This window comes from Euphorbia lathyris, chromosome 9, assembly GCF_963576675.1.
Source record: "Euphorbia lathyris chromosome 9, ddEupLath1.1, whole genome shotgun sequence".
NCBI lineage: Eukaryota > Viridiplantae > Streptophyta > Magnoliopsida > Malpighiales > Euphorbiaceae > Euphorbia > Euphorbia lathyris.
In genome coordinates, this window is record NC_088918.1 from 40,229,990 (window position 1) to 40,302,078 (window position 72,089).

The 72,089-nt window shown below is 38.3% G+C and overlaps 1 protein-coding gene across 3 annotated transcripts; it reads left to right on the forward strand.

Annotated features, from left to right (window-relative positions):
- The first annotated feature begins 23,736 nt into the window (after window positions 1-23,736).
- Window positions 23,737-29,468, forward strand: LOC136206640 (uncharacterized). Of its 3 annotated transcripts, none has more exons than XM_065997785.1 (9): window positions 23,737-24,051; window positions 24,161-24,269; window positions 24,890-25,005; window positions 26,534-26,653; window positions 26,757-26,846; window positions 26,951-27,099; window positions 27,910-28,159; window positions 28,269-28,417; window positions 29,320-29,468. In XM_065997785.1, the coding sequence occupies exons 1-9, from the start codon at window positions 23,821-23,823 to the stop codon at window positions 29,378-29,380; spliced, it is 1,275 nt and encodes a 424-aa protein (XP_065853857.1). In that variant the 5' UTR covers window positions 23,737-23,820; the 3' UTR covers window positions 29,381-29,468. The 3 variants fall into 3 exon arrangements, with proteins under 3 accessions (XP_065853857.1, XP_065853858.1, XP_065853859.1); XM_065997787.1 differs by having other exon boundaries at window positions 23,912-24,051; window positions 24,883-25,005; XM_065997786.1 differs by lacking the exon at window positions 29,320-29,468 and having other exon boundaries at window positions 28,269-28,569.
- The last annotated feature ends 42,621 nt before the right edge of the window (window positions 29,469-72,089 follow it).

Below are 72,089 nucleotides of genomic sequence, written 5' to 3' on the forward strand. Positions count from 1 at the left end.
TTAGAATTGGGAAACTTCCCTTTTCTCTCGTGAGATCCCTCAATACCAAGTGCTGACATCACTTTCTTAAGATTTGGGTTCAACTGACTTGAGCATATTCAAGAGCTCTTCTATAGAGGTCTTTGAGTTTATTCATGACGAGCTTATGAATAAATCTGCAGAACTAAGTCAACACTTAATTCAAATCTAATACTAGAAAGCTTTGGTGATGTAGTCAATCGTCTTGACACAAAGTGCCATAGCTGCAAGTGTGATTATCCTGTACGTTCGTCATCTGATTGGTGCTTCCAGTAAACATCAATCTTTTTACAGGAGCATCATCTACTAGGGCATTGGGCATCGGCATGCCCAATCTTTTCGAATTTCAAAACAATTTTGAGTTTGCCAAAGTAGTCGGTGAATTTTGAACTATTCAATTTGTTATCGGTTGAAATATTATGTAGATCCATTTTAGATATGATGATTCAGAGTATTTACTTTAACTTGAGAGTGAGATAGAGTGGCGTATGTTTATTCATTTGCTTTAAAGTATATCAATTTAAAATTATATGTCTTTTAATTCATTTTAAATTGCTCCCACTATTTTGCCAAATCAATAGCCCTCCATATTAATTCGAAGAATTTCACAAATCCTTTAGTGAGCTAGGATCCTAACTCCTGAAATTTCACCTTGAGTTTACTCAACAAGCTAGTCTCATTTGTTAGGTAGATTCATACAATCAATCACATCAACAATGCGATTCCTAGGTTATTGGGTTACTAAGCACATTAGTAACTAATATGTTTTCATATTAATCCCAACCATATTGCCCATTAGTTTATAACAACATGAGTTTACCCATCCAATTATCATAATCTAATTTAAGTATTACCCCATATTCATGAAAAAGCGATTTTTGATAATTCAGGTATTACCATAAGACCCCGAGCTTGAGTTTACTCAACAACCCAAAGGCTCTCAGTACTGCCGGCTGAATTATAATATTAGGGAGGGGCAACCGATTTTAATAACTTGCTTATTTACTTAACTTTTAATTAGCGAGAGATTTTTATTTTAAGTCTCATAATCTAACCTAGTCTTGATTTGCTTTAGCATACATCAGACAAATACAATTTACATTGGTAGTTATGGACATATCATCTAAATTATTCCGTTGAGTCAGAAACAGAATAAAGGTCACCTTAGGATAAATACTAACTATTACATATTTATCCTCAAGGGCTTCCGTCTTTTCCTTCGCGCCTTGAAATTACATCAACATCAATTTCTATACTACTAAAGAATACTTCAACTAATTTGAAGGGACTTATATGAGAAGAGAAATTACAATAGAGAGTAGATAAGCCAGGACACACATGTCCTATTTTCCAAAAATACCAAAAGACTAAATAACTGTTATAGAGGGTCCAAATATGTCCATAACTCCAAACATGCAAAGACTCAATTAAATAAATTTAATTGGTTGATTACATAAACCCTTTATGTAATATTTAAGTTAATCAAATTAAACCTTTAGATTAATTACATTTTCAATTTGGTCCTTTAATTAACTTTACTATCTAATTAACCTTTAATTAATTTTGTATCATCTATATTTTATCTTAATTAAAGTATATCAAATATAAATTTAATTAGACACTTCAAAATACAACTATACAAAATATTAATTATTTGTGTTCAATTATTTTACCAAGATTATTTAACGTGTTTAATTCAACCGTATCACATACAAATAATTAAACTTTGTAAAATCAATTCCAGAACACAAAACTTTTAAGACGAGAGATTATACATCATTGTGTTTAATCATTTTACCAAAACCGTTAAAAGTGATTAACTAATATATCAAGTATATTTATTAAGCACAAAAACGGTTTGCAAAATCAAATTAAAACACATACCATTACCATATCCTTTTATTAATTATAACGATTAATAAATTTATATGGGCTGATTCGTTGTTTCTAAATTTTTAATTTTGTATCAATGAAATAGTTTATCTAATTAATCGTATCTTAATTAGACAACTGAATTCAATCTATACAATTTAAAATACACAACGATTAAATCATGTGGATCGATTAATTCTATATATATCAAATATATTTTCTGAAAAATCAGAATATTTTGAGAAAATCAGAAACTCCAAATAAATGTGACGGGATGAAAAACTGGGTTCATCCCTTCGCGGATCTTATCCGCGATAGCAGCGGCATTGCTGCCAAAGAGGCAGCAATTGCCGCCGCCCCACCTATTCCTTTGAACAAAGGTATAGGTAGTAATTTCGAATAGAGCATATGTTGTATTCGAAATATATATAAAAAAAATATTTTATTTTATTTTCTTTTTACGTTTAAAACAAAACTTTATTTAAACTAAAATTATGTTTTGAATCAAAACTCTTTTAATTAAAAACTTAAATTTTAATTTCAAATATATATAAAAAACTCAGTTTATATTTATATAACCCTTTTCAAATATATATCTAATTAATCGATTCTAACCGTTTCGTTTAAATCGTTAATAAAATCAAAATTTTCAAAGATTAATCGAATTAACTCTTTTAACGAATCAAACGGTTAAACCCTTAATCCACAAAACACGTATATCTTAATCTCATCTTAACCATTTATCTTTAGATTAATTAACCGAATCAAATTGATTAATTAACCTAACAATAAATCTATTCAATCTGATTGAAAAACCCTTTTATTTTCATATATGAAATAACAGATTTAACGCGGGCTCTGATACCACTGAAGGAAAATAGGCAAACGTTTGGCAGCGGAAATATACAATTTTTACCTATTTCCTTTTCCCAAGATCCATTAATCGTTATTTCATATAAGGAGGGATTGAACATAAATACCTTTATGACGATCAATCTACCGTTGCAAACGAAGTGCCCACAACTTCAAAAGAGATGGAAACTGTCTACCAATCTGCCCCTACCCGAACAGACCTTCCAGACCTCCGAACGAGAATCCCAATAGTGGAAACGTGGAAGAATATGTCTAGAAGCTCCTGTCCAAAAATCGTGACGATCCGACGGTTCAATCTCTGAAAATCCACGAAATCGTGAACTGACCTGATATATGAGGAGCAAAACGAATTTCTCCTTTTGTATGTCATTTCTATATTCATGAACATAACAAAACATATAAGTAAACGATTAGAACTCAACCAAGTAATAGCAATCAAGATAGATTGCCTCTAATTAATCAACACAAGATCAAAGAGAAAAAGAAAGAGACGAAATCAATTGATTCGGAAGCAATCGGTGGAATTCCGTCCTCTACTGTAGGGGTCAAAATTCTCAGTCTGCGGGGAGACTAGGTTTGGCCGAAATTCACAGTTAAGGGGGTATATATAGCCTCTTCCATCTAAACCCTAGTTAGATAGAATTAGGTTACTGAATACGAATTTAATTCGGGATAAAATTCTTATTGTTATTATCTATAATTATATTAAATATAAAGATAATAATAACTTATTGATAGGATAATAATAGAAGCAATTTAATCTCATTAAACCTCCTAACTTATTTATCCTATAATTAATTTAATTCATAATCATAATCTAATTATAATTGTTTAAATTAAATTAATTCATTTATGTATTTATTATACATAAATCGCCCCCCTTATACTACTGGGCCTTAGTGGACTCAGTTGGGCTTCCGTCAATTAATTAACATCTGTTTCTCTTTTGGGTTCCAAGTCTTATGTGTGACCCATTAGGTTCTTATTGCTTCTAGCCGTATACAACTATTAAATTAATTTTCTCAGAATTATATTTAATCTCTGTATAACGGAATGAGTACGCGAACTGTGATTGGCAGATCTGAAACATTCCCCCAGAGCTATAAGAAGACAGGTTGATTCTGTCGTTGACTTTTTCGTATTAGTTACAGTATAATTCGATCCTTTGTCAACTACATCCTTGAACAGAATCTTATGACTATGGATAATGTCAAGTCATATATAGCGAGACGTTCGTTTTACTTGTACAGACGAGTTAACTCCAATTAGATAGGTTAAGTGAAATCTGCATTTCAAGTCTTAAGCTATCACCTTGCAAGGATTTAGAGTTAAGTCTTCCACAAGCGATCCTTGGACGTATCTCCCATTTATCAGGAGTGAAAAATGCTCAATCCAATGTATAACTATCCTGCAATTACTTCATGTGATACCCAACGTCTGCCGTACACACCCCAGAGTCATCCCTGTTATGGATCGTGTTACAACAGGATCAAAGCATCACATTCCATAATCCAGAATCACTAATTAACATTCCTTTGAGTCTTAGGATTACTTATACCTATTAATACCAATGAGATGAACAGGTGACAAGGATAAATCTACCCATCCTGTTATCTCAAGCCGGGTCCCCAATCTAATGAACCCCTTTCATTGGATCCATGTAACTGTTCAGATATCTACATATCTGAAGCTTGTGAGATCAGCTCTCTGTCTCGACAGAAAACATTGTTACATGCAAGTCTCAACAGTGTTTTGTCAATCCTTATTCAAAACATATCACTTGACTTGGGGTGGTTTTAAGTTTATTAGTTTATTATAATGTTTCGTCTCACTTTATGCTTGTATGAACACTTTATAATCACTTTAAATAAACTTAGGGATTTCCTTTTATTAGACTTATTTAGTTCTTTAAAAGAGGTTGCCTTTATACAGTTATGAAACCATATCTTATTAAAACAAATGACATAAAGAACAATTCATTTACAGTTGGTTTATATCCTAGAACAATTGTCTATAGGACACTAAACCCCAACAAATAAATCATCTTGTACTTATCCCTCCTACACAATTTTAATCTAATCTCATACCTCCTCAATCTTTTCTGTTTCATCAATCTAACCCTACTAATCTCGTCTATTCAAATCTCGTTGCATCATCTTTTGCTTTACCTAGATTTCCTTCTGTTAACATTATGATTAATATTAAATTATAAAGCATGAAGGGTGGCAATTGAATCCACTTTAAATCCTCACCATTTTGTCAATCATATTACTAGCAATAATCCTCCTACACCATAATATATTTCATGTGGTGGTTTTATGACATCATCTGCGAATTTAATTTTGAATCTGTCTTTTACTATTTGGGATGGTTTAGAGAACACAGTTAGGACGTCGCTATTGAATTCTATTACTAAAGAGGTTTATCCTCTAATCACTTGTTTTAACTTTTCTCATGATATTTGGGTTGTTTTTGAACAGACATATAGAGTTGTCTCATAAACTAAACAATTTCAATTAAGTTTAGAACTGTATGAATTAGAACAGGGTGAACTGTCTATCACTGCTTATATGCAAAAAATGAAAGGTATTTTGGATGATATTACTGCTTCGAGTAATCCATATCTTATGCATCTATTACATGCTCTCCTCTTCAAAAATCTTGGTGAAGAATATCGCTCTACCATTAGAATCTCATTACTCAGAAAGGCATACATATTGACTACTATGAACTCCATAATAGCTTGAAAACTATTGAATGCATGCTTCATACCACAAGAAAATCTAATTTAATGGCTTCTACTAGCATGGTTGCAAATCGTGAAGCTAATGTCTCCATTTTTGCACCATTAGAATCACTGAGATAAAAACAAAGGAAGAGAAGGGGCGGTAAGTGCTTTAATTGTGGAGATCCCAATCACTGGGCTGACATTTATGATGTTGGTCCCTGATAAGATTAGATTAGTTCTAAAGGGGGGTGAATAGAACTGTTGGTTAATTTTAACCTTTTAATAATTTTTCTCTTTTAGTTCAATAGCAACTCTCGGAATCATAGACAAGTTCAGTCTACTGAGCTTGATTCTACTTCTGATACTTGCACTCAACGAACATCTCATTTACCAGAGGTTCTAGAAATCATTGAGATGAATATTAAATGTTACATGCACAATGTTTAGAGTGATATACGCACAGTGTTCAGAATGATCAAAGCAAGATAAATCATCAGAGCATGCAATATTCAGAAGTAATAAAGGCAGAGTAGGGGAAATAAGTTACTCATCAGATTTATACTGGTTCGGCCTCCTGTCTACATCCAGTTCTTAGAATTCCGTCTTCTAAGATTTAATCCACTAAAGAACTCTTTAACAGGTTGAGCACAAACCATTACACAATAGACAGAGCCTAAGTAAAATATCGTCTTTTACAATCACACAGTTATCACTCTATTGTTACTTACCTATAACCGAAGCAATAACAGAGCTTCTAATTTTACACGAATATGAAACTCAGTTGAACTAATCTCTCTCTATTTAATTACACGAATATGAAATGTTTGTGTATAGCTATTAGCTTTATTTTCACTTGTAAGCTTTATCTCTTTTTCGCGTGAATGATTAATCGTAAAAATGAGCTTTGAGGTCGATTTTTATAGGTGAAGCTTTGTAAAAGATCTGTTTGAATTTTGAATTAGTCGTTGGAGGGAAAGCGGCTTCTGTCTTCTTTCTTCTGACTTGCTTCCAACCTCTGTGTTAATTTATCCATTTAAGGGAAGTTATCGTTTTCGAAATCATGCTTCTGTCTATCATTGAGCAGCGCGTAAATTTAGCCTTCTAACTCTTGACTCTACAGGCTTTCAGTCTGCGTTCTTTCCTTATTTGGTTGATAGAGTGAGACATCTGTCTGACATGGCTTCTATCTTCTGCATTTTTGCTATTTCTAGAACTGGTTGATGTGACTGCTTGTCACAAGCTTCTGTCTTCTATCTTTTGGGTTCCGAGCCAAAATTGTATTTGGGCCTTTAGTTTTGTTAAGGTCTTTTAAGCTGTTTTTGTAATTCGAGATTAAGATATATATTTCAATAAACTCATTAGCATTAAAAATAATAATTTAATTCTTAAATTAAATATTATGATGATCTAACTCCTCAATTGTGATTTTAGAAAAAAAAACGTAGTGGAAATTGTATTTCAACATATGCTACTCAGAACACTTGTCCTGGTCCTCAAGCACACATTGCATGTCACCAACCTCAGAATCCATTCTCTGGACCTCCTCGGCCATGGTATCCTGATACTGGTGCCACCAATCACATGACAGCTAATATAGCTCAGCTTCAGCAGATGTACCCTTATTAGGGGTATGATATTGTGCAATTCGATAATGGTCAAGGTTTGAAAATTTCTCACTTTGGACACACTCACATTAATAATATTCAAACTAATGATGCTCTGCTTATTCCCAAGCTTACTAAATCCCTTTTATTTGTTCAAAAATTCTCACATGATAACTCTTGCTTTTTTTTCAATTTTGGCCTAACCATTTTCTTATAAAGGACCAAACAACTAGGGAAATCCTGTTACACGACCCGAGTAAAGATGTGTTGTATGTGAAGGAAAATAGACAAGCCTAGGCGCAATGGAATAATAAAATTTTATCTATTTTATCTATTTCCCTTTTCCAAGATCTGTTAATTGTTATTTCATATAAAGAGGGATAGAAAGTAATACCTTCGGTGAAGAACTATCTACGGTTGCAAACGAAGTGCCCACAACTCTTAATCCGTGTATCACAAACAACAAAAGAAACAACACAGAAAAAGATAACTAATCAGTAATCAACCTTAATAATAGCAATCGCAATGATTGCCTCTAACAGAAATCGATACGAGATCAAAGAGAGAGTAAGAAAGATTGTAATTAGCCGAGATGGTTGCGGAACGATTCCTCTAGCCCTTCTATTTAGTGTTTTATCGAATTATGGGGTTAGGGAGTCTATTTATAGCCTTCTCAAAACCCTAATCCCAGTTGTGTTAGGTAATTAAATAATTGGAATCTTATTCGGAATAGGATTCCTAATTAGATAATTAAATAAATACTTTACTATTATCTAAATAATAACTAATTATATCTAGATAATTATTATTAATCAAAATAATAATTAATTAATGTTAGGGATAATTAATTAGAGTTTCAATCACATAAAAACTTCTAATTAATATTACCATATAATCTTTTAATTTAATTCATAACCATAATCAAATTATAATTATTAATCAAATTAATTTATCCCCACATTAATACAAATTTCGGCCCATACATGTATGTCCCACTAATTACATTTTTGTATTCCGATTCCAAGTCCCATATGCGACCCATTAGGTTCTTTATTGCCACTAGCCGTATATATCCTTTGAAATTATTCATCACGATTAATTCCAACATATATATAACGGAATACCGTCGCGAGCTGTTACTAGCAGAACCTATGATATTCCCCCAGAGCAATTAAAAAGTAAGGTTGATAACTGACGTTAACCTTTCTGCATTAGTACAGTATAATATGATCTTTCATCAACTATATCCTGTCAGTCAATTCCTTATAACCATGGAACGTGTCAAGATTACATATAACGAAGAGTCCGATTTTACTTGTACAGGTTGAATTCACTCTGAAAAGATAAGTTAAGTGAAATGTTCATTTCTACTCTTAACTCTATCACCTTACAAGGATTTCAGTCAATTGACCACAAGCGGCCATTTGGATATATCTCCCACTTATCGGGAGTGACGAATGCTCAATTTGACATTAACTATTCTGCAATAACTTTGTGTGATACCCAACCCTGCTCTCACACACCCCAGGCTCTCACTTGTTGGATCGTGCTCGCACAGAATCAAAGTATCAGACTCCATAATCCAGAATCACTAATTAACGAATGTTTGAGTCTGAGGATTAGTTATACATACTAATACCAATGAGATGAACTGTTGACACTTTTAGATAAATTAATCCATGCTGTTATCTCAATTCGGGTCCCAATCCTAATGAACTCCTTCACCGGATCCATGTAACTGTCTAGATATCTAAATATCTAAAGCTTGTGAGATCAGCTTTCTGTCTCGACAGAAAACACTATTATATGCAAGTCTCAACAGTAATATGCCAACCCCTATAACATATTACTTGACTTGGATTGATTTTAAGTCTATTGGTCTATTATAAAGTATAGTCTCACTTTATGCTTATATGAATACTTTATAACTACTTAAATAAACTTAGGATTACTTTCTTTATGAAAGATTTGTGCCTTTATATATAGTTACATTTTAATGCTATATATATGATTAAACAAATGACTAAATAAACAATTTATTCATTAATATTTATATCCTAAAACAATTGTTTTTAGGACATTAAACTCCAACGGTATGTGCTTCCAACCACCTTGAAGGAGGCGTTTGTATGAGGGAAGGTGTCTTTTGAAAGGTGGTATGCACGGCTTGGACATTGTCAGAATTAGACAATCAGCAAAGTTCTTAAAGAAAATAATTTATCCTCTTCAGTACCAGTTAGTAGTTGTTCTTTTTATCCATTAAGAAAGTTAGTTAGAACCTATTTGTTGGTCCCGTGTGATTAGTTCCAAAGGGGGGGAGGTTAGGAACTAATATAACTTTTTCAGATTTTAATTAGGCTGACTTAATATATTTTGTTAAGTTTGTCAACTCAGTTTAGGTCAGCACGGCCGATTGTAACGTATGATAACTTTAGTCAGATATTGACTAGAACTATTTTACATATGAGTTGGGAATTGCCACTTTTGTGGTCAGCTTCCAACTCAGCACTCTTATTTACTCAATATCAGTTTAGACAATTTATATGCTGAGTAAATATAACAAGCAACACATACAGATATATATATATATTGAGAGAGTTTAGAGATTACTCAGCACGACTTATCCTGGTTCGGTCTCTCCGCCTACGTCTAGTCCCCAGAGTCCCTCCGGGCTTTTTAAATCCAATACTGAGCTCTTTAAAGGTAGAGCGCAAACTGTTTACAAGGCAGTTGAATATGCAAGAGTACCTTTCTCTATTCGTCTACTCAACTCCTACTAAGTGCTATAACCGAACACTTAGGTTTTTTTCTACCACTGAGTATTTACAACCAAACACTCAGCACAACACTCTCAATTTACAATTGATACAAAATTGTTCTTTTCGAATGAAGAACACTTTAGATGATTACAAAAATCACTCTAGCTTTTACACAAGGATAGAAAGTTGGTATAAGATCTCTTTTTGTTTTGATGTGCTTTTTGCTTGTATTTTTCTCACTTGTATTTTCTGTGGTTCGGCGATAATCCAGGAGGTATACTTGTCCCATTTATAGTTGCAGTCTGAAGATCAAATCATTTGAATTTGATTTGTCCGTTGAATCCAAAACGGCTCTTTTGGGAGACAAGGCTATGGTCAGCTTCAGGTTTGCAGGCCAATCCTGTCGTCTGATTTCCTCAGGTGCCAGGCTTGTCCTTTTCTTGCAGTTTTGTCTTTTTGTACAGGTTTCGTCTTTTAGCTAACGGATGTTTGACCCATGCGTCTCGAAATCATTTCTGTGCGTAATTCCGAGGTTCCTATTATTGGTTTAGACAGTTGTCGGACTTGTCTTTTAGCTACCGGATCATTGGTGCTGTCCTGAAGATCACTCGGCATGACTTTGTTATTCGTTGTCTTTTGATTGTTGCCAATTCAGATACTGAGTTCTCTTTTACTCAGCTTCCATGGTCAGCTTTGTTCTGCAAGACATAGTTCTTAAGAAGTCTTTTCTTCTTTTGATACTAAGTTCCGTTCCACTCAGCTTCATTGATTGACTTGATCTTTAAGCTTCTGTTCTGAAGATGACTTAACTTCTCTTACGCTGAGTTCCACTCTACTCAGCTTGTGATGTGATCTTATGCTGACTTCGTCCTGTCTTACTTTTTATTTCTATTTGTATTCATATTTATACTTAACATTGAACAAACACATTAGTACAATTAAATCAAAGCACTTAAATTTAATTGTCTCTTAATCATGGATTATTTTGTCAAATCAAAATCTCGTGGAAAGGTGTTTCAACAAACTCCCCCATTTTGATGTTGGCAAAATATTCAATTGATGGAACTCAGCATTGAGATTCCCCATGATTGAAATTCTTTTTATGGCTTCTAAAATAACTCCCCTGTAAGGGTTTCATCTATTGACTTAACTTAACTCTAAACCTTCTAAGATTCAATTGAGTAAAATTAAGGTATGCTTATACTGACTTAGTTCAATTCTAGACCTTCCAAGATCTAATTCAGATGAGCCTAGGTCAGCTTTTCAGAAGAGGTTAATGTGTTTTAACTCAGTTTTGATACATAGTTAGTTTGGTAACACAGTTATGGGAAAACTTTTTCAGAGCAAATGTATCAACTATTGTGTATTGAGTTTATTCCTTTTTCTTTTGTTTGTTTGTTCACTTAAGGCAGATCAGCATAATAAGGCAGTTAGCATCGCATAAGATTAATCAATTTGGAATAAGAGATGCATAATTTCTATAGATAGTCAGCAAGACAACATACACACAAAAAAGTACAAGTCAAGAATAAATCCTAGCAAATCTAGCCAGACTATTTCTTCCTATTGACTTGGACTTGGGCAGGATTCACTTTACCTTTTCCCTTTTGCTGCTGACTACCAGAGGCTTCGCCTGCATGCTGAATTCTATCAGCTTGTTCTTTCTCCCCCGTTTTGCCACCATCAGGCGGAGGAGGAACGAAAGTGTCGTTGAGAACAACACGAGTTAATCTTACTGAATAAGCCTTAAGCTTTTTCGTGCTTTCCCTTAACCCATCAAAAACTGGAATGCCATCGTCCAATGTATCACGGGGAATTCAGATGGAGGCACTGAACATACTGAGTATATACTCCTGGGATTTTCCAAGCCATGTGATTGTGTCAATCAGTTGGGCATAGGCTTGATAGTACATTTTAAGCAGACCCGAATCATAAAACTGACGTTGAGCATTTGTGTGACGCACATGTTTGTAAGTTGCCCGACAGTATTGCAACAGTTCATTTGTTTTCAGTTGGTCAGTTTCAATAATTGGCGACTTCTAAGCCTTTTTCTTAAGCCTTCTCAATTTCTTAGCCTTTGGAGGAGAGGGGTCAGCTTGAATAGAATCAAGAGAGTCAGAAAGTGAATGGACCCCTAGGTCAGCATGTTCCTTTACTGTGGGCTTAGCCTGCTCTTCAACCAACTCAGTATTGACTATCTGTTCATGCTCAACACCTATTGTTGGCTCAACATCCACTTCCCCGTGTTGCTCAACATTTGCTGTCTCCTCAGCATCAACCTGTCCTCCGAGATTTTCAAATTCTTCTTCCTCTTGGTCACTGGGTGGTTTTTCGAGATCAATGCCTTGACTTCTCATAAAATGTGAGTCAGGAGTTACTATCAAGTTTAGAGGAGCAACTTCAATAGGTTGCAAACCAGAATTCTTCTTCTTCTTCAGCAGAGGTTGATCTGGAGTTTCGTCACTCTCTTCTTCAGGCTCAACTTGCCTGTTTCTTTTCTCTGCTGACTTAGGTTCTTCCTGACCTTGCTCAGCTCCAGCCTTCTTTCCTCTTGACACAATTCTCAGCTTCTTTGGAGTTGTGTTAATGTCTTTAGCTGCCTGGTCAGCTTTCCTCTTTTTATCCTGCCGAGTGCGATTAACAGGTTTCTTTTCTTTTTACGGATCTTTAACCGCAACCCCTTTTCCTTTCCTGGGCACTATTGGTTGGTCGAAGGCAAGACCAAACAGTACAACAGTTGTGATCTCTGTGCCCCAGACATTAATTTCCTCCACTAAGCTTACTTGGTGGTCTTTGAGGATCCTGGTGATTAGAGAGCCTAATCTAAGGGTACCCGTACTCCGCTGGAAACCACCGATGAGAAAGATTGGCATGTTGATCGGCTGGTAAGTCAGCATGTGCCAAATAAAGCATTGCTCGAAGTTGGATGCTGAGGACGCATCATTGATTTTTGGGAAGAGGAAGTTGGTCAGTATATAGTGGGCCATCTTCTGATTCTGACCCATGGACGTGCTAGAGATTTCCCCGACATGACCGGCAGGTTTGCAAAACTTAGTGGGATAGTCAATTTTTTCGTGGTCACCTGTTTTTCGAAGTTTAGCTCCTTCGTTTTTCAGTTTTAGCAGTTTGGCAAGGTAAGGAGGGTTGATGAAGATATTTTTTCCTTGAACCTTGGTGACCATGTAGTCCCGGTCATCATCAGCGGCTCTTACGTTAGCGTAGAACTCCTTCACTAACTCAGGATAAGTGGCTTCTCGAATCGAGAATAGCTCGGTCCAGCCGTTCTTTGAGATCCACTCATAGAAGGGTTGCTCAGCTTCCACAAACCCCTTTGAGAACCAGCGGGAGTGGTCAACCTTATATCCCCTTAGGCTGTTGTAAACTAGCGAATAGGTACGTTCCATTGGTTTCTTTCCCTTATCCTGCTTCTGTTTCCTTTTCGATGAAGCAGCCAAGTCAACATGGGAGCTTTTGTTCGGAGTTTGGTCATGCTGACCTTGTCCTTTGGTGGGAGTTTTGCTATACTCCTGCTGAGGGGGAGATTCAGGGTTTTCATCGGAGTGATTTCTGTCGTAATCACCGCCGGAGATATTCTGAGAGTCCGACATGGTTATCTCAGATATTTTCAAGAGGTTTTGAGATTTAGAAAGCGAGAGAGATGAAAAATCAATTTGCCAGGAATTTTGAGTGTAAAGAGTGATAAGTGGGGATTCTTCCACTATTTATAGAATTTCGAATGATCCTAAGCGTTTGAACTAGCCGTTTTACCTCGAGATGATCAATCAACAAAGATTCTGGCATTTATGACATGTTCGACGCGTTTACATTATTGCGATTACGTTACCCTAGGTGGCTATTTATGGCACGTGTGCTAGCATTAATTGGGCAAGTGATTTTTACCCAGTTTGTTAGAACATTAAACGTTTTGTGGTACTGAGTGCATAGTTTTTACGTAGGGAGTTTTCATACTGCTTTAGTAACTCAGCCTAGAATAATCACTCAACATGTATGTCTTTACTCAGCATAGAGTGATTTTCTATAACGCATATTAAGCTCAGCATCTAGAAGTTACTAATTTAGCACATATCACTCAGCATGGTAATCACTCAACATTCAATTAAGGACACTGTATTATTGAAGAGGATTAGACATACCGATAGCTTCCCTTAGTATGTTGAATTGTTCATGAGCCAAAGGCTTGGTGAAGATATCCGCAAGCTGTTCATCTGTTGGAATGTAGGTTAGCTTGATCTCACCCTTGAGTACATGATCCCTAATGAAGTGATGTCTTATGCTGACATGCTTCATCCTGATGTGTTGGATTGGATTTTTAGACAGGTCAATGGCGCTTTTGTTGTCGCATTTGACTTCAATTATTTCTGTTTTGACTCCATAATCCTCAAGCTGTTGCTTAATCCATAGGACTTGTGCAACACAACTTCCAGCAGCTACGTACTCAGCTTCAATTGTAGACAGGGCAACCGATGACTGCTTCTTGCTGAACCAAGATACCACACAACTTCCAAGGAAGTGACATCCTCCCGATGTACTTTTACGTTCAAGCTTATCTCGTCCATAGTCAGCATCAGTGTATCCAATGAGTGTGAAGTCATTTGAGGTTGGATACCATAAACTTGCATTAACTGTGCTCTACAAATATCTAAAGATTCTTTTTACAGCTATAAGGTGAGATTCCCTCGGGTCAGCTTGATATCTTGCACAATAACATACTGAGTACTGAATATCAGGTCTACTAGTGGTAAGGTAAAGTAGAGAGCCAATCATACCTCGATATAGCTTGCTATCTACAGATTTACCTTTCCCATCTTTGCATAGGACAGTGTCAGTACCCATTGGGGTTGATATGGGTTTACAATCTTCCATATCAAATTTCTTTAGCATTTCTTTGGCGTATTTGGACTGACTAATGAAGATGCCGTTCTTACCTTGCTAAATTTGAAGTCCAAGGAAGAAGTTAAGTTCACTCATCATGGACATCTCAAACTCAGTTTGCATCTGTTTACTAAACTCTTTGCACAAGGATTCGTCAGTAGCACCAAAGATTATGTCGTCTATGTAAATTTGTGCCAGCAGGGTATGTTTACCCTTTTTCTTAATGAACAAGGTTGTGTCAGCTTTGCCTCTGACATAATTCCTGGTCAGCAGGAAGTTGGTCAACCTCTCATACCAAGCTCTTGGAGCTTGTTTTAGGCCATACAGGGCCTTCTTGAGTTTATAAACGTGGTTTGGAAATTTTGGATCTTCAAACCCTGGAGGCTGACTAACATATACCTCTTCGTTTATAAAGCCATTAAGAAAAGCACATTTAACATCCATTTGATATAATTTAAAATTCATACAGCTAACATATGCACACAATATTCGTATAGCCTCTAATCTAGCAACGGGTGCGAAGGTTTCACCGTAGTCAATGCCCTCTTGCTGACTATAGCCTTGGGCTACAAGTCGGGCTTTATTTCTAACTACGTTGCCTTGCTCATCTAGTTTATTTTAAAAGACCCACTTAGTTCCTATGGTCTTTTGATTCCTAGGTTTTGGTACTAAATCCCATACCTCATTTCTTGTGATTTGATCAAGCTCTTCTTGCATAGCATTGATCCAATATTCTTCGTGCTCAGCATCGGCAAAGTTCTTTGGCTCATGTACTGAGACAAATGTGACATTGCTGAGGTATTTTCTAAGCTGATCTCTTGTCATCAGCTTGTTGTCAGCAGCATCAAGAATGGACTTCTTCGAATGTCCTCTTGGGATTTTTATTCCTTTGGGTAATGTTGAGTTGTCTGGAATAGGTGTTTCTACAATATCCGCAGGAACAGATTGGTCAGCAAAGGTAATTTCGGGTTCGTGTTTACCTTTGGTCAGTCCTTGTACTGATGACTCAGTAGCTCCTGTTTGGTCAGCGGAAGCTGAGCTTGGTTCATCTTCGTCAGACTGAGTTGTTTTTCCTGCAGGGTCAGTTTCATCGAACTCTATATGGACAGACTCTTCAACAACTTGAGTTCGTTTATTATATACTCTATATGCTTTACTGTTAGTTGAGTACCCTAAAAAGATCGCTTCATCAGCTTTAGCATCAAATTTTGCAAGGTTATATTTTGTATTGAGTATAAAACATTTACACCCAAAGGCACGAAAGTAGCCAATGTTGGGCTTTCGTCCTTTCCAAAGTTCGTATGGGGTTTTCTTAAGAATAGGTCTAACTAAAGCCCTATTGAGTATGTAGCATGCTGTGTGGACAGCTTCACCCTATAAATACTTTGGAAGCCTATTTTTACTCAGCATTGTCCTAGTAATTTCGACAATCGTTTTGTTCTTCCTTTCAACAACCCCATTTTGTTGAGGCGTTCTAGGAGCAGAGAAATTGTGGTCAATACCACCAGCTTCACAGAATTCGTCAAACTGTTGGTTTTTGAATTCTCCACCATTGTCGCTTTTAATATGAGTTACTTTTAGGTCTTTGTCATTTTCAAGCTTTTTAATCAATGTGGTAAACATCTCAAATGTTTCATCCTTGCTACTCAGCAAGATGATCCAAGTGTACCGAGAGAAATCATCTACAATGACTAAGGAGAATTTCTTACTGCCCAAGCTGAGTGGCTGGATAGGTCCGAAAAGGTCCAAATGTAGTAATTCCAATGGTCTCTTGGTTGAGACAGTGTTTTTACTTTGAAAAGACTTTTTCATTTGTTTACCTTGCTGACAAGCATTACACAATTGATCTTTTTCAAATCTTAATTTGGGCAGTCCCTCAACTAATTGCTTTCTAGCTAATTTGGCTAGGAGGTCCATGCTTACATGACCAAGTCTCCTATGCCATAGCCAGGAGTTATCCTCTTTAGATACTAAGCATATATTTTTCGAAAACTGTTTTTCTAAACTCAACATATATACATTGTCAACACGAGGGGCAGTTAAAATTAAATTGTTTGTTTTTCCCTCGAGTATCCGACACTGAGTAGCATCAAATATAACCTGTCTACCACTATCACAAAGCTGAGCTACTATCTTACCCTTCTTATTGTCTCCAAAGCTTACGTTTCCACCTCGTTTAAGCTCAAGTGTGATGAACTGAGTTTCATCACCAGTCATATGCCTCGAGCATGCGCTGTCAATATACCACAGTTTTGACTTCTCCACGCATCTCAGGCTCACCTGGATTTTGAATCATTCATCTTTAGGTACCCAATTCTTTTTGGGTCCTCGTTTGTTAGCATAAACAGGTGCAAAGTCATGTTTTAACTTGTGACGACATACTTTTATTGTGTGGCCAGCTTTACCACAGAAGTCACAGAATGTTACCCTCTTGGGGTGACTTTGTTTTTGGTCAGCACCATTGTGCTGAGCATGCCAACATACCTTAGTGGTATGTCCCTTCTTTTCGCAGAAGTCACATTGGACAATCCGCTTGTTATACCAACACACATCTCTTGTGTGTCCCCTTTTCCAACAACAGTCATATTGAGTGAACTGTCTATGCTGACTAGTACCTGGGTACTCAACATGGGATTTATTTGAACCTTTCATTTGGTTCTGAAGGTTTGTGACATCATTTCTCAATTTCTTTGAATCTGATTGGACCTCCGAGACAAACTTGTGCATAATTTCCATGTTGCTGTGCAAAGTTGAGTTGTCTTGGAGAAGATATCGGAGGTCACTAAGTTTGACCTCTTCAATCTCGTCACACCGCCTGCCGAGTGCCTTTATTTTCTTATTACACTTTTTAGTTAGTGTATATAAATCACTCAGGGCGTTAATCATTTCTTTTCTAAGCAAGTGTAAGGATGTTACCTCATTTGAGTATTCCTCCTGTTCAGATTCTTCAGAGAGGTCAGCATGCTCAGATTGAGTGTGGTCAGCAGCGTCATCGGCCATGAAGCATATGTTTGTCGACTCAGTGGCTTCAGCTTCTGACGATGTTGAGTCGTCGCTATCACTCCATGTGGCCACCATTGCCTTTTTGCTTCCCTTCTTGTCTTTCTTTAGATTAGGGCAGCTTGACTTAATGTGCCCAATTTGATGGCACTCAAAGCATGTGACAGATTTGGAGCTGTCCTTTTTGTATTTGTCACTGGACTCGGCTTTGTACCTGTCGCCTCTTCTGAATGGCCTCTTGCTGTTCTTTTCATTCTTTCTGAACAACTTCTTTATCTTCCTTGTGAATATGGCCATTTCCTCATCGTCTGATGAGTCAGCTTTCATGACAAGTGATTTTTATTTCTTGTCTTCTGACTTTTCTTTTGCTTCAAAATTTTTCATAGAGATCTCATGAGTCAGCAGAGATCCGATCAGCTCGTCATATTTATATGTGGTCAAGTCTTGAGCTTACTCCACGACAGTTTTCTTAGCTTGCCAACTCTTTGGTAAGCTTCTCAGGATTTTCTTCACCTGCTCTTCTTTAGTGAAGTTCTTGCCGAGCCTCTTTAGCTCATTTATGATGTTGGTGAATCTAGCGTTCATTCCAGAGATGTCCTCATCGTCGTTCATCTCGAACAGCTCGTATAATCTCATATGTTGGTTCACCTTTGATAATCCATCTGGGAGTATCTGTGTTGTTTGGTTCCCGGGAAGGAAACGAGTGATGTTCTCAGCCATTTATCGGGATCAGATCAAGATTGTTAAGTCTTTGAATAGTGAGCTATTTAGCTCTGATACCACTTGTTGGTCCCGTGTGATTAGTTCCAAGGGGGGGGGGGGGGGGGTTAGGAACTAATATAACTTTTTCAGATTTTAATTAGGCTGACTTAATATATTTTGTTAAGTTTGTCAACTCAGCTTAGGTCAGCACGGTCGATTGTAACGTAAGATAACTTTAGTCAGATATTGACTAGAACTATTTTACATATGAGTTGGGAATTGACACTTTTGTGGTCAGCTTCCAACTCAGTACTCTTATTTACTCAATATCAGTTTAGACAATTTATATGCTGAGTAAATATAATAAGCAACACACACATATATATATATATATATATATATATATATATATATATATATATATATATATATTGAGAGAGTTTAGAGATTACTCAGCACGACTTATCCTGGTTCGGCCTCTCCGCCTACGTCCAGTCCCCAGAGTCCCTCCGGGCTTTTTAAATCCAATACTGAGCTCTTTAAAGGTAGAGCGCAAACCGTTTACAAGGCAGTTGAATATGCAAGAGTACCTTTCTCTATTCGTCTACTCAACTCCTACTAAGTGCTATAACCGAACACTTAGGTTTTTTCTACCACTGAGTATTTACAACCAAACACTCAGCACAACACTCTCAATTTACAATTGATACAAAATTGTTCTTTTCGAATGAAGAACACTTTAGATGATTACAAAAATCACTCTAGCTTTTACACAAGGATAGAAAGTTGGTGTAAGATCTCTTTTTGTTTTGATGTGCTTTTTGCTTGTACTTTTCTCACTTGTATTTTCTGTGGTTCGGTGATAATCCAGGAGGTATACTTGTCCCATTTATAGTTGCAATCTGAAGATCAAATCATTTGAATTTGATTTGTCCGTTGAATCCAAAACGGCTCTTTTGGGAGACAAGGCTCTGGTCAGCTTCAGGTTTGCAGGCCAATCCTGTCGTCTGATTTTCTCAGGTGCCAAGCTTGTCCTTTTCTTGCAGTTTTGTCTTTTTGTACAGGTTTCGTCTTTTAGCTAACGGACGTTTGACCTATGCGTCTCGAAATCATTTCTGTGCGTAATTCCGAGGTTCCTATTATTGGTTTAGACAGTTGTCGGACTTGTCTTTTAGCTACCGGATCATTGGTGCTGTCCTGAAGATCACTCAGCATGACTTTGTTATTCGTTGTCTTTTGATTGTTGCCAATTCAGATACTGAGTTCTCTTTTACTCAGCTTCCATGGTCAGCTTTGTTCTGCAAGACATAGTTCTTAAGAAGTCTTTTCTTCTTTTGATACTGAGTTCCGTTCCACTCAGCTTCATTGATTGACTTGATCTTTAAGCTTCTGTTCTGAAGATGACTTAACTTCTCTTACGCTGAGTTCCACTCTACTCAGCTTGTGCTGTGATCTTATGCTGACTTCGTCCTGTCTTACTTTTTATTTCTATTTGTATTTATATTTATACTTAACATTGAACAAACACATTAGTACAATTAAATCAAAGCACTTAAATTTAATTGTCTCTTAATCATGGATTATTTTGTCAAATCAAAATCTCGTGGAAAGGTGTTTCAACACTATTTACCTTCTATTACTCTTCTAACACTTTTGTTTTTGAAAATTTACGTTTTGATGTTTGGGGGCCAGCTCCAGTGTTATCATGTCTTAGCCACTGCTATTTTTTTTAATTATAATTGATGAATTCACTAGATTTGGATGAGTGTTTTGTTTGAAAAATAAGAGTGATGTTGCCTCCACCTTTTGTGATTTCTATGCCATGATCTCTAATCAGTATAATGCTAGAGTTACGAACTTATAGTCTGATCTTGGGGGAAATTTCAAAAGTTACAATCTTCCTTAGAAGTCATGGCATTGTGTGTAAAAATATGTGTCCTCACACTCATGCTTGAAATGGCATTGCTGAAAGAAAAATTAAGCACGTAGTTGATACTTGCCTTACCCTATTAGCCAATGCACCTATTAGCCAATGCATATTTACCACTAAAATTTTGGAACTATGTTGTGCTTCGCAGTATATGATTAACAGTTGCGTTCACATGGACCCTGATGACCACGTAAATTTGGTCATTCACCGTTAGATCTAGGCGGATTAAAATCATAAGGTGGAGATTCAAAACATCCTAAAGCTTATATTTAATCCGCCTAGATCTAACGGTGAATGACCAAATTTACGTGGTCATCAGGGTCCATGTGAACGCAACTGATATGATTAATCAATTGTTTACTTACAAAGGTTCTAAAAAATAAATCACCATATATTATCTTTTATAACAAACAACCTAAATATTCATCATTGCGTATCTTTAGAAGTGGAATTTATCCTCTAATTTGTCCACATAACCAGCACAAGATTGACTTTAGATCTAAGTTGTGTGTTTATCTGGATCCTTCTGCAAATCACTTGGAGATCTTTGTCTTGATTTTACCACTAGTCGAGTCCATACCTGCAAATTTGTTTAGTACATTGAAGATGTGTTTCCTGCCTCTTTGTCGGCTTCTTTAACATCACCTCTTAACATCCCATCGGAAAGCACATTCTGTCAACTACCATCTTTACTCGACCCGTATTCAAGTAATTTCTCCATTTCTAATATTACATCTTCTGATTCTTCTTTATATCCCACTACACATGTGAACTCCACCATGGGCTCTGCTACTAAAAACACTCATTCGGATTCTGATAACATGGACACTGATCATATGGTTTCGATACAGACTTCATCTCCTATTGAGCCATCCACACCTGTGTCACTCATTGAGTCTGATCACATGACTACCATGCCTGCAAATTCTCCGATTTTCACAACATCAGCTACACCTGACTTATTTGCTGCACATGAACGAATCACTTCAACCGAACAAATAACACCTACAACGACACCTCCTATAGTACACAATGATGTGTCCACTTCATCCACCACTCCCTCCTATATGGTTGGTACACTATCTTTTCCCACATCTACAGTCTCCAGTTTGTCAGCACAACATGCAACTCTGCGAGTCCATACTGCATTCTAGAGATTGTTTTTAGGCTCTCCTTGCCACTCATCCTAGTGGCACTTTTGATCTCACATGCTTTAGTAAGGCCAATAAGCTCCTAGAATGGCGTAAGCAATGAATTTTGTCATTTGACCAAACTCATTAGAATTCATTCATGCAAAAAGAAGTTGCTTTATAGAGATGTGTCGTCATTGATGTCTTGATAGGAGCATTGCTACATTTAAAAAAACTGGTCTTATAGAGTTCTGATCCAAAGGAACCGACTTCTAATTTATAGACACAAAGTAGAAACCAGTCTCAGTGGGACCGACTTATATTTTAATTAAAATAAATAAATAAATAATATATAGGATTGATTTTTATTTTAGTCTGGTAACCGTGCAAATTAGAAATTGATCCTTTAGGATCGGATTCGTTCTAGTTAGGAGGACATAGTACTTAATTATCCATGTATAGGGGCGCTCCATTTGGAGGGGCAAAATCCTATTTTTTGCACTTTGTCCAAAAACAACGGAATTGGGCTCAGATATGCTAGGGGTGCACGTGGTCGGTTAACCAGTCCATTAATGGTAATTCGATCGGTTAACCATTTTATCGGGTTTTTTAAAAACAATAACCATATACTATTCCACTAAATTCGGTTAACCACTAATCGATTAACCAATTATTTCGGTTTCTAACCACTAGTAAATAAAAATAAAAATAATAAAAAACTTCTAATTTTTATTGTGAGTGGAACGACGGGTCAATAGCGAGTTGAAGAGACTAACGACAAGGAGGAAGATGTGCTTGCATTATCTACGTGTGGACTATGGATTGGACACTACATTTTTCCCTTACAACGACTCTTTAAGGCATCAAATTACGATGTTTTTTGGACTTGAATTCTTATCATCTGTGCTTTACCAACTAAGCTCTATCCATGTATATTAATTTCACTAATTATCTACTTTGTGACAAATTTGATAGTACGACGACATTTAGGATGAAATATTCCATCGTTGAGTCTTAGTCACCGGAAATAAGTAGTATTTCTTATTAAAAAAATTCTATTGATCCTGTATTTATTTTAAGTGGGCTAATGTATAATTATATGTATTATATATGTTATTGAATTCGGTCGGTTTCGGTTAACCACGGTTTTTAGAATATGAAAATCGTAACCGTAACCATTAATTACTATTTTTAAAATTAAAAACCGTACATTAGTCCATCGATTTCGGTTAACCTTATTTTCGATTTGGGTTTTTCGGTTTTACCGATTTTTGTGGTCACCCCTAATAGGGGTGCACGTGGTCGGTTGTCCATTAAGGTTAATTCGGTCAGTTAACCATTTTTTCGGTTTTTGAAATATACTAACCATACACTAGTCCATTAAATTCGGTTAACCACTAAACGGTTAACCAATTATTCGGTCGGTTAACCTTTTATTTCGGTTTTTAACCATTAATAAATAAACAATTATTGGAACTCATACATAAATAATCAATGGACAAAATCAACAATTATTGGAATTCATACTATTATGTATTCAAACAATAAAAGAATTTCATTACATTATATGTACTTTATTGTACAATAGAAATTTGAAATCTTACAGTAGTAAATGAATTAATATAATTATTATATATCAGCTCTCTTTGTTTTTTATGTGATTTTTCAAGTACAAAATAGTTGTTCAAGTATATTAATTTTTGACAAATTGGTACTATGAGTTGATTCTTAGTAATCGAAAATAATGTACGACATTAAATTACTGTGTTTGTTTTTTAAACTAAAATTATTATCCAACGTGCTTTACCAACGAAGCCCTTTTCAGGTATATTAATTTCATTAATTATCTAATTTTTGATAAATTGGTACTGTGAGTTGAGTCTTAGTCACCGAAAATAATTAGTGTTTTTTATTAAATGTTTGTTATTGACCCTGTATTTATTTTAAGTGGGATAATATGTAATTATATATATGAATATAAATAAATAAATTTTTATATTTTTTATATTTAATTAATATTCGGTCGGTTTCGGTTAACCGCGGTTTTTTAAATACAAAAACCGTAACCGTAACCATTAACTACTATTTTTAAAATTAAAAACCGTACACTAGTCCATTGGTTTCGGTTAACCTCATTTTCGATTCGGTTTCGGTTTGGTTTTTCGGTTTTGCGGATTTTTGTGTGCACCCCTAACCCCTAAGATATGCTAGTTATGAGTCATGACCATTGACTGCTGTGCGCACTGAACCCAGCACAGTTGAAGAGGGGAGACGGCAACAAACATAGCTAGGTTTCGGTGTCCAATATCAAATGGCAGGCTCTAGCGGCGGCACCGCTTCGTCCAGTCCGTTACCAGCACCTCCTGCACCTAAGATTCTATTGGCAAAACCTGGACTAGTAACCACTGGACCGGCTGTAGGTAAATTCGGACGCGCAGGTTCTGAAGATGAAACTGTGCCGCACCGGTCCCGTATGCCTGCAATTGGCTCTCTCAACCTTCTCTCTGATTCGTGGGAGTTCCACATTGATCGCTTTCTTCCTGTAATACTCAGTTGCTTTAGTTCAAACTTGTTTGAAATTTTGATTACTTGGAGGAATGTCAAGGGAAGGGCGAGGCTGAAGTTTGACCAAATTTTGTGATTTTGTGCAGTTTCTGACTGAGAATACCGATTTCACGGTGGTTGGGGTGATTGGGCCACCTGGCGTCGGAAAGTCCACCATCATGAATGAGCTTTATGGTTTTGATAGTAGTTCGCCAGGTGAGTCCTTATATTATGTTTCTGTTTTTAATATCAACTTAGGATGGCTATAAGCCAGCTATTTTTCGTTACCATTTAGATATGGAGATGTTTACTTGTGCCTTTTTTTTTTCTTTTTGTTTCAAATTCGTACACTTAAATTAATGTTTTACTTCAACCAAGTATCATTTTTCTACAGGAATTTGACCATAATCTTTTGTGATCATATTTCTTTCTCAACGTGGGTTTTTCCCCACCTTGCTGCCATTTCGTATGCTTCACCAGACTAATATTGAATGTGCTTCAATTAGAAAGAACTATATTTATCAAGCTCCAATTTTTTTTTGTAGCAGGTTTAATTAATAGCCATTTCATGTAATTTATGTGAAAATCCAGCTATGTTGCTTATATAGAAGGATTGGATCCATTTCAAGTGGTTTCAACGAGAAGCACTAATCATTTGTGTGATGGCATTTTTGAAAAGAAGGATGAAGTAATGTGTTCCTCGTGTATTTGTAGTGATACCAAAAATATTATTTTGAGTGCAATAATCTGCGTACCTGCTGCTCATGGTCCATTTTGCTCATGATTTGCTGCTATAGGGCTATTTCCAAAGATAACAATACTCTGTTAGGATGCAGGAATGCTACCACCATTTACTATACAATCGGAAGATAACAAAGCAATGGCAAGGCATTGCAGTGTGGGCATTGAACCAAGAATATCTGCTGAGCGGCTTATACTTCTTGACACACAGGTTTTTGCTATCACTTTCTCTTTGTTATAAATACAGTTGTATGTATTTAACTAGGTGTATTAATACTAACTTGATTAGCAAGTTGGTCTCTTTGCTTGGTCACCAAGCTTATGTGTATATAAATAGGTTATCATTCTCTTCGCAAATCAAGATGAATAAGATATAATTCATTCTTCCATTTCTATAATTTACATGTTATCAGAGCCAGTTTGACCAAGTGGTCTAGGGTTTGATTCCTGGCAGCCCCATTTGTTGATTTAATTGCAGGACATGGTAATATGGGTCTTGGTGTGCACGCTTCAAGCCCAGTGGGAATTCACGTGTGGGGGTGTGTCAGATATTAATATGAAGTGGACCTTTAACTATCAGCTTGAGCTTTTAGTTGAATCGGTTCCATGGCGTGGTATCATAGCCAAGCCCACACAAATAGCGGATAACAAACATTTGTTCCCGTTGAGCTTGCATTACTTTGATATCAGTGCTCAAAGGTAGTAATCCATTCAACTTTATATAATAATCCTGAGCAGATTGATCTTGGCGATCAGTGGTATAGACCAACTTCTAAGTATCATATAAGCGTGAGATATTACCCTTGCCAGCATATAGAGATTGCAAGTAGTCCTGAAGCTGTTTGACATACTCACAACGACGAACCATACCAACAATCGTAGTATCAATAGAGTTTTTTTATTGCGATAAATAGAGAAGTATCATCTGCCATCCAATCCTCATCATTTGTCTTCGGATCATCAGTTAAGTGATGAATCTTCCTGATACTACGCATATAAATTTTAATGGTTTTGGACCAATTGAGATAATTAGACCCAGTCATTTTATGATCGGCGATCTTAGGAGATACCGTCAGAGTGCCACTAACCACAGATCTGCTAGTTTCACTTTTCTTTACGTCAGACATTTGCAGGCAATAACCACAAACCCAGCAAGCAAGAGATAATCCAATATAATGATGTGCAACAAACACAAAACAGATTCCAAAAAACACTAGCAAAACGGTAACAGATAGAACAAACGGAACCCTTAAAAAAATAGACTGACCTCCACCATAAAAAGTTACCGGAAGCAGAAACGAACTGGACAGGCAGGCCGTAGACGCCGGGAATGTCAACCGGAGACTGAACGTTGGCCGGAGATGGCCAAACGCGCCCACACGCGCCGGCACATGGAGGAGATGGCAGCGGACGTTGGTGGCTCGCGAGACTCACGCACTGGTCGGACGAGTCACCGGATTTTGACAGAACGCCGATCAGAGGGTGGGTAGTCTGCTGGACCAGGAGGTGAGAATAGAAGGACGTCGGAAATGGGTGGGTAGAGTAATGGGTAAACCCCAAGATCCCAGAAACACGTTTGCACACTTGGCAGACGAAAATAAAAAGAAATCTGCACACTAGGACAACTCTGATACCATGTCATGGAACTAATTCAACTAAAAGCTCAATTAGATAGTTAAAGGTCCACTTCAAATGAGATGGTGTACTCTATTTTAATGTGAAGAGTTTATTTTGTGCAGTCTGTTTTTAGCCCATCTATCTTAGCTGAGATGATGAGACCTGATGGTTCTTCCACCATTTCAGTTTTAAGTGGTGAAAATCTATCTGCAGAATTGGCTCATGAACTTATGGCTATTCAGGTAACTGAAGAGAAACTGCATGAATAGCTCTGCACTCTTTACATGATAATCTTGAATGTCTAATGAATTTTAATGTCTCGGATGCTGTAAGGAGCTCCTTTAGCTTGGTGTTCTTCTAGCATCTATTTGTCACATTCTGCTGGTGGTATCAGATGGAATTCATGATGATAGTATGTGGCAGTTATTATTGACGGTACAACTCCTCCTCGGCGTTTATTTTCTTCATTGCAATATTTTTATTTTGCACCATGGTGTCATCCTTGGATATCTTACCTTGCATTTAATTTAAATTTGCAGGTTGACCTGTTGAAACATGGCATACCTGATCCATCTTTAGTAACATCCTCACATGTACAGAGCTCTAATTTGGGGCTTCAAAGAGAAAACAAGGATAAAGCTGTTGAGGGTGAAGAATACATGGCTGCTCCAGTCCTTGTTCATACAAAGTAAGTAATCTTCTTGTGTTGTGGTAGAGGATTACGGTGCAACAAGGACACCAGTCCCCAGTCTATATGAAGCCTTCAAATGAGATGTAGGCCGAACTTAGCAAAATAAGCAATTGCATTTACATCAGTTTTTTGCTCCTTCATATAGGGTGCATCTGTGGTCACTGTATTTATTTTGAAGAGATGTTCAATAGCAAATATTGTTGCATCAGTTTATTATCATTATTTTTTTTTTTAAGTTTATTTTAACAAACCTAAATTCTGTATGTCATGGGACAACTTGATAAAAGTCAAAATTGAATGTGCTTACCATTTCTTCCTCCTAGGCTTGCAAGGTAAATGCCATCTTTCTCTCTTTTAATGGTTAGAAGGCCCCATTTATTTCTATTTTGTTGATGTACTAGAAAAATATCATTACAATCACAATAACATATGGAAAATTTTGCAACCTTATATGAATTTATTCTCATTTAAGTCATAACTGAAAACAAATGGCACTTGTGTTCAATGTAATTTTTGGGCATTGGGGTCAATGATGACGATTAAGTTTTATTTGTTAGCATAATATTAGCTAGCTGCTTGTTGGTAATAATATATCCTCATCCTGTAATAGATATGTTACAGAGCTTAAAATTTTGTAAGTTAGTTTCAATTGTTTCTAGTCATAGATCATAATTGATTTCTATTGCGATGGATCATTTTCAGTCACAGTCTGTCTGATTTTGGTTTTTAAAAAAGTTATTATTTTTATTTCTTTCATTCCTATTGGTTGGTCAGTGTTCAGAAGATCTTACAGCCGTTTGTTTGTAGATTGCAAGATGAACAATGTAGTCCATGTAACTTGGTCCACCTGAGAAAGACAGTTGCACAGTATTTCAGTTTCTCTTCGTTCATGGTAGAGAAACATGAAAACGCTGGAAAAGAGAATCTTGTTGCTTCTACAACTTGTACCCGGAGCAATGATCTGAATTTATTTTTGATTCCATCGAAGAACAAAGATGACTTGCCAAGAGCTCAGTATGAAAGTTACTTCTCTGGACTTATGAAACTGCGAGATAAGGTCTTTCTCTTTTGTGCGATTTGCATTATATTGGACTGAGATATTAGATTGAAAACCTCTTTTTCATTCTCAAGTAGTTGAAAACTGTTAAAGTTTGTTGTTTCTTCAGGTTTTATCCATGAATTGCCCTTCCTTTGGGAGAAGTGTTTCAGAACGTGAGTGGCTGAAAAATTCTGCGAAGATATGGGAACTAGTAAAGAGCTCTTCTTCCATTGCTGAGTACAGCCGAACACTTAAAAATTCAGGCATGTTTAGGAAGTAAGTAGCACGCCCAATGTATTATGTATTCTTTTGAAGATGGAAGTTTATGTCATAACTTTACATGCTCACTACAAAATTTGAAACACAGTTCTACTAGGTCGAGATACTCATTGAAGTTTGCCCATAGTTTCATAAAATTTGTTAAACTTCATTTTGTGCCAATAATTTAAGTATGCTTAACTGTACTGAAATTTTTCTAAAAACAATATTTGAAATGCTAATTGGTTGATTTAATAACTATAATCAAGGGAAATTTACATAGAAATTCGTTTTTTTAAATTATCTACAACTATGTCAAGTCGTAATTTGAATTATATCAAACTAAATAAATTATTATTTTTAATATATTTTAAGGACAAAGGTTTATGAATTATGAGTTTAGGATGTATTTTTTATGGTTTAGGATTTATGAATTTAGAGACTATAATTTTTAAATTAGGGTATAATACCATATTTTATTTGTGATATATAGAAAAGAGTTAGAATTAATTTTGGTAGTATGATTTAGTTGTAATTTTAATTATTTCCAATTATTTTGGCAGTATGATTTAGTATAATTTTTTCGTTATAAATTTAAAATTTATACTATAAAGACTAAAATTTAATTATTTCCAACTACTGTCACTCAAATAATCAACTTATGCTATATGATCCTTGAGAAACATTATTCAGCAACAATTTTTAAGTAAAATTAAGAGAAAAGTACATGATCCTTGAGAAACATTATTCAGCGACAATTTTTAAGTAAAATTAAGAGAAAAGTAAAAAAAACAATGTGTATGATCCATTCGAAAAAATAGTCGCGTGATATAAAAGTTGCAAATAATGGTATGAGGTTTGTGAAATTTGTAAGGATGGTTTGTAATGAGTTTTGAGTTTTGTTTTCTTGTTATGTGTAGGAAAGAGACGAAGCCACATCCAATTCCACTCGATAAATCGTACTATAATGATACTTGTTAATGCGGTTTTTTTTTAAGGATATATAGAGATGGTGTAATAAGGAGTTTATTGTGTGATATAACAAAACCACGTAGTTTTGATGATAATTGAAAAGGGTAAGGTGACAAATTTGTAAATAAAAGAAAATAGATGATACAAAATTGTTTTATTTCTTTTCTTTAAAATACATTTTTCTGACCTTTCTAACCTCGTTTTTCGAAAAATTTTATACTATTAGACTCGTCTAAATTAGACGGTCATTTTGAGATCCCTGAAGAAGCTCAGGTAAAAAAAATTCCAGTGAATGGAATCCGGGTGAGCGTTTTTGGCGAGAAAAAAGTATCCAGAAAATTCTCAAAAAGTTCCAGAAAATATAAAACATTATTCTGAAAAACTTTAATTCTTGGGTCGAAGCGGGATTTCTTACGGTTTAGTCCCAATAAAACGTTTTCCTTAATTTTATCAATTTTACATGCTTCAATAATTTGTTGGGTCAAAACCGTAAGGAATATCGCTTTGAGCCAAGAATTAAAGTTTCTTAAAATGATGTTTACATATTTTGAAATTTTTTGATAATTTTCTGAGCACATTTTTAGTCATACCTTTCAACACTATGTGTTGGAAAAACGAGCACATACTGCTAGACGTCAGCATGTTATTCTAAATCAGTGTACAAATTGGTCTAATTAGTGTACTAATTGTTTCAAATCAGTATATCAATTGTTCCAACAAAATAATTATATTGTTCCAACAGAATTCTTAAATTATTCCAACAGAATATTTACGTTGTTCCGACAGTGTACGAAATTGTTCCAAATTAGTGTACTATTTGTTCCAAGATAATACTTATATTGTTCCAACAGAATAAATCAGCGTACCAATTCTTCCAACAAAATAGTTATATTATTCCAGCAAAATACTTATATTGTTCCAACATAATAAATCAGTTTACCAATTATTCCAAATCAATTTTATTATCTATCGTCTTCAATTTTATTTTTGTTTTTTCGTATTTAATATAGTATCTTCAAATTTATATTAGTTATATCATTTAGAAAATAATTCTAATTCTTATATTCTTCCAACAAAATAAATTTGTATACCAATTGTTTCAAATTAGTGTATAATTTTTCCAACAGAATAGTTTTATTGTTCCAACAGAATACTTATATTGTTCCAACAGAATTGTTATATTGTTCCAACAAAATATTCCAACACAGAGTGCTGAAATGTATGACCAAATCGTGCCCATAAAATTATCGAAAAAATTCTAAAATATGTAAAACATCATTTTAAGAAACTTTAATTCTTGGCTCAAAATTAGATTCCTTACAGTTTTGACCTAATAAATTGTTGAAGCATGTAAAATGGATAAAATTATGGAAAATTTTTATTGAGACTAAACCGTAAGAGATCCTGCTTCGACCCAAGAATTAAAGTTTCTCAGAATAATGTTTTAAATTTTTTAAAAGTTTTATAAAATTTCTGGGCACTTTTTTTTTCTTACCCTCAAAACACCCACTTAATCGTTGAATTCCGTTCACCAGAATTTTTCTCAGAATTTATTATCTATCATCTTCAATTTTATTTTTATTTTTTAGAATTTAATATAGTATCTTAAAATTTATATTAGTTATATTATTTAGAAAATAATTTTAATTCTTAAAATTTATTGAAATAAAAAATTACCCTTAAAAATCAATAAATCATTTTCCTTAATTTTATCCATTTTACATATTTCAATAATTTATTGAGACTAAACCGTAAGGAATCTCACTTCGACCTAAGAATTAAAGTTTCTCATAATAATGTTTTACATTTTATAGAATTGTCTAAGAATTTTCTGGGCACTTTTGTTTTCTCGCCGGAAAACGCTCACCTAATCGCCGGATTCCGTTGATTTGGGACTGAACCGTAAGGAATCTCAGTTTGAGTCAATAATTAAAGTTTCTCCAAATGATGTTTTACATTTTATAGAATTTGTTGAAAATTTTCTGGACATTTTTTCTCTCACAGAAAAACAGATCGTCGGGTTCCGTTCACCGGAATTTTTTTATCTGAGCTTCTAGGATCTTAAAATGACTGTCTAATTAAGATGAGTCCAACGGTATAAAAAATTTTGAAAAACGATGTTAGAAAAGTTGAGAAAATGCATTTTAAATAAAAAAAATAAAACAATTTTCTGTTTCTTTTTATTTACAAATTTGTCACATTCCCCTACTTAATTACAAAATTGGTTCTTGTCATACCATAAAAAATCTGTCACACACTGGATCTCTTATATATATATATATATATATATAATCTTGTTCATTGATTTAAAGGTTAATTATAAATAACTACCATGTGGTTTCGCCGATTTGCAGACCGGTACCTGTGAGTTTTTTTTTTGCAAACACAACCCTATGGTTGCAAAATTTTACATGTTTTTTTACTTTGCCAAATTTGGTTGATAACGACCTCAAAATGAAAATTTTCAAGAATTAACGTTGTTTGATATCATATTTACTATTGAACCGTATTCTTAATTTTTCAAGATCATCATTTTTTGAGTTTTCTCTCTCTAAACATTATCTTTTTCTCTCATAAAAAAACAAAACTTAAATGATCTCAAACCTAAAAAATTGAAGAATTAAATTTGCTTAAAATATCATTTAACTCTTGAAATTTTTCATTTCGAAATCGTTATCGATCAAATTCTGACAAAGTTAACTCAAATGCAAAATTTTGCAAACCACAGGGTTCCATTGTAAAAAACAACAACAGGTAAAAGCCTGCAAATCAGTCAAACCACATGGTAGTTATTTGTAATTAACCCTTGATTTAATTCAATTCAATTTCAATATATCATGTATATGTGGAAATAAAATATGAATTTTAAATAAAAGTATTAACTATATTATGAAATGGTTCAAAGGACGTTTTTAGGCCGATTTGAATCGTCATATTTAAACCTAAGATAACATCTTGGATTAGTTCGTTTTTTAATTAGGACCCGTACATATAAAATACGCACAATATTATTTATTTTACTAAAATTCGCTTTTCAATTCGCATATATAACATACGTGTGAATGTAAAAAAAAAAGAATTTTAATAGAAGGTTATTTCAAAACCGCTTTCCTGAATGGACACCTCTAGGAGGATGTCTACATGAATCATTCAAAGGGTTTTGTCGGTCTAGAGTACCCTAATCAGGTTTGCAAGCTTTAAAGGTCCATCTACGGACTGAAGCAATAAAAGAATTTGGCTTCATTAAGGATGAAGACGAGCCTTGTGTGTACAAGAAGGCTAGTGGGAGCGTTGTAGTGTTCCTAATTCTCTACATTGACAACATCTTGCTCATTGGAAACGACATTCCTACCCTCACAAAAGTAAATGAGTGGTTAGGGAAATGTTTCACAATGAATGACTTAGGCGAGGTCGAGACGATATTAGGTACTAAGATCTACATGGATAGATCCAAATGGCTTTTGGGCCTATGTCGAGAGGGGTACATATATAAAATACTGGCTAGGTTTAACATGACCAAGGCAAAGAAATGGCTCATGCCCATGCGCCAATGTGTTGTCTTGAAAAATGAGATGGGACCCTCTACTAAAGAGAAAAGGGAACGCATAAATAGAACTTTGTATGCTTCTGCTATCGGATCTATCATGTATGACATGCTTTCTATCAGGCTGAATGTTGCATATGCACTGAGCATGACGAGTCGGTTACAAAAGGACCTTGGAGAGGCCCATTGGAATGTTGTCAAAGGAATCCTGAAGTACCTTAAGAGGGCTAAGGATAATTTCTTGGTGTATGGAGGTGAGGAAGAGCTTGTTTTCGGTGCTTGTTGTGATGCAAGCTTATAATCTGATGACAATACATTGAAATCCCAGATGAGATGTGTTTATGTTTAATGGAGGTGTTATCAGCTAGAGAAGCTCAAAGCAAAGCAACATTACAAATTCTACAGTAGAGGCCGATTATATCATCACATCACATGCTATGAAGGAGGTTGATTGGATTAGGAAATTTGTGACTAACCTATGAGTTATTCCATTAATCCTAGATCCAGTTGACACATTTTGTGACAATATAGGGGCAATTGCACAAGCAAAAAAGCCTCGGTCAATAAGAGGAACAAACACATACTCAAAAAGTGTCACTTTATTCAAGAGATCATTAAGAGAGGAGATGTCAAACTCATATGGGTTGCATCGAAAGAGAATATCATGGATCCACTTACAAAGCAATTACCTCAGCGACGACATGAGGGACACATTAGATCCATGGGACTTAGTTATGCCTGATTGGGTCTATGGGAAGTGGGAGATTCTTAGTGTATGCCCAACCCTAAGACATTATACTTTGACGTTATTAATAATAAAGACATTAATCTTTCAGTTTATTTATCTTGTGCTAAATTATCTGATAGAGTATCCAAAATATAGTGATCTGTGCATGTTTAGAGGGTTGATGACCCAAATAAGTGAAACCATGAAGCAATAAGATAATATGCTAAGACGTCCTTAGTCTATTGATTGTCGTGGGAACAAGACCTAACAATTATCGTGTTTGTGTCATGTCATTTTGGATTCGTGTCAAAAAGAGTAAAACCCAACCCAACCCAAAAACTTTCGTGTCACAATCGTGTTAACCTGTTCGAGTTAGTGTCGATTTCTTATCGTGTTTTTGGATTACATGTAATTTTGTTATACATATATATTAATGATAACTTGTAAAAATATAAGAAGATATGGTACTATTTTTAAATATTTTATGTCATTTATAGATTAATATGTTAACACTAACCATTAAAAAGTCCGTTAATATCATGTTAAAGCGTCATGTAATGTGTTTATAACAATTTAGGAGGTTGGAATCAATATTTGCAAGTAATAATTATGATTTTATTATCTTTATTAATAAAGTGACATACAAAAATACGAGAGAATATAATAATAATTTTCAATATTCGTGTCATTTCATGTCATTTTCGGGTTCACATGTCAATCCTAACCCAACCAAAAAATTTACGTGTCGGTTTCGTGTCAACCCAAAAATGACACATTACCTACTAAGCTAAACCCAAACACTAAAATTATGTGTCGATTTCGTGCCGTGTAATCGTGTCGTGTGTACTTTTGGCACTTCTAGTGGGAACAATATTCAACTATAGACTAGTATGTGCTCAGTTTGTGATGGTGTTTCTCTAGTCACGGACATTGGATGTCAAACTAGAGGAGCATGAACTTATAAAATAATAAGGTATAGATAGATCCACTAAATGAGAGCTCCACACAGATGATGCGCCCCGAGCTGACGCTCAAAGGCTCACTAAGGGATAAGTGCACCCCGTCATTATCAAGTATTAATCTGGACAAGTCCAAGTATTGAATCCATAGGATTTATACTGAAAGTACCAAACTACTAGGCTTCAGATGTTATCTAGGCGGTGGAAAAGTTGATTTTGGGTTTTGTTCTAAGTTATTCTACTCCTAGGTTGATCAAAGCAAATCATATACTCATAGAATGTTATGGGATGATACGATAACACAAACTCAATATGATGAACAATCTAATTAGTACCTTAATCTGAATTTGCACAAACTTAAAGAAATTAAATCGACTTATCCTTCTAGGGTCCCTAACACACAATTCTTTTGTTACATGTCGTAACTAGCTCTAAGGTTCAGAAATTTGGGTTCTTTTACTATGGATGTTGTCAATCTCTATAAGCTTCGGTATAGACAACTGAATTTAGACTCGCAATATGAACCAAGTATATATTTGGATTTTTGAATGATTTAATTCAATTTCAGCAGAAGCATAAACAGATAGGTAAAAACAGAATTGAAATCAATATTGAAATCATATTAAAGATGGAAATCAATATGTCATAGATACAACCAACTCAGAATTCATATGAAGGATCTCAAAGCTAACATATACTAAGAGGGTAGAAATCCCTTTTTGGAACCCGTCGACTCAAGCAATCGTCTTTCTGAGATTGGAGGATGAACTTGAAAATCCTTGATCGGAGATGGAAGAAACTTCCTGGAGCTTTAATGGCAGATGAAGGATTGTAGGATGAATTCTCAAGGGTTACAGAGCTTGATGCTTTACAAATTAAAATACAGCCTATTTATAGGCCAAAATAGACCCTAAATGCCTAAGTTAATGTTACAATTCAAAATAGGAAGATACATGTTGAAATCCCATTAAGGGGTTAGAATCAGTCGTTAATGACTGGTTCGTAGGTCCAGCTCGCCGAGCTGGACCTAATTGGACTGGCGAAGGCCAATCCTGGGTGCCAGCTCATCGAGCTGGACCCCAAGAAGGCCTAGCCAGCCCAATGATGGGCCAGCTTGCTAAGCTGGCTTGTCGAGCTGGCCCCTAGGGGTCCCAAAACGTGAATTTTCCTCTTTTAAATATTGGACGATCTTGCCCTTTTCGCATTTGACCTACAATATCACACTAAAAACTCTAAAAACATTAGTACCAAGGCTAAATTGATTCACCAAACTTAGGCTTTAAGTACCGAATTAATTTGTAATGATATTTGGTGAAACAATTAGCCCAAAAGATTAAAGGAAAATTTAGATGAGTGCTTAACTTGGCATTATTTTATTCAAAATGACATAAAAACTACATAAAAGTGATAAAAGTGCTAAAAGCGAACTAATAACTAAATAATTGATAAAAGTTAAATAAAGCATGGGGAATTGATATTAATTTATTGGAATTAGCATAAAAAGACCCCCAAAACCGTACTAAAAGATATGAGTTTTCACCCCTATCAAACCTCTTCACACTTAAAACTTTACTTGTCCCCAAGTAAACTAAGAATCAAACCCGTAAGTGACTAGTCGAACTAACAAAACCTCCCAGTTTTGACTGAGTGTCTGATACAACACAAGCAGCTATAATTGCATACATTCAGAGAGATAAATAGAGACACAATGTCAAAAAGATGCAGTTCAATTAACATAGGTCATACTTTTAAAAAATTGATACATGTTAGTGAAACGAGCTTAAGGGATAGCAAAAAAAACACCTCATCGATGGTTGTTCACTCAATTTAGGTGGCTCAAGTGTTTAACTCTGACCTTTTATTCTTGCTTAAAGTTATGGTGAGTTTGCATGTTCATCCGAGTACCAATACTTTTCTACTTGAATCTAACAATATCAAAAACAGTCTCAAAGTCGGGTTCTAATGAGGCTAAGGTTAAGAATCAGTTAAGAGGTTAAAAACTGGGCTAAGAATTTAATACTAAAAATAACAAAGATGGCATAAAAGACCTCTTTTCGAGGAGCATTCGAAGGGGTATAATTTTGATCTACATGCTTTTTTGATCGTTTATTATCATCCATACTCCTGTCGCTTTTAGACTCATTCGGTTGATGAGCTGAACTCAGCCTATCTTTCAATAATGGATTCAATTTGTGACTGTCCCACTTAACAAAGTCATGAGCTCTTCGCATTAGGTCAGGAAAAAATTTTAGCCTTTGGGTAGCGAGCTCCTTTGATAAGTCCTTGCTTCGGTAATTGCTTGCCATGGCCTCTACTGCCCTGTTTATATTAAGATGCTTGATTTGAATTGCCACCCTTTGAAATCGTTAAACCCACTCCTTAAGATATTCTCTAGGTTCTTGCATTGGATAGTTGAGGTCCTGTATTGTCTTGCTTTCAGGGATTGAGGTGATAAAATGGTTAGTGAATTCTTTCGACATTTGCTTGAAAGACCGAATTGATCCCGGTAATAAATGATCATAACAGTAGGCTGCCAAATCCCTTAATATGGTTGAAAACAAATGACACATCAAGGCATCAGTTGCCGTTGTGGTTTGTAGAGCTCTCAAGAAATTTTTCATATGCAAAGTTGGATCAGTTATGCCATTGTAGTCCTTGAGCAATGGATACTTGAAACCTTTTGGCATCGGCTGACTCATAATTTCAGTGCTCAATGGTGTATCCATGTCTGTTATTTTTGGCATTATTGACTCCAAGCCTTCATCTTTCATTACATGTCGAAGCTCACTTTTGATGAGGTTGTAAACTTCATCCTTTAATGAAGATTCATTTTCCTTTGGCTTTGGAAGCCTAAGATTGTGGTATTCGAGAGAATCAGTAACTCTCAACTTTTCCTTGTGAGCCTTATAATGATGAATTAAGGACTTGGTGGAATCATGACACGTGCCCTTTTATCATTTCGGGGATCTAGACCCCTCTTGCTTTGGAATATACCTTTTAGGCGAAGATGAGTGATTAAGTCTGTGTTGGGAAGGACACTTAGGTCTCTCCTTGGATATTCCCCTTAAGATTTCAGGTTGGGACTCCTTCGAAATCCCTCATTTCTTGGGACATGTTTGAGAAACATGATGCCCCTTAGAACAAGCAACAGAACTCTTCATGTCTTTATGTCTGGCAGCGTCTCTAGCTTTCTTCAATTCTTGGCACATCATCTCTATTGAGTGGAATATTCTGCTCGAAGGATATTCATTGATTATTGAATAGACCCCATATTGTAGGTCAGTTGTCTTGTTAAACCATCCATGAAAGTGCGTTGTTCCGGCTCTAGAGATCCCAAACAAGCATTAATGCGCTCATCCAAAGATGGTGTAACCATTAAAGATGAAAGTGCATTATTACGGGAATCCACTAAGCCACGATGAGGAGTGGCTGAAGTACTAGGAAGGTTTGCAACCCATTGATTAGATTGAATTCCATGCTGGATTATGGACTGCTTCAAGATTTGATTTGCGGGATTGGCGACTGAACTATGAACTTGAACCATATTTCACGAAGAACCTCCATGTTCAACGCACTAAATGATATCCCACTTCTTGTAAACGTCACTTCCAATGGTACTCCGATGACTTGAGATCACAAAGAATGTCAAAAAAGGGGTTGGAGTTCTGGCGAACCCTCTCCAATGCTAAAGTCAGAAGATATTAGAGATAATATCTAGCTAACAAGGAACGAAGTAATGAATATAGTTAAAGTAAGATACATGAGTTTTAGATGTCTCTGCTATTTATAAGTTAAAATAAAGTGTACATGGACACATGGTAGCAATTGATAGGTCTTCAGACCCTATATTTCCGTGCTACAATATATCTGAGTGTAGGGAGCGTGCTGTTGGAATCCAGTGTGCTTATTGGTCCACGTGTTTCCTTAAGTAGATATAACTCTTCGGATGTGAAGTGGCCGAGGCCACGACTTCGGCCAAGAATAACGCAGATATGAGCTTTAGTGGAATTGAGCCCATTTGATGACTTCGGATCATAATAGGGGCCTGACTGCCAAAAGGCCCAATTAACTTGGTATTGTATCATATATATGTGTGTGTGTGTGTGTGTGTATATATATATATATATATATATGGGAAAATTACAAAACTAGGTCAAATGGGAGGTCCATTTACATATATAACCCATTTACTCAACCTATTACATATATAGACTTTATTTTTGTGACTTTCCCAAAATACCCTAATCTTTCATCTTCCCCTTCCCCTTCCTCTCCTAAAAGCACGATTTCCCTTCCCCTTCCCAGTCTTCTCTTGAGATCGATCAAGTTAAATCGATCGGTCATGCAGGCCAGAAATTCGATTGACCTTCGTCTGCCCTGATCAATGCGAAATTTCTCATGATTGGATTGAAAATGTGTAAGTCATCACAAAATCCTGTAAACTACATCTAAATCTTCTTTTTCTAGGCTTCTCCATGAATTGTTGAAATTAGAGATGGTCCAACTTCTAATGGTTCTTACAATGATCTTATTTACTGTGAATGCATTCTCTTTAATTTATAGGTCCATGGCAGGACGACTTTGCTTAAGACCGGAATGCTACACCCGCTCTCTCGTTGAAAGAGGAAGATGCGGTGTGATCCAAATGAAGACTACGACATGCACCAGACGGATTCTTCCCCTGCACCAAATTCTATTCTCTAAGGATTGAATTTGGAGCTTTAACGATTGAATCTTGCTAATTAATGAGTCCCACTCGTGAAGCCACCGATGTTCTTCCCAGAACCATCCCTGTTCTTCCCGGAGCCATCGCTGCTCTTCTCGGATTTGCGAAGTATGCAAATTAGCATATGTGAATTAGCATATTGCGAATTTGCGAAGTAAAAGTTATTCTACTAATTAGCATATTGCGAATTTGCGAAGTAAAAGTTATTCTGCTAATTAGCATATTGCGAATTTGCGAAGTAAAAGTCATATATGTGAAGTAAGACGGAAGGAGAAAGAAAGTCAATCTTGTTGTGTACCAGGTGATACGTCCATCCCAAAAGGTCTGGACTTCCATTTATCATCGCAAAAAGTATGGACTTCCAATACATGCAGAAATTTCCGTCTAGATTCGTCACGTTCACTTTGAAGTGATTTGTTATGAGTTTATTGTGGCAATTTTGTTGTAAATTTTGATAATATTATGATTTTAATGTTGTTATTGTGGCAATCGTGTTGTAGATTTTGATAATATTATGATTTTAATGTTAGAATCTGTTGTTGTTTGGCATTTTTTGTTATATACCACTTAGCAAATTTTGTTGAAAATACATATAGACTTCGCATATGCTAATTAAAATCGTCAACTAAACCAAACATTAGCTTCGTAGACTTCGTATATGCTAATTAAAATCATCAACTAAACGAAACATTAGCTTCGCAGGCTTCGCATATGCTAGAATCTGCAAAGTCAGACGGGAGGGAGACAGCCGCACCGTAAAATTACAAACATATTGAGGGTATTTTGGGAAAGTTACACAAAAACAGTCTAGATATGTAATAGATTGAGTAAATGGGTTAAATATGTAAGTGGGTCTCCCATTTGACCCAATTTTGTAATTTTCCCTATTTATATTTATAACATATTTTAATATTTATATAATTTTAGTTTATATAAATTCGGAGATCTCCGTGGGGATACTTTCAGGTGCGGTGTGATGATCCCTGCAGTTCAGGGATAGTAATCCCCATCCCCGCTCACGTTTAGACTTTGGGGGTAAAATATAAGCTCATGTAGAAGATATAAGCTCACGTTACCTAACATTGTTTTAACAATTGTATAGATAAAACAATTAGGGAACAACATTTCACTTTAATCAAAAGGTGACTAATATAACTTATTTAATGTACAGTAATATACATAATCATATGTACAACTTATAAACATAACACAATAAAATGCCAGAGAGCACAATAAGTTTTAATGTCTTGTGGCATAATTACATTCTTTTTATAAACTGCTTCTTAAAATTTCTACTGCATAAATATGATTTTGGAAAGCAAATTAGCATATTAATTGAGAAACTATAAATAAATATTAATATATATTTTAATTTATATTTATAACATATTTTAATATTTATATAATTTTAGTTTATAATAAATTCAGAGATCTCCTTGTGGATATTTTCGGGGGCGATGCGGTGATCCCCGCGGTTCATGGATAGTGATCCCCACTCCCACCCACGTTTAGACTTCGGGGTTAAAATATAAGCTCTTGTAGAAGACATAAGCTTGCATTGCCTAACACTGTTTTAAAAATTGTATAAATGAAGCAGTTATGGAACAACATTTCACTTTGATCAAAAGGTGACTAATATACCTTAGTTAATGTATAGTAACTAATATACGTAATCATATGTACAACTCATAAACATAGCATAATAAAACGTCAAAGAGCATAATAAGTTTTCATTCCTTATTTACAAGGTATAATACATTCTTTCTATAAACCACTTCTTAAAAATATTAATTGAGAAACTATTTTTTTTATAAAGAACAAATAAAAGAAAGAAACCAAGATTTAGCATGGAATTAGTCTCGGAAAACTAACACCAGTCAGATCATCCCCCGCCACATAGACACAATGCAAGAAGGAATATACTCCAGTACAGTAAGCCCCGTATCACTCGAATATGCTCTAAACGCAAGGCAATCTGCCACACGATTCTGCTCTCGATAAACATGGTGAAACTGAATATTAGCAAAACCTCGACTCAGCTTACGAATCTCAATAATAAGATTTTGAGCAGATCCCAGTAGGAGGACGAAGACTGAATACAATGAATAAGTTCACAATTATCTGACTCCACTTCAAGACACCTAATACCCTTCAAACTTGCCACCTACAATCCATAAAAAATCCCCCATACCTCAGCTTAAAAAGAGTTACCATAACCATATTACCCAAAAAAACCTCCAATCCAATAACCATTTTGACCCCGAAGAATTCCTCTAGCAGATTTTTTCCCACAATCGCTCTTAGAGCCATATGTATTCAGCTTATACCATCCCGGTTTCGAAAAAACCCAGCCCTCCTGCTTTTGACTACTACTGACTGTAGAGTCCGCTACTTCCTATTCGGAAAGAACGTTTGCAGCAGTCTTGCGGATATACAAAACACGATCCTTCGGGATTTCCTGTTTATTTCCAAATAACTCCATGTTCCGCCATTTCCAGCAGCGCCAACAGCCAACTAAAAATAAAATTTTCCAATTAGGAATATTAGACAAACCATCAAGCAAAAACCAACTAAACCAACTATCTGGATCATACATAAAAAATGCATTCTATTCATTCAAATGGAGGATCTGCTGCCAAACTTGGCCGAGCTAGGACAATCCATCAAGACGTGAACAAGGTTTGCTGTCAAGCAATTACACCGAGAGCAGGCCGCTAAAATCGTTAGGTGTCGGTGCACTCTTTTAGAGTTAGTAAGCAGCTTACCATGAACACAAAGCCACATAAAGCTACGAAGACGTTGTGGAATCTGTAAACTCCAAATATGCTTCCATTTCCGATTAATTGGAATGTTCTTCAAGTCACACATAAGGGAGAAAGCAAATTTATAAGTAAACCTTCCATTATTCGTAAGACCCCAGCACCGTTTATCCCCATCATTTGGATCCGGATTAACTTTGATAACAAGTAGAGAAATTCTGATCAACTTCCGTCCCTGTGGGGGCGTCGTTAGGTTCGACGGGGGGAAGCTCCGATGCCAAAGTCAGTAAGATGATTCAAGGAAACAAACTGAATTGACAAAGGTTGTGAGAATGTGTACCTTGATAGCCTAGGGAATCAGGCTATATATAGTTGAGAAGTCGTAACCTTCAGGTAACTAGAAAGTCTCCATTAATGGCGGTTACGAGTTATCTCTAACCTGGCAGTTAGCTAATTGATAACTCATTAATGATCTTTATGGCCGAGTCGGCGGCCAGCCGTTATAATGGCGAATCAGGTGAATGAAGAGATTCGCCTCATAGGTCCACCAGCGGATCTCTCAGAGCAGATCCGTGGAGATCCGCCTGCCAGCTCCCCTTTGGGGATCACTACGTGGCGTTCTTGAGGTGAATATCCCTTTTAGTCCTCGGGTTAATATCTCGATGTTATCAGAAGCCCCCCCAAAATGCCCTTAAAGTCCTTTAGGGCCTTTGAGCTTCCGTGCGCCGTCATAAACACCTGCATTAATGAGCACATTGTTCAATGCCAATGGATGAATGACACGTGTAGTGGACGCACTGTCCCAGGAAGGAGAAAACTTTCTTCTTCCTCTTTCGCTTTGCCTTTCTTCTTCACTTCTTCGTTTTTTCTCTATTGCTCGAAGCTTTTTTCGGGAATTTTTCAGAGTTTCGCACCAAGCTTCCGATTTCTCATGTAAGTTCATTTTCTTTTGCTTAACTTTTCTCTAGATGTTTAAAAGTTCGTCTTCATCTTCTAGATCAACTTCATAACTTTTTAATTCAACCCCTTCTCCCGAAATAGAAGTCGATTTTAGTTGGACCACTTCGTCATCGGAGAACTCTTCTTCTTCCGAGGGCACGATTAACTCTGATTTAGCTGGGTTTAGTGACTCGACGCGTAATCACTATCAAACTCATTCCACTAGGAACCCGACTCTTTTTACTTCTATCTTTGGCGCCGCTCCGGCCGGTGCATCTATGTGGTTTTCGGGGACAATGGCCTCTTCTTCGATTCCTCCTAGGAAAAAGAATCCCCGAGCGGAGTCTACTCCGTCTCGTATGAGCACCGCGGATCTAGTGGATCTGGCGAATCGCTTTCCCTGGATCAAGAACTATGAGACCCAGCTTGCCGCATCTCATCAACGTCCTTCCTGTCCGCCTAGCGGTTTCCTTACAGTATACTGTAGTCACGTGGAGAGAGGGTTCCGACTTCCTCTTCCGAAGATGATGTCGGACATCCTCTCCTATTTTGACATCACGGTTAGCCAGCTACATCCCAACTGCTGGTTGGATATCGCTTTAGACTGCTACCTCGCCTCAAATTTAGGAGTAGTATATACGGGTCGTATCTTTAGAGCTTTTCACAAACCATCAAAACGGAAGTCCGAATCCTATCTTACGTTCGCCAAATTTGGAGTATATTCGCCCTTTAGTGACAAAATGTCCAATGTCCATTGCTGGGATGAGAGATTCTTCTACGTGAAGATAAAAGATGGCGAACCACTAGGTTTTCCTTCGTTTTGGAATCCCATGCCGCTACATATGGCGGGCGATATGCGAATTTTAACGGATAGTGATGAGAAGGTGGCGGAGCTCATGAAGCAGATCAAGGCGGATGCATGGACATATGCGGATGCCTTAGCTTTCATGATGAGTGATATTCCATTGATTCGCCGGGAAGGGGATCAATTCATTTACTCAAAGATTACGCAATTTGACCAAGGTACCTTTCATTTCTTCGTGAACTTTGATTACTTTAATGTTTTCTTTGGCAGGGGTTTATCTAAGGCCAATCACGCTCTTACAGAGAAGCGTAGGAAGTTTCTGGAGGCTGAAGCACGTAAGACAGATCAAGCGGCGAATCCTTAAGCGGATACTGGAAAACGTCCTGCAGAAACAGTGGTTGAGCCGCCACTAAAGAGGAGGAAGCTTACCACCACTGGAGGCCCTAAGCTTATGGCGAATGCCATAAGGTCCGCCAGGCCTGCTGGGGAGATTGCACAGGTAGTTTACCTTTTATTTTTATTTGTTCATCAGATTTTGGGCTTGAGTTCTGACCCCTGAACGTTTATGTAGACGGCGAAACCCGATATTGGTGGATACTGGTCCGCCAAATTTGGAGCCCAAGGTTCTTTCGAGAATGAATCCATCCTAAACGATTTGGATGAGGCCTTGGGTCAGGTGGGCGAAGTGCAGAGGAACCATAACCAGATTCCTGGTTCCATTCATGCGCAAAAGGGGAAAACGGAGCTCCTCATGGTGAGTTCCTTTAGCAAGGATTTCGTTTTGCAGAAAATACTGGTCCTTCATTCCCTTTTGCTTTTTGACTGAATTGTTTGTTTTTGACAATTGTATTCTCGCATACGTACCATGAAAACAGAACTCCTCCAAAATGTGGCGGATAAGGCAACCATCGAGAAGTTAGAGAAACAGGTAGCGGAAGCCAATGCGAATATCACTTCTGTTAATGCAAACCTCGCTTCCGCTAATGCCAACCTTGCTTCCGCCACAGCCGCCTTGGTTCTTAGGGACGCAGAAATTGAGAAGTTAAAGGCAAAGATCGTGTCTGATGCCAAAAACCACGAGGACGCCTTTGGAGAAGCAGAATATATGGCGGGTGAGCAAGCCTTTTATTAGGGCGAAATGCTCATGGCGTACTTCTCACTGGCGCATCCTGAGACTAATTTCACAGATCCGCAATTCGCCGTCCCCGAACCAGAGGATGTGGCGAAATTCAACAAAATGTTAGATGCTAAGGAGTACCTCCGTGATTATGTTCGGAGATGGATGAAGGGGCCTATGGAGGAAACCAAGCCATCCACTACTGTCACGTTAGATGAGCTTGAGGAGGTGCCCCCTAAGGCGGGTGAAGAACCGATTCCTGACCAGACTCTTCCCCTTAGTCCCACTTCCTCTGTGGATAAGGAGGTATCTCCGGCTGGCGTATCTGTGGATGTGGAGAAGGAAGATCCCCAAAAAAGCGCCGTGAGCAAAGAAAGCGCAAAGGAGGATGCTCCCATTGTTACTTAGTTTGTTTTTATCTGTGATATTGTAAAAACGCCTTTAAGTACAATTTGTTTTAATCCTTCATGGAAGCTATGCTATTTTACCTTTACGTTTGCGTAAGGAAATATATAGGCATCTAGGATTTGTGTTGGAGTAGGTGGCCAGCCATACTCCATTGTATGAACCTTTGTGAAGGTTAGAAGCTGTTCTATTCCTTCTAGAGGAAGTAAAGCTGCCCAGGGGATCAATTTGCTACTTATCTTTGAGGTGAAGTGATCCGCCCGTAGGACTTGTGAATCATTCTCTGGGAAGGATAAGAGAGTGTAAAGACCTTGCGTCCAAGGATCGTTTTAACTCTATTGGAGATTGGGATCCGCTTAGAGACGGATCCGCCCATAAGGTTGATGCTCTTATGTCTTTAAGGCGAAAAGAAAGTAGTTATAAGATAGCGATACGTTGTAAATGTGGAGAGCGTTGGATGCCCTCCTTCTTTTTAAGACTGGAATATTGATATTGCTGCAATAAACTTTAAAAAGAACATAGATAATAGAACAAATGATGTTTATTAATGGGAGAAATGCTTTATTACAGCAAGTAGGTCTTATAGGTGAGCCTCGTTAAAACCTTTAATAAGAAAAACCACATGGGAAAAAGCTTATTAAAGGAAAAAGAGTACTCAAGACCGTGTGTACACTTCATTTTCTGACAAAATATTTGCGGAGATTTTGGAGGTTCCATGTGCGTGGCAGTGTGTTGCCCTCCATGTCTTGGATTTTAAATGTGGCGAATCCAATCTTGTCCACTATCTGATATGGACCCGTCCAATTGAGCCCTAACTTGCCCTTGCCTTCTCGAGACTGGACTTTGTTAGCCTTTCGGAGCACAAGATCACCCACATTTAGATCCACAAGCTTGGCGTTTTTATCATGGTAAGCTTCCATCCGCTGTTTATATGCCGCCATGCGCACATAGGATTGGTCTCTGCGATCTTCTATCTTATCTAGGTGCTCCCTTAGCCGTTTACCGTTGTCCTCTTCTCAATAAAAGGCCACTCTGTCACTAGGGACCTGTATTTCGACTGGGATCACGGCTTCGACACCATGAGAAAGGGCGAATGGTGTTTCTCCTGTGGCCGTCCTTGGGGTGGTGCGATAAGCCCATAGAACGCTTGTCAGCTGGTCCGCCCACTTCTTATCATACTCTCCTAATCTCTTCTTTATCCCCTTTATGATCGTCCGATTTGTAACTTCAGTCATCCCGTTGGACTGGGGATAATAAACAGAGGCAAATCTGTTCAGGATGCCCAACCCTTCACGGAAAGCTTTGAATTCTCCACAGTTGAACTGTGTTCCATTATCAGTGATGATGGTATGTGGAACACCGTATCTTCCCACGATGTTGTCTTTGACGAATTCCACCATTCGTTCTGCCGTGATGGAGGAAATAGCTTCGGCTTCTACCCACTTAGTGAAATGGTCCACTGCCACTACCACGTACCTCCTCTGTCGGCGAGTCGGAGGAAATGGGCCAACAATGTCTATTCCCCAGAGGGCGAATGGCCGTCCTTCTATGATGGGCCTCTGGATATGTTTGGCAGTATGTGATTCATTCGCATGAATCTGGCAACTGTGACAAGATTCTACCAATTTTTGGGCATCCAATTCTGCCGTGGGCCAGTAGAAACCTGCTAACCTGGATTTTTTCAAGATGGCGGCGGATGCTTCATGAGCCCCACATGATCCCTCATGTAGCTCTTTGAGGATTTGTTGTCCCTCTTCCGGCAGAATGCACTTCAACCAGGGATGGCTAAAGGATTTTCTGTAAAGGCCGTCATTGATCATGGAGAAATAAGCCGCTCTCCTAACTATCCACCGTGCCTCTTCTTTGTCCTCAGGTAAGGTTCCATTTAGCAGATATTGGCGGATGACCGATCTCCAATCATCTTTTACCGTTGTGAGTAGGGATACTTCCTCTGAGGCGAAGGCTGGAGCTATTTTAACTTCGAAGGGACAATCCGGATCCGTCCAGTTCTCCTCACAGGAGGCCATTTTGGCCAAATGATCTGCCTCTGTGTTGGACTCCCTTGGTACGTGAATCAGTTCCCATTTAGTTTCCTTAGTCTCAAGGTGATCCAGCAATTTTTTGACTTCTGCTACGTATTTGGCCAGAACCTCGTCTTTCACCTCGTAATTCTTGATTACTTGGTTGACCATTAGCTTGGAATCACTATAGATCACAATCCGCTCAGGAGTGATTTCTTTGAGTAGGCGTAATCCCAATATCAGCTCTTCATATTCAGCAGCATTATTAGTTGCATGGAAATTTAATTTTGCTGCGTACCGTAATTTTATGTATTGGGGACCCTTGATCACAACGCCTACACCAGCTCCATCCGCCGAGGAAGCGCCGTCGGTGTTCATTGTCCATTCCTCTACTGGAGGCTTGGGATGATCTATCCCTTCATCAGTGAATTCATTCACAAAGTCTGCCAGGACCTGACTCTTTAAAGCTGACCTGCTTTCATATCTTACATCGAATTCGCCCAGGCGAATTGCCCATTCCATCAACCTTCCCGAAGTGTCTGGTTTTTGCAACACCTTTCTCATTGGTATATTTGTTCGAACCACTACAGTATGCGCCTGAAAATATGGCCTAAGGCGGATTGCCGTGGTGACAACAGCCAGCGCCATTTTATCAAGTTTAGAATATCTGGTTTCGGCGTCTTTCAGAATCTTGCTCACATAATAAATTGGAAATTGCTGGCCATCCTCCTCTCGTATCATGACCGTGCATACGGCTTTATCCGTAACTGATACATACATGTAGAGGTCCTCTCCCTTCAAAGGTCGACTCATCATGGGTGGCTCCGTGAGGAACCGCTTGATTCCTTCGAAGGCTCTCTCACAATCCTCATTCCACTCGAATGCCTTTTGCTTCTTAATGACCTCGTAAAAGGGCTGACATCTGCGAGCTGAACAAGAGATAAACCTGCCCAAGGCTATGATACGCCCATTAAGGCGTTGTACTTCTCTGATATTCCGTGGTGCTTGCATTTCTAGGACAGCCTTAACCTTGTCAGGATTTGGGCTAACTCCTTTTTCGCCGATCATGAATCCTAAGAATTTTCCATACGTCGCACCAAAAGTGCACTTCTCTGGGTTCAGCTTAATGTTGTGGCATCGGAGTACGTCCAGTACCTCCTTTATATCATCCGCATGCTTTTCTATGGTCGTACTTTTGATGATCATGTCATCTACATAGACAGAATAGTTATCCCCTTTACTATCTGCGAATATCTTGTTCATCATCCTCTGATAAGTTGCAACCGCGTTCTTAAGCCCGAAGGGCATAACTTTGAAACAATAAGTGGCTTGGTGTGTTACGAACGAGGTCTTGATTCTATCTGAGGGCTCCATGGGGATCTGATGATAACTTGACTTCACATCAGTAAAGGAGTACATGGCGTGACCGGCGGTTCCGTCTACAAGCATGTCAATACATGGCAAAGGATAGTTGTCTTTGGGGCAAGCTTTGTTGAGATCCGTAAAGTCAATGCACATGCGGTAAGATCCGCCCGCTTTTTTCACCAAAACGACGTTCACCAACCACTGTGTGTAAAGCACATCCTCAATGGCGTCCGCCCGCTGGAGCTTGGTGATTTCTTCTTCTATCACCTTCTGCCTTTCCGGACCATGGTTTCTCCGCTTCTGAGCCACGGGAACTGCATCTTTATCAATGTTGAGCTTATGAGTGATCACGTCTGGACTGATTTCGATGAGAATTTCATCCTTCCATGCGACGACATCCTCCACCTCACAGAGTACCTTGGTGATTGCATTTTTAATTTCGCCTTTGAGCCCTTTAGCCATTCGCACCTGCTTTTCATCCGCCATAAGGTACATTTCGGTCTCGCCCAAGGCCATTGTGACGCACTCCTCTTCATCTTCCTCCTTAGATTGTGGGCGAATCATCAGTGATGCCGAATATGTCTCCTGGGCCACCTTTTGGCTACCTCTGATCATCATGCCTCCCTTGGCCGTGGGAATGTAAAGTGTTAAGTGGCGTATGGAGATAAGGGCTGCAACTTCGGAGATAAAGGGCCGTCCGAAGATGATATTGTAAGCTAACTGACCATCCAAGACAGAAAATTCTAGCTCACCCTTCCAGACCTGATCATCGTCTGTAAGCTCACAATCCAGAGTGACTTGGCCTTTTGTTTGGATAGTATGTCCCGTCACTCCCAAGATATCGACCACAGTTGGCTCTACTTGAACAGGATCAATCATGAGTTTGGCGAAAGCTCCTCTGGTGATGACATTGCATGAACTCCCAGTATCAATCATTACTCTTTTCATCTCCCAGCGTTCCACCATCATAGTGACGACCAGTGCATCCGCATGGGGAGATATTTCAGGACCTACATCAGAAAAGGGGCGATTTAACGACGTCTTGTCAAGGGTGGCAGTCCTTGCCTTTTTTAGCATTGGTTGGTATCTAGGTCCGCCTGCTATGACATTGATGGTACCCTTTCCTTTCTTCTTTGGGTCCTCCTTGGATCTATCACCATCTCCTTTCTTGCCTTCAGTTTGGATGAACCGATCCAATTTGCCCCTCTCTATGAGACGCTCGATTTCTTGAGCTAACTCCCAGCATGCATCAGTGTCATGGCCATTTTTCCTGTGATATTTACAATAGTTTTTAGGATTTTTACCATTATTGGTGTACTCCCCTCCCTTTGGTTCGGGGTATGAAATGCTCCGCTTGTGTTGACTGTTCTTGATCCACATAAGGACTTCACTTTTAGAAGCATTGAGAGGTGTGAAAGAGGTGACAAACGTTGATTTGTTCTTAGAATCTCTCCGCCTGTTTCTAGAGGAAGAGTCCTGACGCCTGTCCCTGTCTCTATCTCGGGGATGAGATTCGCCCTTGTCCCTTTTCGACGATGATGGTGAACCTCGGCGAATGTCATCCACCTCTATAAAATCTTTACAACGCTCCATCAACTCTGCCATGCTGGTGGGTTTCTTTCGAATGAGATCTTCCTGCAAACTCTTACAGGTGGTGTTTCTTACGAAATATTCCACAGCTACGGAGATATCCACATCAACGATTTGTATGCACAACTGGTTGAAAGTGTCTACATACTCCCGAAGGGATTCATTCGCCTTCTGTTTTAACTCAAAAAGCTTCCCAGATTTCACCACTGCAGGAATACAGCAGGCGAATTTAGCGCAAAATTCCCTGCTCAATTGATCAAAGCTGTTTATCGAACCTGGAGGCAAAGATTGAAACCACAAATAGGCTGGGGCCCCCAGCGTGGTAACAAACATTTTGCAGAGCACGGGCTCGGTGGCACGGTTGAGCCTAAGCAGTATTCGATATTTTCTAAAGTGAGCTTCTGGATTGTCACTTCCTGTGTATATTGCAAGATTGGGAATTTTAAAAGCTCTATCTGTTTCCTCCGCCTCAATCCAAGCTGCGAAAGGCGAATCTCTATTGGCGAACGGGTTATGCCTAGCATTTTCTTCATTCATACGGAGCACCAGGGCCCTAACTCTATCATCAAAATTTTTCGGATCCGCCCTGGGATGACCTCTTTGTGGCGATCTGCTTGGAGAAGAAGAAGAAGAACTTGAATCAGACGATGGATCTGATGGCGAACGCCCTCCTTCATTACCGCGTCCGCCTCCTCCTCCGCTTCCTCCTCCACCACCACCTCCTCCTCCGTTCCCTCCACCTAGGGGAGCTGGCCCGTTACCTCCCCCTTGGCTTCCCAACGGGATGTGTCCAACAGTTCCTGGAGGTGGCGGCGGCGGTCCACTTGAATGGGGTGTCTTTTCTGGCCTTTTACTCCGTCTACGACCGGTAGACGGGGGCGATCTGCCACGACGGGAGGATCTCGCTTGTCGGGGCGAGGGTGACCTTGACCGCCTATTTTTCTCCTTTCTATGCTTCTTGTGTGTTCGCCTTTTAGATCCTCCAAGGGATGAATTCGTCCGTGGACGCCTTGGTACATTAGACCCACCAAGATTTAACACCGGACCCTTAGATCCGCCAGGAAGGGTCGAATCGTTTCTTCGACTTCCTTCTGCGCCACCAGGGAATAACTCCCGATTAATTGGTCGCTCGCCAATCGGTGCCGTGGTGGTTACCATAGAATCCGTGTTGTGAGCTTGGAGGAACGAAGAACTTTGGGCGCCCGGTCCGAGGCCGAAGTTTAACAGAGGCCAAGATGAAACGACCGATGTGGACGCCATGCTCCAATGCGGAGGAAGGGTCATAAATGATCGAAGGCGATTCCCTACCTCAGATCCATACCGCTCTCTAATATCTTGAGCACACATATTGATGAAAGCATCCGGGGGCATGCTACTGTCGACGTGCGTTATAAGAGCAGTTGAATCGGTGCGGCCAGCACTAGACGGTGTAACTAAAGGTGTTTCAATCCCTGAGGAGGGATTTTGATCTCCGTTTGTCATAGTTTTTTAGTGTGAACGAAAAACCCTTTGTTTGATTAAGGATTCCACGATCACCGCACCAATTGATAACAAGTAGAGAAATTCTGATCAACTTCCGTCCCTGTGGGGGCGTCGTTGGGGTCGACGGGGGGAAGCTCCGATGCCAAAGTCAGTAAGATGATTCAAGGAAACAAACTGAATTGACAAAGGTTGTGAGAATGTGTACCTTGATAGCCTAGGGAATCAGGCTATATATAGCTGAGAAGTCGTAACCTTCAGGTAACTAGAAAGTCTCCATTAATGCGCCATTAATGGCGGTTACGAGTTATCTCTAACCTGGCAGTTAGCTAATTGATAACTCATTAATGATCTTTATGGCCGAGTCGGCGGCCAGCCGTTATAATGGCGAATCAAGTGAATGAAGAGATTCGCCTCATAGGTCCGCCGGCGGATCTCTTAGAGCAGATCCGTGGAGATCCGCCTGCCAGCTCCCCTTTGGGGATCACTACGTGGCGTTCTTGAGGTGAATATCCCTTTTAGTCCTCGGGTTAATATCTCGATGTTATCAAACTTTGATGCTATGTATACAGAGTAACCAATCGATATTGAGAAAACAACGCAACAAATGCCATTTCCAATTTCCTTCCTCATCAACATAATTTGAAACTTTACATTGCATTGCCTAGTGGATGGGGTCAAAACAACAACATCCACCAACATCATGCCAGCTACCCATTTATCAATCTAGAAGTTTATAGATCGACCCTTACCCACATCCCGAGCCACTCCACTGCAAAATTTCTTAAACAAACCATGAATTTCTTTCCACAAAAAAAAACAATTCTTAACCCGTCCTTTATCCCCACCAAACACCCCATCTTTCCTGTACTTCCCATGTAACATTTTGAGCCATAAAGCCTCCGGTTCCTGCCATATGCGCCAAATTATCTTCATAAGCATGGGCTTATTGTTATCACTTACTTTGCAGATACCCGACCCTTCATACTCTTAGGCCTGCAAACATCATTCCATGGTAAAAGATTAACTTTCCTCTCATGGTTTTTCACTCCCCAAAGGAATCATCTATTCAATTTATCCAACTTATACAAAACAGTATTAGGAAGAAGGTTGGCCTGCATAACATGGTTATTAGTTGTACTAGTAACAGACTGAATAAGTGTCATCCAGTCGGCTAGCAATAAGGTGCCATTCTTCCAATTGGCAAGTTAACCCTGAACATAATCAATCGTGTTCTTGAAAGATTATTTAGTCACACAACCACTAAACAACGGAACCCTCATATAATTACCAAACGAAGAAGTAAGTGGAATTCCATAAGCAGAACCCAGTTGATTACAAAAGTGAGTCAGCATGTTCTTGTTGCACATCATATGGGATTTATGAAAATTAAGCTTTTGACTAGAAGCATTACAGGAAATATGAAGAATCCCCATTACCATACTTAATTGATCCATATCCCCTTCAAGATAATTAGCACATCATCTGAAAAAAAAGATGATTAATATAAGGGCAGAATTTATTAATTTTAACTAGTTGTAATCTTCTATCTTGGATAGCATCAGTAATTAAATGACCAAGCCTCACCATAGCCAGTACACAGAGATAGGGTGACATCGAATCCCCCTAACGGATACATCTGGAAGTTGTAAATGAGTCAAACATATGTCCATTATGTTAGGGATTATTGCCAGTTAATCAAATGTAGCGCAATGGAATTGCGGTTTAAAATTTTATTTCTAATCCCTTTTAGTTTGATCTTTGTCCATTAACCATTGATTGAATAAAACCCTTTTGGATTAAGGATATAAACATACTCGGACTGTCTCTTCTAGAGACAGCTGAAGAATCCATAAGGTAGTAAGATCTCCGTAGTCAGGTGCACGAACAACTATTGAGCTAGAACCGGTGCTAGCCGAAGAACGAGGAAGAACTGGAGAGATTCTGATATTAGCCAAAATTCCCACTTTGCAATTTTGGGTGGTTCTGCCTGTTGGGGTTTAGTGTCCTATAGACAATTGTTCTAGGATATGAACTTAATGTAAATGAAGTGTTCTTTATATCGTTTGTTTTAATGAGATATGTTTTCATAACTATATAAAGGCAATCCCTTTTAAGAACTAAATAAAGTCTAATAAAAGGAAATCCGTAAGTTTGTTTAAAGTGATTATAAAGTGTTCATACAAGCATGAAGTGAGACGAAACTTTATAATAAACTAATAAACTTAAAACCACCCCAAGTCAAGTAATATGTTCAGAATTGACATATTACTGTTGAGACTTGCATGTAACAATGTCTTCTGTCCCGACAGAAAGCTGATCTCACAAGCTTCATATATACAGATATCTGGACAGTTACATGGATCCAATGAAAATAAGTTCATTAGGATTGGAGACCCGACTTGAGATAACAGGATGGGTAGATTCATCCTTGTCACCTATTTATCTCATTGGTATTAATAGGTATAAGTAATCCTCAAACTCAAAGGAATGTTAATTAGTAATTCTGGATTACGGAATGTGACACTTTGATCCTGTTGTAACACGATCCTTAACAGAGATGACTCTGGGGTGTGAACGGCAGATGTTGGGTATCACAGGAAGTAATTGCAGGATAGTTATACATTGGATTGAGCATTTATCACTCCCGATAAATGGAAGATATGTCCATGGATCGCTTGTGGAAGACTTGACTCTAAATCCTTGCAAGGTGATAGCTTAAGATTGAAATGCAGATTTCTCTTAACCTATCTAATTGGAGTTGACTCGGCCTGTACAAGTAAAACGAATGTCTCGCTATATGTGACTTGACATTATCCATAGTCATAAGATTCAGTGCAAGGATGTAGTTGATAAAGGATCGAATTATACTGTAACTAATACGGAAAGGTCAACGACAGAATCAACCTGTCTTCTTATAGCTCTGGGGGAATGATTACGGACTTGCTAATCACATTCTTCGTACATCATTCCGTTATGCAAAGATTAAATATAATTTTTTGAAAATTAATTTAATAGTTGCATACGGCTAGAAGCAATAAGAACCTAATGGGTCACACATAAGACTTGGAACCCAAAAGAGAAACAAATGTTAATTAATTAATGGAAGCCCAACTGAGCCCAATAGGGCCCAGTAACTAAAGGGGGGCGAAATTTATGTATTAATACATAAATAATTAATTTGATTTTATCAATCCTAATTAGATTAGGATTATGAATTAAATTAATAAAAGGATAATTAAATTAGGAGTTTTAATGAGATTAAAATTACTCCTATTATTATCCAATAAGGTTATTATTATTATCTTTATATTTAGATATATTAATAGATAATAATTAAGAATTCTATTCCGAATTAAATTCTTATTCAGTAACCTAATTCCATCTAACTAGGGATTAGATACAAGAGATTATAAATACCCCCTACATGGTGATTTTCGAAACACACTAAGAGCAACCGGGAGAGAGAATTTCGACCCACACCATAAGGATGAGATTATCCACCGCTTCCTTCCGTTCAATTGATTTTCATCTCTTTCTCTTTATCCTTGATCTTGTGTTGATTAATTAGAGACAATCTACTTTGGTTGTTATAGACGGTTGATTCTAACTTGATCTTTCTTTGTCTTGTTTTTATGCTCGGGAACTCGAAGTAAGAGTTGTGGGCACTTCGTTTGCAACGGTAGATAGAACTTCTAAAAGGTATTTCTTTTATCCCTCTTTATATGAAATAACGACTAACGGATCTTGGGTTAATGGAAATAGGTTAAAATTTTATATTTCCGCTACTATACGTTTGCCTATTTTCCTTCACTGTCGAAAATCAAATGTGATTTTCTTCTATGGCCGCCGAGCACATATATTAGTTAATTAGATAGTTTTAGGTTTTAGGCTTTTATTATATATAGTGTAGTTATTCCTAAACCTAATTGGTTTAGGGTTAATTGGTTAATTACAAAACTAACTAATCCTAACATAATCACTTAAATAAATACCAATAGTATTTATTCTATGCAATCAGTTACAATTAGATTAAATTTAATTACCCCAATTAAATAAATAGCACTAATTAATAAATTGACGTATTAGTTTGATTAATTATTCACGAATGCAATTTTATTAATTTAAAAATTAATTAATTACATCCCGTAAACTAATTAACCAATTAAATACTCAACGCCTAAATCCATTAATCAATTACATTGATACAAAGTATCAATTAATCAATTAATTAACCACTAATTAATTACCTTGACATTTTACTGTCAACCAATTAATTAATCTCATCCCTCCAATGTACCATTCTATAAGTTCTAACTCAGATGTTCAATGTGCACGATCCTATGGGACTGTCCTTAGCTAGCAGTGGGCTCACGGCCCATAGACAGTAAGTGGGTTCTAGCAAACCATTACTGCCCCTAACCAATACAGCTATTTCAGCAGTCTAAAGATGCAGAGACCCTGTAGTTATCTCTTAACTTCTTTTACCATTTGATATCGATATTATAAACTAAATGCATGACGGCTGTCATCCTCTCTGTTGTTTATGATATTTCTTGATCTTAAGTAGATTAATGAATCCGATAAGTAAACTACTTATCAGGGTGTGGCCACACACTTATCAATCTCACTTATCAAATGGCCTGTGATATCATCTCACTATTATGTGAGCGGTAATTCCATCACTTCACTATCAATGCCAATGTGTTCACCTGTTCACCCAATCATACCCGTATTTGGCATCCTGTTACAGACCTGTTAGGCGTATGCCAAAGTGAATTGGATCCCACATTGATATTATAATGAAATCTGGTCTGAAGACAGTTAGAGACCTACTTAAGAAAACTAATGACACAACCACCATGTAATTTTCTCGAGCGGATCGATCCAGTCACATGTATACAACATGTACCCATATTCATAACTGACTTATCAAGTGTTATGGCTAGTATCAATTACTACCATACAATCGTCGAATATACAAGTCTATGGTCCTAATCATTCCCATGATAGAATAGACTTGGGATACGGTTTTACGATTATCAATCAATGGATTCTCTATACATATAATAGCACAATATATAAATGAACTAGATTAATGCCTTTATTAATGTGACACAAATACATTTTTATAAGAACCAATGCCTATGAACGAGGGCACACCAACACATTAAGCATTGCATGTTTAAACACCGACGACATATAAGAACTTCTAAGATGAATCCGATGATCAGGAAAACCGGCCTCACGAAGTGTATCTAAAACAAATTGCCAATCTAACCTGTCATAGGCCTTTTCCGAATCAAGCTTCAAGGCAATGATACCCTTCTTCCCTTTTTTAATCCGCATATAGTGAACCATTTTCTGAGCAATGCAAATATTATCTACCATTTGACGACCAATCACAAAACTTCCTTGCTTAGGGCCAATAAGATTTAGGGAAAGACAGCGAATATGAGTAACAATGATCTTAGTAACGGCTTTGTACATAACATTACAAAGGCTAATCAGTCTCATTTGTTGGTGTGCCCTAGTTCATAGGCATTGGTTCTTATAAAATGTATTTGTGTCACATTAATAAAGGCATTAATCTAGTTCATTTATATCTTGTGCTATAATATGAATAGAGAATCCATTGATTGATAATCGTAAAACCATATCCCAAGTCTATTCTATCATGGGAATGATTAGGACCACAGACTTATATATTCGACGACTGTATGGTAGTAATTGATACCAGCCATAGCACTTGATAAGTCAGTTGTGAATATGGGTACATGTTGTATACATGTGACTGGATCGATCCGCTCGAGAAAACTACATGGTGGTTGTGTCATTAGTTTTCTTAAGTAGGTCTCTAACTATCTTCAGACCAGATTTCATTATAATATCAATGTGGGATCCGGTTCACTTTGACATACGCCTAATAGGTCTGTAACAAGATGCCAAATACGGGTATGATTGGGTGAACAGGTGAACATATTAGTATTGATAGTGAAGTGATGGAATTACCACTCACATAACAGTGAGATGATATCACAGGCCACTTGATAAGTGAGATTGATAAGTGTGTGGCCACACCCCGATAAGTAGTTTACTTATCTGATTCATTAATCTACTTAAGATCAAGAAATATCATAAACAACAGAGAGGATGACAGCCGCCATGCCTCTAGTTTATAATATCGATATCAAATGGTAAAAGACGTTAAGAGATAACTACAGGGTCTCTGCATATTTAGACTGCTGAAACTCTGTCTTAGTTAGGGGCAGTAATGGTTTGCTAGAACCCACTTACTGTCTGTGAGCCATAAGCCCACTACTAGCTAAGGACAGACCCATAGGATCGTGCACATCGAACATCTGACTTAGAACTTGTAGAACGGTACGTTAGAGAGATAGAATTAATTGATCAATTGACAGTAAAATGTCAAGGTAATTAATTGGTGGTTAATTAATTGATACTTTGTATCAAGGTAATTAATTAATGGTCTTAAGTGTTGAGTATTTAATTGATTAATTAGTTTGCGCGATGTAATTAGTTAATTTGTAAATTAATGAAATTGCATTCGGTGAATAATTAATTAGATCAATACGTTAATTTATTAGTGTTATTCATTTAATTGGGGTAATTAAATTTAATCTAATCATAATTAATTGCATAGAATAAATATTATTGGTATTTATTTATGTAATTAGATTAGGATTGGATTAATTTTGTAATTAACCAATTAACCCTAAACCAATTAGGTTTAGGAATACACTATATATATAAATTAAAACACTAAAACCCTAAGCTAACCTAATACATATTCGGCCAAAACATATTTGCTTGGCTAAGCAATAACTCAATTTCGGCCACCACATGATCAAAGGTGATGAATCTTTGTAAAATTACTCAATCTCTCCAGTTCTTCCTCCGTTCTTCGGCTAACACCGGTTCTGGCTCAATAGTTGTTCGTGCACCTGACTGCGGAGATCTTACTACCTTGTGGATTCTTCAGCCGTCTCTAGAAGAGACAGTCCGGATATGTTTATATCCTTAAACGGATCAAAAGGTTTTTATTCAATCAATGGTTAACGGACAAAGATCAAACTCAAAGGGATTAGAAATAAATTTTAAACCGTAATTCCGCTGCGCTACAGTTGATTAACTGGCTTTAATCCCTAACAGTGGTATCAGAGCCATGGTTTAGTCCGTTTTGATTGATTGAAAATTAATAAGATTTGGTTTTTATTATTTTTCCAAATCAAGTTTTGAAATTTCCTATTAACTCCTCGTATAGAATTGTTCTAGGAAGTTTTCTAATTTTATTTGTCTGTATTTTTTTTGTTTCGTTATGATATTATTATTTTTAAAATAATAAATTAAATAAAATACAGCAGCCATTATTTTTTAAAACAGAAAAAAAATAGTCCGGGTTCGCGGAACGGTAATCGCGGGACTGCTGTCCGCGGACAGCAGCCTCGCGACTGCTGTCTGGCGGACAGCGGCACTGCTGCTGTCCATGGACAGCAGCCCCGACTGCCGTCCCTAACGCAAAATCACCGAATTTAGTTTTAAATTTGGTGTTTGGGACAGATTTAATCTTTTAAATTTTTCTCGGGTATTTTTAATTAAATCTGGGTCCTAATACCGTTTAATTTATTAAACGTGTTTTGAATAAAAATTAATTGGTATCAAAATGTTTTTGATTGGCATGCATATTTAATTTTTAATCGAATTGATAATTTGTATAAAATTAAATATGGTTAATTTGTGAAATTGGCCCAATAGACCGTGACACCGGTTTAAATTGGGAGGGCTAAATTTTAGATACATGACGACCCTAAAATTCAGTGGGAGCGAAATTGTAATTTTGCATAAAATGGATGTTAACCGTTTGGGCCTTTATGGGCCTTAGTCACATATGGTAAAATTGGCGATTTCACCCTAAGTAACTCGGCTTAACTTTATTAGATGATTTTGGAATGCCATGATCATGCATTATATTTATATGTCTTACCGTGCAGCAATGTGTTGTAGAGTTCTATGGGCCCTAAATTAAAGTCGGTTTGTAATTTAATTTATTTTGGGAAATATGGCTTGCGTGTCATTCTTTCATTAATGTAATTTTAGAATAGGTTCTATTCATAAAATTGTAATTGGTCATGAAGAAGCCCAGATGGTCCAAGCCCATGGTGGGAGCCCAAGGAGACTTGAAGCAAGCCCGTGAAGATTAGATAGTATATCTAGTTTCACCAGGATGTATTATAAGGCCTATAGAGTCTCTATGTTTATTTTGATTATACAATTGCTTAGTATAACATCAAATATAAGTAGCAACGATCACCAGATCATCACCCGCGATAATTATATGTTAAAGCCGTATCACTTAATTAATCCGGATAATGAAATGTTGAGTCGCTTAAAAGTGCTTTCCAGATTCACACCTCTTCCTCCCAGGTAGTGCTACAGTGTATGACGTGCCCTAGCAGGTATGCTGTAGTAATTAGTGGGCCGTCGAGGGTTAGGATACTTCGGTATGGCTAACACGTGTATGGTGGTTGGACTCAACGTGGGTAGCATTAGCTCAGAGCGGGCCCTAAGCACAGATGGGCTAAGTGTCACAAAGCCCATCAAACCAAGAGTCCTTGCGGAGGATTGGATAGTTTATCCTACCAAATCGTCAATGGTCGACGGCGGAGCCCTAGCTCGGTCGATTATTGATGGATTGTGGATCTTGGTCAAGACAGCCAAATAAATATCACCAATAACAAATTAAAATGGATTATTAATTTGATCTTTGGCTTAAGCCCTTTATTCTAACTCTAATGTAATTTTTTCCACGTAGATTAAACTCCACATCAGAATTACACGAAAAGAAAATTAAATGGCTGCAACAAGCAACAACTCACTCAGACCACTCCTGGAAAAGGAAAAGCTTTCAGGGACTAATTTCCTTGAATGGTCCAGGAACTTGCAAATAGTTCTTAGACACGAGTCGAAGGAATATGTGCTGACTGCTGCCTTACTAGCAGCTCGTCCTACAGGTTGGGGCGTAACCGCTGATCAAATGGCGGAGTACGATCGACATGTTAAGGATGACAGGGATGTGTCATGCATTATGCTGGGTACCATGGTTCCTGATCTTTAGAAACAGTTCATGGAGCAGCACACCTTTGAGATCATGGATCAACTCAAAAGAATGTTCCAAGATCAAGCTTGTCAGGAAATATACTTGACAACAAAGGCGTTATGCAGCACTACGATGCAAGCCGGGACTTCTGTTAGCACACACGTGCTAAAGTTGAAGGGTTTTATTAACACATTGTCAAGGCTTGGCTCACCAGTGCCTGCACAACTAGCTGTCGACATCATTCTTGGATCACTTCTGGCATCCTACAATCAGTTTATCATGCACTACCACATGCAGGGCGTTGATAAGTCTGTAGTAGAATTGTATGGCATGTTGAAACTTGCTGAGCAATCCTGCAAGAGGACTCCAAAAGTGTTGCTGGTTAACAAAGGGAACGTACCTAAAGGAAAGGCCAAGTCCAAGTCCAAAGCGAAGGCCCAAAAGGCCAAGCCCAAGGCTAGGAAGGCGTCAGCTTCTAAAGGTAGGTTGGCCTCAGCAGATGATATCTGCCATGAGTGTAATGAGAAGGGACACTGGAAAAATGCGTGTCCAAAGCTAAGGGAGAAACAGAAGAACGAAGCTTCTGGTTTAGGTATTTATGTTGTTTAAATTAATCTGGCTATTTCTACATCTTGGGTTGTAAACACTAGATGTGGTACTCACATTTGTTCAAATGTGTAGGGACAAAGATATATGAGATTTTTGGGATCTGGTGAAGTGGATCTTCGAGTCGACAATGGTGCTCATATAGAGGCCTTAAAGATCGAAGATTATTCTTAGAGATACTTAGTGGATTAGTTTTAGAAATTAGAAATTGCTATCTTGTACCTGCAATGCGCAGGAATATTATTTCAGTTTCTATGTTGGATATTTATGGTTTTAGTTTTAATATTGGACGTGGTATGATTTCTATACATCGTGGCAATATTGTTTATGGAACCACATTTCTAGAAAATGGTTTGTATATCCTTGATCTAAAACGTAGTGAATCAATCTATAACATAAAAGCTAAAAAGATTAAGACTACTGATCTGAATCCTACATATATCTGGGACTGTCGTCTTAGCCACATAAATGAGAAATGCATAACTAGGCTTCACTCTAGTGGAGCGCTAGGGTCATTTGACATGCAGTCTTATGACACGTGTGAATCTTGTTTAAGAGGGAAGATGACAAATGCGCCTTTCACCAAAACTGGTGTAAGGGCCACAGAGCTGTTGGAGCTGATACACTCAGATGTATGCGGTCCAATGAGCACCAGTGCTAGATCTGGTTTTCTGTACTTTGTTACCTTCATAGATGACTATAGCCAGTATGGGTATGTGTATCTGATGAAACATAAATCTGAAACTCTTCTGAGATTCAAAGATTTCAAAAATGAAGTAGAAAATCAATTTGGCAAGAAAGTAAAAGCGCTCCGGTCTGATAGAGGGAGCGAATACTTGAGCCAAGAGTTTGTCTTATTCTTGAGAGAGTGTGGGATTGTATCCCAACCCACTCCTCCTGGTACACCTTAATGGAATGGAGTGTCAGAAAGGAGGAATATGACCCTGTTCGACATGGTTCGCTCAACGATGAGTCAAGCTTCTCTCCCTATCTCCTTTTGGGGATTTGCTTTGGAAACTGCTACTCATATAATTAACAATACACCGAGTAAGGCAGTTGAAGGAACACCATATGAATTATGGACGGGCTGAAAGCCCAACGTTTCCTTCATGAAGATTTGGGGCTTTGACGCACATGTCAAGAAATTGATAAGTGGAAAACTAAAGTCCAGATCTGTTAAATGCTAGTTCGTGGGTTACCCTAAGGAAACTAAAGGTTATTGCTTCTACAACCCAGCCGAGAATAAAACATTCGTGGCTAGGTTTGCAATCTTTTTGGAAATGGAATTCCTTTCCAAAGTAGACAGTGGGAGCGATATTGATCTCGTTGAGATTAAAGACTCACAAACTCCTGCAGCTTATGCTGAGGATGCTTGGGAACCGATATAGATCCTTAAAACATTGAGGAGGCTAAACTGGTTACACAGGTGGTGTTTTTAAGTAGATTCATACAGAATTCTGATGAACCCTATGTGTATATGAAATTCAGTGGGAGCATATCCACTTTCCTGATATTATATGTCGATGACATACTGCTCATTGGAGGCGATATACCAACAATGCAAGGCGTGAAGCAGTGGTTGAGTAAATGCTTCACAATGAAAGACTTAGGAGAAGCCGAAACGATCTTAGGGATCAAGATCTATAGAGATAGATCCAACAGACTTCTAGGCTTGAGTCAGGCATCGTACATAGACAAGGATCCATCATGTACTCCATGTTATGTACAAGGCCATATGTTGCGTGTTGCACCAAACATGACTAGTCGTCGCCAGTTAGATCCAGATAAGGAACACTGGAAGACAGTCAAGGCAATCCTAAAGTACCTTAACCGTACCAAGGATGTTTTTCTTAGTATTTGATGGGTAGAAGGAATGGAAATATCATGTTACACTGATTGAGACTTTGAGGATGATAACCAGTCGCATACTGGTTATGGATTTATCATGAATGGCGATGCCATTAGTTGGAGATCCTTAAAGTAGCCAACCATTGCCGATTTTATGACGGAAGCTAAGTACATCGTTGCATGCGATGATGCAGAGGAAGTAGTTTGGATTAAGAAGTTCATAACTGATTTAGGAGTAGGTCAAACTCTCCTAAGATCAGTTGATATTTTCTGTGACAATAATGGGGTCATAGCACAAGCATTGGATCCCATGTCACACAAGAGATCCAAACGAGTACTTAGATAGTAACACCTTACCCGGTGACATTACATTGTAGAGGGTTGACACTGAGAACAATGTCGTTGGTCAGTTTATCAAGGCAATTGGTAGTACTAGATCTATAGTGTTTAGGGCAATACCCGCTTGGAACTAGTTCAAGTGGGAGACTGTTGGTGTGCCCTAGTTCATAAGCATTGGTTCTTATAAAATGTATTTGTGTCACATTAATAAAGGCATTAATCTAGTTCATTTATATCTTGTGCTATAATATGAATAGAGAATCCATTGATTGATAATCGTAAAACCATATCCCAATTCTATTCTATCATGGGAATGATTAGGACCACAGAATTGTATATTCGACGACTGTATGGTAGTAATTGATACTAGCCATATCACTTGATAAGTCAGTTGTGAATATGGGTACATGTTGTATACATGTGACTGGATCGATCCGCTCGAGAAAACTACATGGTGGTTGTGTCATTAGTTTTCTTAAGTAGGTCTCTAACTGTCTTCAGACCAGATTTCATTATAATATCAATATGGGATCCGGTTCACTTTGACATACGCCTAACAGGTCTGTAACAAGATGCCAAATACGGGTATGATTGGGTGAACAGGTGAACATATTAGTATTGATAGTGAAGTGATGGAATTACCACTCACATAACAGTGAGATCATATCACAGGCCACTTGATAAGTGAGATTGATAAGTGTGTGGCCACACCCCGATAAGTAGTTTACTTATCTGATTCATTAATCTACTTAAGATCAAGAAATATCATAAACAACAGAGAGGATGACAGCCGACATGCCTCTAGTTTATAATATCGATATCAAATGGTAAAAGACGTTAAGAGATAACTACAGGGTCTCTGCATATTTAGACTGCTGAAACTCTGTCTTAGTTAGGGGCAGTAATGGTTTGCTAGAACCCACTTACTGTCTGTGAGCCATAAGCCCACTGCTAGCTAAGGACAGTCCCATAGGATCATGCACATCGAACATCTGAGTTAGAACTTGTAGAACGGTACGTTAGAGAGATAGAATTAATTGATTAATTGACAGTAAAATGTCAAGGTAATTAATTGGTGGTTAATTAATTGATTAATTGATACTTTGTATCAAGGTAATTAATTAATGGTCTTAAGTGTTGAGTATTTAATTGATTAATTAGTTTGCGCGATGTAATTAGTTAATTTGTAAATTAATGAAATTGTATTCGGTGAATAATTAATTAGATCAATACGTAATATAGTTTTATGAAGATTGAGAGTTTTGAGATCTATCTCTTCTCTTTTAGATCTTTCTCTCTCTTTTAGATCTATCTTCTCTTTTTCAGATCTGGCTTCTCTCTCTCAGATCTGTTGTCATGGTGAAGAATTTTTATGAAGATGGAGAATTTTGAGATCTATCTTCTCTCTCTCAGATCTATTTCTCTCTTTTAGATCTTTTTTCTCTCTTTTAGATCTATCCTCTCTCTCTCAGATCTATTTCTCTCTTTTATATCTTTTTCTCTCTTTTAGATCTTTTTCTCTCTTTTAGATCTATCTCCTCTCTCTCTCTCTCTCTCGGCTAGGGTTCATGGTAAAGCGTGTTAGGGATAGATCTAGGGAGAGGGGGCCTGTGGCCGGCGAGGGGGGGTCGGATCTGGAGGGGATTTGCGGCAAGGAAGGGGGCGGTGGCCTGGTGGTTTGGGGCGAGAAGGGTGAGGCAAGTTTTGTTGGCGGCGAGCGTGCACCTGGTGTAGATCGGGGCGGGGCGCTTAGCGGGGTGGAGGCAGGGGAATCCAGGGGCGTCGGTAGGGATCTCGTGGGCATGGATGGTGCGTCGGCAGGGTTCTCGTGGGCGCCGCCCGTGCGGCTGGGGACGGATCTTTGCGATCCACAGGCGGAAGATTCGACAAGGTTGTCGCGGCTGGGTGCGGATCAATGGGAGATACGGGCGGCTGGGTTTTCTGATGCCGGGGGTAAGGCTCCCCCAATCTCGAGGGGAGAAGTGGGGCCGGGGGTGCCTGGCGCAGGGCTATGCGCCGATAGTGCCGGGCACTGCCCAGGCGCTGCCGGCTCCTCGGTCGGGCAGTGGGCTGGGGCTGTCGGCGCAGTGCCTTGCGTGGGATCCTCTTCTCCGGGCTGTGAGGGGCAGGCAGGGGCTACGACGGGGAGGCAGGCTGCCTCGGGTCTGGATGTTTCTAATAATTCGGGAAGGGTGGGTGTTGTAGGAGTAGCTCATGGGAAGACGGTCTCCCCCAGACCTAGGGTTCAGATGAGCGAGATTGGTAAAAACTCTTGGAAGGACACGGTCATGGGGGTGGCTGAGGAAGAGCCGGTTTTAGAGGAAGTTTTAATGGTGGGAGATTCTGATGATATGTTCTCGGATTCTGATGAGGAAGATAATGGCCAGGAGGATCCTCTCTGTCCGGTCATTAGACTTTCCGCTGCAGAGAAGCGTGAGCTTAGAGAGAAGTGGAAGGTGTCTTTGATTGTTACTGTCCTGGGTAAGCGAATTAGTTTTAACTATTTTGCCCAAAGAATACAAGCGCAGTGGGCAAGGAAAGGTAAAGTCAGTATTACTGACCTGGAAAATGACTACTATGTCATTAAATTTACTAGGGTTGAGGATTATAATTCGGTTATCAAGGGAGGCCCATATATCATTTCCAATCATGTTTTGGCCTTAAGGCCTTGGGTTCCTAATTTTAATCCTCACGACTGTTCGGTTAACAGGATCTTGACTTGGGTAAGATTCCCGGGCCTTCCCATTGAGTACTACAGTGAAAACTTTCTGAGTAAAATAGGAGGTTTGGTTGGTAAGGTCCACCATGTGGACAAGACTACAATTGGGGCCATTAGGGGTAAGTTTGCTAGGGTATGTATAGATGTTGATCTGGCTAAACCTTTACTTTCTAAGTTCTGTGTTCAGGATAAAGTGTTCTTTATTGAGTATGAAGGTTTACATAACATCTGTTATGATTGTGGCATGTATGGTCATTCTCAGGAGGGTTGCCCTAAAAGGGAGAGGGTTGTTATAGAGAGGGTTGAGAGTAGTGTGCGGATTACTGGAGGGAACCAGGGGTATGAAGGGAACTTTGGTCCCTGGATGGTGGCAAAGAGGCCCGCTAGACGTAGGAATCAACCTGCAGTGGTTCACAATCGTCCTCCTGATATCAACACAAATTCTAAGTCCCTTTCTCCTAAAGCTACTGTTATTCCAAATGTCAAGGAGAAGCCTGTCCTCAAAGCTAGAAAGGAGGCTGGGGTTTCTTCAGTAGCCTTGCCTGGGTCCAGATTTGGGGCCCTGATGATTGAGGAAGTTCAAGAGTCAGACCAAGATGAGAATCATATGGATGAGAGTATTCCAGGATTAGAGTCTGTAGATCCAGTCGAGAAGGTGGTTGAATCTGTGAACCCACTTTTTGTCTCTAAGGATGAAGCCCAGGGGGGGACCCTGACCCTTGCAGCTAGAAGGATGAAGAATTCAAATGAGGTTAGTATTCCTGTTCCTGGTATTGATCCTGGGATTGGGAAATCTATGGGAGTTAACAAAACTAATATGAAAAAGCTTAAAGGAAAACAAAAAAGTGGCCTTAACACTTTGGCGTTTCCAGATAAGAGGGGGCCCGGGGGTACCTCGGTAAGGCTCTCAGGAGCCCCTAGTAAATACCTAGCTTAGGGTAGGGGTGTGGTCAGTTGTCCTCCTTTCTATGGATTTGTTATTTTGGAATGTTAGGGGTGCGGCTAGCAAGGCTACCCGTATCCATATTAATGATCTTATTAAGCAGTTTAATCCTTCTTGTTTTGCTCTTTTGGAAACTAAGATTAGTGGTGAGAAAGCAGATGAGGTGGTTAAGAAGTTTAAGAACTGGCACTGTGTTAGATCGGAGGCAACTGGCCGGGCTGGGGGGATTTGGCTTTTTTGGAGGCCAGATCGGATTCATTTTGATATTCTTAGCATGGATAAGCAGTTCATTCATTGTAAAGTGAGTATTTCCGGCAATACTTCCTTTTTTATTACCCTTGTGTATGCTGACCCTATCTTGTCTAATCGAAAACGGCTCTGGGAGGTTCTCTATTCTATGAGTGTCAGCATTTCGGAGCCCTGGTTTGTGGCGGGTGACTTCAATGATATCGCCTTTATGAGTGATCAGAGAGGGGGATCCAATCATTATGTTAATCGCTGTCTGCATCACAAGAATAGTATGGATTTATGTGGGCTTTCCGATCTGGGGGCTTCTGGTCATAAATTCACTTGGAAGCGTAATAATACTTTTGTTCGATTGGACAAAGTCTACGCTAATGTTTTAGCTCTAACTTCCTTCCCCGAGTGCTCTGTGTTGAACCTCCCGTTCCGTCATTCGGATCATTGTCCTATTTTGTTTAGACTTTTGAGAGGTAAGCACCCTAGGGGTAAGAGACCGTTCCGGTATCAGTTGGCTTGGGAGTCCCATCCTAAGTTTAAAGAGTTCGTTCATGAGAGTTGGAGACCTCATTCGTATGTACTGCAAGCTGCTGAAGGGTTCAGGAATAAGGTGCAGGGGTGGAATAGGAATGTGTTTGGGCATATTATCAGAAGGAAGAACAAGTTATTAAAGAGGATGGAGGGCATTCAACGCAGGTTGGAGGGGAGGTTTGATCATAGCCTTGAGGGCCTCCTCAGAACCCTTCAGAAGGAGCTGGAGGCTGTGCTTAGGCAGGAGGAGTTCCTTTGGTTCCAGAAGTCTCGGAAGTCCTGGATTAGAGATGGGGATCGTAATACCAAATACTTCCATCTCTCTACCCTGATCAGAAGGCAGAGAAATAGAATTGAGGCCATTAAGGATTCTAATGGTGATTGGGTTTATGAAGATGAGGTTATTCGGAACTTAGCCCTGGATTTCTACAGAGAGCTGTTCAAAGAGGAACCTGTTCTTTTGGAGAGGGCTCACTCTATTGCTACATTTCCTTTAATCAGTGAGGATTGTAGTCAGGAGGCCTTTCAACCTATTTCCCGAAAAGAGATTGACCAAGCTATCTTCAGCATTGGGGCTTCTAAAGCTCCTGGGATTGATGGTCTTCCGGCGGGCTTTTACCATAAGCATTGGGATGTAGTGAAGGAAGGCATCTATAATTTTGTCTTGGGGGTGTTCAGTGGTTCGAAGGATATTGAGCTGGTTAATAGAACCCTCCTGGTTCTGATTCCTAAGATTGATAAGCCTTCTTCCTTTTTGCATATGAGACCTATCAGTCTTTGTAATGTTCTTTACAAAACTGTTACAAAGATTGTGGCTAATAGAATCCGTGGCATTCTTCCTGCGATCATTTGTCAGAATCAGGGTAGCTTTGTGCCTGGTAGACAAATGATGGATAATGTGGTGATCGCCCAAGAGATGGTCCACACGATGAAGATTAGGAAGGGGAGGAAAGGCATTGTGGCTCTGAAGCTGGATTTAGAGAAGGCCTATGATCGAATTAATTGGGATTTCTTGATGGAGAGCCTTGAGAGAGCTAGAATCCCGGACAGTTGGAGAAGTTTAATTAAGGTATGTATTTCTTCTCCTGTGTTTCAAGTTATGGTCAATGGGGATATGTCGGAGGAATTTTCCCCGGGCAGAGGAATCCGTCAGGGGGATCCTATGAGCCCTTTCCTTTTTGTTATTGCTATGGAGAGGCTCTCTCACCTGATTCAGGATGCGATTGATAATGGGAGTTTCCACCCTGTGGCGACCAACAGCTTCTGTCCCCAGGTGACTCACTTATTCTTTGCAGATGATGTCCTTATCTTTCTTGAGGGTAATGAGGAGCAGTTGAGAGTCATTATGGATATTCTGGATTGTTTTTGTTCGGCCTCTGGGCAGAAGCTTAATATCCAGAAATCTAGGATGATGTGCTCTAAGAATATGAATCAGAGAGTCTGTAAGAGATTAAGTGATCTCTCAGGTATTCCTCTTACTGATTCTCTTGGGAAGTATCTGGGCGTTCCCCGCCATAGTGAGCGTGTGTCTAAAGGCTCCTTCAAAGAGACTTTGGATAAAGCTAATTCGAAGTGTGCCATTTGGAAAGCCAAGACTCTGTCTCTCGCTGGCCGCCTCACGTTAATTCAATCTGTTAATTGTGCTGCTCCCAATCACATCATGCAGGCTTGTAAGCTTCCGGATCCTGTGCTTAATGATCTTGACAAGATTAACCGTAGGTTCCTGTGGGGGGAAGCTGCGGAGGGCAGGAAGATCCATCTTGTGCCTTGGAGTGAGGTTTGCCAGCCTAAAGATTCTGGGGGTCTGGGTATTAGGAAAGCAAAGGACAATAATAAAGTTTTATTAATGAAACTCCTTTGGCGTATGTGGCAAAACCCTTCCTCTCTTTGGGTTCGCCTCCTTTGTGGTAAGTATCGGAAAGACAAAATCTTCGGGGGCCCGAAAGAGAGAGTTGCTAATTGTTCCTTCCTCTGGAAAGGACTTAGTGCTGTGTTTGATGAGTTCTGCTTGGGAGTTGGCCTGGAGGTGGGGAATGGTAAGTCCATTAGTTTCTGGTTTGATAACTGGATTGGGGATAAACCGTTAATTGAGGTGTGTTCTTCCCCCCCGCCTAGTGATATACGCAACTGGAGGATTGCCGATATGGTTGACTCGGAAGGGGACTGGATCTGGTCAAAGTTTGATACTTTCTTTAGCCTTGAGACTCTCCTTAGAATGCGGGGAGTGAAGGTGAGTAATCAAGAGGAAGACTTGGATAGGCACTGTTGGGCGCTGACTAACAATGGAGTTTATTCTTGCAAATCGGCCTTTGAAGCTTTCTCTCTCTTTAGATCTGATCCTCCCTCGGATGTGTGGAAGTCGATTTGGACCCTTAAAGTTCCTTTCCGTATTAGGAGTTTCCTGTGGCTGGGCGTTAAGGACAGGCTTCTTACTAATTCGGATAGGCACAGAAGGCACTTGGCTGATTCTGGAGCTTGCAGTAGATGCAGAGGCCATGTTGAGACTTTGTGCCATGCTCTTAGAGATTGCTCTAATAGTAAAGAGGTCTGGAGGAAAATTCTCCCACACCATATTTTCTCTTCCTTCATGGCACATTCTGAGGTCGACTGGTTCTCTGATGGTGTTAGAGGAAAGTTGCTTCCATACATGGAGCATGGTGACATTTTCTTTGCTATTATCTGTCACCAAGTTTGGAAATGGAGAAACGAGGAGATTTTTGGAGATAAAACTGTTTTTATGACAAACTTAGCTGATTTCTTCTTGAAAAAACTTTTCTCTATTATCGATAGTTTCAAAGGAGAGTCCCTTGCCAGAGCCTCTCAGTGTTGTGATGTCCATCTCGTGGGATGGAGCAGGCCAAGAGAGGGGGTTGTGAAGCTGAATACTGATGGTTCCTGCCTCAGTAACGGTAAGATTGCGGCTGGAGGTGTGCTTAGAGATGTAGGGGGCGTCTGGCTTTCTGGGTTCTCCCAGAATTTAGGGTTGGGTTCTTCCTTTTCTGCGGAGCTCTGGGCTATTCTTACTGGAATCAATCTTGCTAAAAGGCTGGGTGTTAAGAGGCTCTCTGTGGAGTCTGATAATTTGGAAGCAATCAAAATGATTTTTGAGAATCATTCTATGGGTCTTAACAGTCGCAACCTCATCAAAGCTATTATAAGGCTTTGCTCCTCCTTTGAGTTCGTAGAGTTCAGACACATTTTTAGAGAGCAGAATCGTGTTGCTGATCGCTTGGCGGCGGCGGGCCATGAAGGGACGTTAGGCGTTACTACCCTTCCTGTTTCCCCTAGTTTCATCTCTCATCTTCTCTTAGAAGATAGGATTGGGGTTAGCTTCCCTAGGCTAATTCCTGGGTAGTTTGTTGTTATTCGTTTTTCTTTTCCTTTTCTACCAAAAAAAAAATTAGATCAATACGTTAATTTATTAGTGTTATTCATTTAATTGGGGTAATTAAATTTAATCTAATCATAATTAATTGCATAGAATAAATATTATTGGTATTTATTTATGTAATTAGATTAGGATTGGATTAGTTTTGTAATTAACCAATTAACCCTAAACCAATTAGGTTTAGGAATACACTATATATATAAATTAAAACACTAAAACCCTAAGCTAACCTAATACATATTCGGCCAAAACATATTTGCTTGGCTAAGCAATAACTCAATTTCGGCCACCACATGATCAAAGGTGATGAATCTTTGTAAAATTATTCAATCTCTCCAGTTCTTCCTCCGTTCTTCGGCTAGCACCGGTTCTGGCTCAATAGCTGTTCGTGCACCTGACTACGGAGATCTTACTACCTTGTGGATTCTTCAGCCGTCTTTAGAAGAGACAGTCCGGGTATGTTTATATCCTTAAACGGATCAAAAGGTTTTTATTCAATCAATGGTTAATGGACAAAGATCAAACTCAAAGGGATTAGAAATAAATTTTA

Excerpts from the sequence above, each read along its gene's own strand:
- LOC136206640 (XM_065997785.1), top strand. The coding sequence starts at position 23,821 with ATGGCAGGCTCTAGCGGCGGCACCGCTTCGTCCAGTCCGTTACCAGCA. Across the intron at positions 26,654-26,756 it reads ATGAACTTATGGCTATTCAG|CTTGGTGTTCTTCTAGCATC; the intron begins GTAACTGAAGAG and ends GAGCTCCTTTAG. Across the intron at positions 28,160-28,268 it reads TTATGAAACTGCGAGATAAG|GTTTTATCCATGAATTGCCC; the intron begins GTCTTTCTCTTT and ends TTGTTTCTTCAG.